Genomic DNA, 71,669 nt, shown 5'->3' with positions numbered 1-71,669 from the left:
TGACTGTCTTCATCTGAAAAAAATACAGACAATAAAAGACTGAAGGACCACTAAGGGAAAGATGCCTGTAACAAGATTAGCATGGCATGCAGGACCCAATAAATATTATCTAGTACTATGCAATAGGAGAATAATGCCTTTTGTTGAATGCTGTTGGTCTGAACATATCATTTGATTTACTCTGACTGTGCCTGTGAAAGTATTATGTTGAAAAGTATTATGTGAGATTGCCTATATGCTACCATTATCAACTTTCAGAAGCAAATTCCATATGACTCAAGGTATTAACAGTAAAGGGACGTAATTTTGGCTCATCTTTCCAGATGCTGCTGCCAGAAAATACTCTTGGAGTCTCTTTCAGAAAGTAAATAGTCTCTTCAGACATATAATTTTCTCAGATTTACAGACATATTTAAAATTTGCAGTCCATAGGGTTGCAAAGAGTCAGACATGACTTAGTGACTGAACAACAACATAAAATGTATATTTTATTTTATGAATTAATTTTATGAATGCTATTTATGAATTTATAAATTCATATATAAAACTCATTTATAATGACATATAGACAGCATTATTCAAGAATGTTTTATAAGGACAAAAATACATTTGTTTGGGTACATCTGATGTAGGAATCCTCCAACTGGTACAAATACCTCCAGGAGACTCAGAAACCTCTGCTCCAAACAGGCTTTCAGCCCTCTGAATGATGGTTACAACATTATTCCCCCTTTCCTGTTTATCCCACAGTCAGAGCTCCCAAATTAAGATTTTACTTTTGTCTTCAGGTGAGTCCAAATTTGTGCTAACAGATAAAACATTAAGGTCAATTAGGCCATGCAGATAAACCATGGTGTAGATTATAATTATGCCTCTCTAGTCCAGAGATACTGTACTCCAACATTTTTGGTCTCAGATCTTAGGTGCTCTTTTTCCAATAGACCATCCAGAGTTCTACCTGTGACTGAAGTATAATCAAATAACAAAACCACTTGAAAGTGCCGGAAGTGTGAGTTGCTCGGTGACACCCGACTCTTCACAACCCCATGGACTGCAGCCCTCCAGGCTCCTCTGTCAGTTGAATTCTCCAGGCAAGAATCCTGGAGTGGGCCGCCATTTCCTATTCCAGGGGATCTTCCTGACCCAGGGATCGAACCCAAGTCTCCTGCATTGCAGGCTGATGCTTGACCGTCCAAGCCACCACTTCAGAGACATAAAGCATCGGGGAAAGCAGTGTAGTATAGACAAAGATTAAGCACAAAAGCTCCATGAACAGATTTTCAAATGCTAGCTTTCCTACTGCTCATTTACTTGACTTCAAAGCACTTTTTAACCTTTTTAATCCTATATGTCTTCATCTGTAGATTGGGGAGATAATAGTACATGCTTACTAAAGTGGTGTAATACAGGTGTCCCCAACCTCTGGGGTCTAATGTCTGATGATTTGAAGTGGAGCTGATGTAATAATAATAGAAATAAAGTGCACAATAAATGTAATGTACTTGAATCATCCCCAAGCCATCTCCCCCAATGCTGGTCCGTGGAAAAACTGTCTTCCACAAAACAGGTCCCTGGTGCCAGAAAGGTAGGGGACCACTGGAATGGATGAAGCAAGCTAACCCAAGTAAGTATTCAGTACTGTCACTTTGCCTAGGACTTAACTTGGAATAAATGATAATTTGTCCTAAGACAGAGCCCTTGTCCTCCAGGAACGTCAAATATAATTTGGAACAGAACATACAGACACAGTAAAGGCTGTATATTAACCCTAAAATCATAACACTATGAGTGACAAAGAATTTTGGAGAAAGGAGAGAGCGATTTAAACTGTAGTGTTCCAGAAAGACTTCACAAAAGAAGAACATAACCTAGAATTTTAAAAGTGGGCAGGATCTGAATTAGGCAAAAGGGAAAGATTTTCTAGCTAGAAGGAGAACAGAATTATATGAAGCAGAAAGGTGAAAGATAGATAAGAGGCCAATGAGTAGGCCACATGGTGCATAGCAGGGATAACCAAGGGCCGCCCTCAGTGGGGTTAGCCTAAAGAGGTCAGACCCAAGAGAGACTGGAATAACCAGCAGAGGGTGTGAAAGCTGGCACTTAATAAACAGGAAGGCATTAAAAAGCCTTAAGCAGATGAATTATGTGATCATGGAGAGCAAGATGAATTATAGAGAGAAAAGAAGAGAAATGGAAGATTAGAGGGAAGGCCATCACGAAAATCCCAGTGGAAGATAACAGCGGACAGAACTGACAGGGCAGCGGGAATGGACCAAAGCGAAGGATGTGCGAAATCTTTTAGTTGCTTAAACGTTTACTTGCTTCTTTCCGGCCGCCCTGAGCCTGCACTGCGGCTCACAGGCTTTCTCCGGCGGCTGTGAGCTGGGCTGCTCTTCCCTGCAGTGGCTTCTCTTGTTGCAGAGCAAGGGCTCGGGGAATGCAGGAGCAGAAGTCGGGGCCTGCAGCATGTGCAGTCTTCCCAGACCAGAGGTCAAACCACATTCTCTGCTTTGGCAGGTGTGTTCTTAACCGCTGGACACCAGGGAAGTCCTTGATTTCTACTTTATAGTTGATTAACTGTGTTGTGTTAGTTTCAGGTACAGCAAAGTGACTCAGTTATACATGTGTCTCTTCTTTTTCAAGTTCTTTACCCATGTATGTTGTTACGGAGCAGTGAGCAGTGTTCCCTGTGCTATAGAGTAGGTCCTTGTTCAATTTTAAATATATCAGTGCATACGTGCCAGTCCTGGGCTTCCCTGGTAGCTCAGCTGGTAAGGAATCCGCCTGCAATGCAGGAGACCCCAGTTCAATTCCTGGGTCTGGAGATCCCCTAGAGAAGGGATAGGCTACCCACTCCAGTATTCTTGGGCTTCCCTGGTGGCTCAGATGGTGAAGAAATCACCTGCAATGTGAGAGACCTGGGTTCGATTCCAGGGTCAGGAAGATCCCCTGGAGGAGGGCATGGCAACCCACTCCAGTATTCTTGACTGGAGAATCCCACGGACAGGGAGCCTGGCGGGCTGCAGTTCGTGGGGTCACAGAGAGTCGGACACGCCTGAGTGACCAAGCACAACCCACGCCAATTCCAAGCTTCCCCACCCATCCCTCCACCCCAGCTCTTCCCCCCAGTGTGGTCTCTGTGAGTCTGTTCCTCTTTTGTAAGTAAGTTCATTTGTATCACTTTTTTAGATTCTGCACATAAGTGATATCATATAACATTAGTCTTTAGAGATGAGAGGTTCTGAAGGACACTATCAGTGTTCAGGGACCAATAAATACTGATATTATTGGATAAAGCAGAGGAAGCAAAACAAATCCATAAAGTCCCCAGGTTTTAAACTAAATTACAGTTTGTTTAATTTTTTCTGGCTGTATAATGTTGTTAGTCTCTACTGTACAGAAGCGTTCATCAGCTGTTCATACATGTATACATATATATCCCCTTTTCTGGGTTTCCTTTCCATTGAGATCAGCACCCAGCATTATGTAAAGTTCCCTGCCTACCCTAGGTTCTCATTAGGTATCTGTTTTATACACGGTATCAATCGTGTATGTATGCAAACTACAGAGCTTGTGATACGGTATCACAACGCACCGTTTTCTTTAAACTTTGACACGCATCTACTTGTACCTTCCTCAAATTTTTAATTTCAAGTTTCCCATGATGAATTGATGCCCAATTTTATCTGTTTTGTAAACTTGAACTTTAAATTGACTTTATCCATTCGTTTGTTCAGAAGTACTTCTTGAGAAATTTTCTTTGCCAGGTACTGTGCTAGACACTGGAATTAAAGTAAAGGTGGTCAGAATCCCCACCACCGGGGACTTCTCAGTCTTCAGCACAGGAAGGGAAAGGAAGAAAGCTGAGAGAGGGGCAAATGTATCCATTGTAATGTCACGTGATCGGCTGTGACATGAAAGCGGCCGAAGTCCCTCCGTGTGGGGAGCAGCCGGGAAAGCATCCTGGTAGAAGAGACGCCTGGCATGGGGGAGGACACGGTCAGGGACTCTGGCGGGACCCACCGTACAGCACGCGGAACTCCGCTCCGTGATACGTGGACGCCTGGGTGGGAGGCGAGTTTGGGGGAGAATGGACACCCGTATATGTATGCTGAGTCCCTTCTCTGTTCAGCTGACACTATCGCAATACTGTTAATCAGCTGTACCCCAACAGAAAACAGAAAGTTTACATTCAAAAGAGACACTTAGAGACTCATGTCATCTTCCGTTTTCATAGGTCCAATGCGGTACCCATGGAGGAAATAAATAAAACCGCAAAGGTACAATTCTTCTTTCGTCCATTCTCAGCTGACCCTAAGGTCCAGGCGGTGATTTTTGTGGCCTTCCTGGCGATGTACCTGACCAGCCTGGGTGGAAATGCCCTCATTGCAGTTACTGTTCAGATCAATCATTCCCTCCACACTCCCATGTACTTTTTCCTGGCTAACCTGGCAGCTCTGGAAATCCTCTATACATCTTCCATCGCCCCCCTGGCCTTGGCAAACCTTCTTTCAATGGGCAGAACCCCGTTTCTATCACTGGATGCAGCGCCCAGATGTTTTTCTTCGTCTTCCTGGGAGGGGCTGATTGCGTCCTGCTCGCGGTCATGGCTTACGACCGGTTGATAGCGATCCGTTACCCTTTACGATACACCCTCCTCATGAGCTGGCCCTTGTGTGTGGAGCTGGTGGTGGGGTCCCTGGTACTAGGGTTCTTGCTGTCGCTACCGCTGACTGTTTTAATCTTCCGCCTCCCGTTCTGCACCAAGAGTGAAATCTACCACTTCTACTGCGACATGCCTGCTGTCATGCGGCTGGCTTGCGCGGACACGCGTGTTCACCAGACGGCTTTGCATGTCATCAGCTTCATCGTCCTAAGCATTCCCCTCTCGATGATCTTCGTCTCCTATGTCTCCATCGTGGCGACCGTCTCACGGATCCGGTCCGCGGAAGGGCGCCGCCAGGCCTGCTCCACGTGCTCCTCCCACCTGTCGGTGGTCCTCCTGCAGTATGGCTGCACCAGCTTCATATACTTGTCCCCCAGGTCCAGCTACTCTCCTGAGACGGGCCGGGTGGTGTCTGTGGTCTACACCTTCATCACTCCCATCTTAAACCCCTTGATCTATAGTATGAGGAACGAAGAATTGAGAAATGCCCTCAGGAGGGCACTAAGCAGGTTCCAGGTAGGATAGTTCTATGACTTATTTAAATCAGGACACTTCTGAGAATGAAATGGGAGGCTGTTAATAATTATGCCCGGATGGTCTGCAGGAGCCAAGAGTGTCCTCAGCTGAGACATGGTGTTCTAGGAGCGCCGGAGGACGTGGCTGGTACTAACTGAAATAAAGCTTTATCACACAGGGCAACACTGTGTCCTGGGTGTGGATGGAGGAGTAGCAACATTTACTTACTGGACATCTACTGGGAACGAGGCACTTTATGTGGGTTCTCTCATTTAGCCCATTATAAGTATCATTGTCTTCCTTACCTTAGAAAAGAAAACTACAGTATCTAGCAGAATATGTACCAGGATGAGAACACAAGTATTCAGAAATCTAAAGACTAAGCTGTCTTTACACAGTGATGCTCTCCTTGTTCTAGGCTTGCTCTGCCAGTAGGAATATGTGTTATCTTGTACAAGTCTCCCTAAGCCTCTAGACTTCAGTTTCCTTATTTCTGAGGAGACAAAGCTGAACTAAAAGAGTACACCTGTTCCTTCGAAGGTCATAACAGTATGTTCCAAATATTGGCCAAGCAGACCCTGAATGGGGGGGGCGGGGGGAGGCTTTGCAATTAACCAAAGGAAGGTGGACTTTTTTTTACATGTCTTGTTTTGTTAACCAAAATGAAAACTCATGATTCTGTTGACAGTGTTTAAAGAGCACCCCAGGAATAAAAAGGATAATAATAATGGAGGAAAGCATTATTTAATAAGTGAAAATACAGGGGAGGAAGAAGGTGGACAATGTTGAATTTTGATTCCTTGAGAATCTCTTCTATCTCAGAGAGAATTCCAGACTCCACTTGAGCTTCCAGGGAGAGAGATCATTAACTTGTAAGATATTCCACTCCTCCCTGGACAACTCCAGCTATTAAAGTACCGTAACCTACCTTGAGCTAAAATCTGTCTGCAGACAACTTCCTCCCACTGTTCTTATTTTCACCCTGTTAAGACCTTTCTTCCACATGTGAGAAGAGCTGATTATTTCTCTTCTCTGTCTTCAGTCCTCTTTTCTCTGGAGCAAGTACTCCATCAACTTTCCCTCCAGGAGATTATATTTGAAACATTTCATCATACAAGCCACCTTCTAGATTTTTCTCTAGCTCCATATTCTTCTACAAATTTTCACCCAGAAATAAAATTCACTGGGAATATGTTATTCGGAGGGAACTATTCCTTTTCAGTTCAGTTCAGTTCAGTTACTCAGTCGTGTCCGACTCTTTGCAACCCCATGAATCGCAGCACGCCAGGCCTCCCTGTCCATCACCAACTCCTGGGGTTTACTCAAACTCATGTCCATTGAGTCGGTGATGCCATCCAACCATCTCATTCTCTGTCATCCCCTTCTCCTCCCGCCTTCAATCTTTCCCAGTGTCATTGGGACTTTCCCAATGAGTCAGTTCTTCATATCAGGTAGGCAAAATATTGGAGTTTCAGCTTCAGCATCAGTCCTTCCAATGAATATTCAGGACTGATTTCCTTTAGGATGGACTGGTTGGATCTCCTCGAAGTCCAAGGGAATCTCAAGAGTCTTCTCCAACACCACAGTTCAAAAGCATCAGTTCTTTGGTGCTCAGCTCTCTTTTTAGTAAAACTCTCACATCCACACATGACTACTGGAAAAACCATAGCTTTGCCTAGATGGATCTTTGTTGGCAAAGTAATGTCTCTGCTTTTTAATGTGCTGTCTAGGTTGGTCATAACTTTGCTTCCAAGGAGCAAGGTCTTGTAGGTCTTCACAGAACCATTCAACTTCAGCTTCTTCAGAATTACTGGTCGGGGCATGCACTTGGTTTACTGTGATATTGAATGGTTTGCCTTGGAAACGAACAGAGATCATTCTGTTGGTTTTGAGATTGCATCCAAGTACTATATTTTGGACTCTTTTGTTTACTATGATGGCTACTCCATTTCTTCTAAGGGATTCTTGCCCACAGTAGTTGATATAATGGTCATCTAAGTTAAATTCAACTATTATCTATTACTTTTACCTGTGAACTGTATTTTTATTTATTAATCTTGATCATTTTAGCCTCATAAATATGAATCAAACATAGTTTTCTTTGTTTCTTTCTTTCTTTGATTGGCTGTGCCACACGGGCATGTGGAATTTTCCTTCCCTGACCCGGAATGGAACCCACAATCCTGGCATTGGAAGCACAGGGTCTTGACCACTGGACCACCAGGCAAGTCCCCAAGTACAGTTTTCATACGACTCTCAATGCTGCCTGACCATAATTTATTTTACTAACGTACACGCAAAACTTTTTATTTAACACTGATACATTGTGTTTTTATTGGTTTTGGAGTGATCCAAATTGACAAAGTCATGTTCAGGATTTATTTCATTCATCAGAATTTTATGTCATGGCCAAAAGTATAACTGTATTTCATTTTGTTTCTCCAAGTCATTAACAAATATCTCGACTAGGACAGGACCAATGCAGTCCTCCTCTTTGGGAATTGTCGTCCAACTAGACAGAAATCCGCTCAGTTAGTGCCAGTGGTGGTTCACCGTCACCGTCGTGACCCGCCCCTGCTGCGCCCCATTGCCCTGTATCCGTGCTTCTAGGTGACCTCGGTCCTCCGTGGACATGTGACTCGCTTTGGTCGACGGGACGTCAGCAAAGGTGCTACAGGCAGAGGCTCACCCTTCCCTTTGGTGCCTGTCCTCTCGCTGTCCTAAGACTGACCTGTGAAGAAGCGAGGGCTAGGGCGACACCCCATGAAGCACAAACTGGACGTGAAGCTGAGGCTCCCTAGACCAGCCCCAGTCAAACCACTAGATGTCTGGTGCTAACCCACAGAAGCCTCGGAAAATAAAATGACTGGTGTTTTGAGTTTGGAGTGGTTCCTTTTGCAGCAAAAAGTAACCAATTCACCACACAATCCAAACTAAACCATCTCTTCTAGAAGGACATCATAGAAATTGTATCACATCCTTTCATACAATCAAAATACACTAAAACACTTATTTAAACCTAGCCATTTAGAAGCCTTATTTTTTTTTTTTCTTGTCCAACTCTTTGCGAAAGAAGCCTTATTTTAAAGTGAGGTGCATTTGGCATATTTGTCTTGAGTAACTTCCTATGGGCTCTTGGTCATCACTAGTTTGTTTTTTTAAGGAGAATCACTACTTCATTTTTTTATTATTTATTTATTGGGCTGTGCCGGGTCTTAGTAGGGGCATATAGGATCTTTAGTTGGTAGGTGGGATCTCAGGTAAGTGGGCTGTCTAAGTGGACTGCAAATTACAGATCAGAAATAGTCTCACACCAGTCAAACACGTGCAGAATATTCAAGTTTGTGATTTATAACCTGGCTTGCCTGGTGGTGCAGTGGTAAAGAATCGTCCTGCCAATGCAAGAGACCTGGGCTGGGAAGGTCCCTAGAGAAGGAAATGGCAGCCCACTCCAGTACTCTTGCCTGGAGAATTCCATGGACAGAGGAGCCTGGTGGGCTACAGCCCAGGGGTGGCAAAGATTGGACATGACTGAGCAGCTAAACAACTATTTATAACTAACACACACACAAGGACGATGGACCAGGTGGTCTTCGACTTTTGCAGTTGCCGTATCTCTTGTGCAGGATATGGCAGCTTGGTCTAGACATAACCCATTCCAACCACCCTCTGGTGAGTCTTCATGTACCAGCTTTAGACTTCCCAGACTCCCTAGCAACGAGGATATTATTTACTTTCCACCAATCAAATGCAGTCCCTTGAGACATGAATTAAAGTCCAGTAACCTGGAGAAGGAAGTGTCCTGAGCGTGAGGCTTCCATTCTGCTGCTGGGAGTCGAGCACCTGAGTTGTGGTTCTGGGGTCAAACATTCTGTCTTTGGGGACTCCCTGCTCCCCTGACCCTTTCCGATAAACAGCCTCGTTCCTCGGGATGACAGTTCTGTGTTGTAGAGTCTCTCCTGGAGTCTGAGCCTAGAGCCTGCCTCTCCATCCCTTTTAATGATTTTTCAGTGATTTACTGAATTTACTCACTATGTTCCATCTTTTCTGTTTAAAATATGGAAGATGGTTAAAACCTAAATGCTATCCCACCATCCCTTCCCTTTTACGTACCTTTTCTAAAAGGGTCATTTATTCATTTATTTTTGGTGGTTCTGGGTCTCTGTTGCTGCGAGCGGGCTTTCTCTAGTTGTGGCTGGGGGTGGGAGGGGGGCGACTCTCCAGCTGCGATGCTTGGCCTTCTCACTGCCGTGGTTTCTCCTGTCACAGAGCCTGGGCCCTCGGGCCCATGGCCTCAGTAGTTGCGGCTCCCAGCTTCAGAGCACAGGCTCAGTAGTTATGGCACGTGGGCTTAGTTGCTCTGCAGCATGTGGGATCTTCCTGGACCAGGGATTGAACCTGTGTCCCCAGCATCGGCACACAATTCTTCACCACTGAGCCACCAGGGACGCCCGCCTTTTACCTAGTTTTAAAGGACATGTAATTTTATTCTGAGCTATTTAGCCCAGCAGCACGTCAACTAAAAAGGCTTCCCTGGCCACCCTCTCATGCCAGAACATGTGATGGCACTGTGTCTGAGCACCCTCTGTGCTGGAATATAACGGCCTCGCTGCATCTGTAACACGGTACTGCTCCTATCTACCTCTCTAGGTGCACTCTGACCTCTTGGAAGAAAGAAATTATTTCTGTTAGCTTGGGATCTAGAGATTTTAAAAACATTAAACTAATTCAATCATCATTGATTCACAGTCATTCTTTCAGGGCCAGCTCACCTCCACCACAAAACCTTCCCTGACTCTTATCGTCTGTCCGTCCTCAACTATAATAGCATCACTTTCAAGGGACAGTCTCACTTTGGATTTTGTTGTTAGGGAAACATTTCTGGCCTCCCTAACAACAACTTTGGAGGTAAAAGAGTGTTTTATCTCCTAAGTCAGCCGGTGACCTCACTGATGCCAGAGACGATACCTAATATATCTTTGAATATCTCATAAATTCACCACAATAAACAATTGCACTCATCTCACATACTAACAAAGAAATGCTCAAAATTCTCCAAACCAGGCTTCAATAGTATATGAACTGTGAACTTCCAGATGTTCAGGTGGATTTAGAAAAGGCAGAGGAACCAGAGATCAAATGGCCAACATCTGTTGGATCATCAAAAAAGCAAGAGAGTTCCAGAAAAACATCTACTTCTGCTTTATTGATTACACCAAAGCCTTTGACTGTGTGGATCACAACAAACTCTGGAAAATTCTTAAAGAGATAGGAATACCAGACCACCTTACCTGCCTCCTGAGAAATCTGTATGCGGGTCAGGAAGCAACAGTTAGAACTGGACATGGAACAACAGACTGGTTCCAAATTGGAAAAGGAGTACGTCAAGGCTGTATATTGTCACCCTGCTTATTTAACTTATATGCAGAGTACATCATGAGAAATGCCGGGCTGGATGAAGCACAAGCTAGAATCAACATTGCCGGGAGAAATATCAATAACCTCAGATACGCAGATGAAACCACCCTTATGGCAGGAATCGAAGAGGAACTAAAGAGCTTCTTGATGAAAGTGAAAGAGGAGAGTGAAAAAGCTGGTTTAAAACTCAGCATTCAAAAAGCCAAGATCAGGGTGGGATGATCTGAGCAAACAGCATCGAAACATGTATATTATCAAGTGTGAAACAGATCGCCAGTCCAGGTTGGATGCATGAGACAAGTGCTCGGGGCTGGTGCACTGGGACGACCCAGAGGGATGGGATGGGGAGGCAGGTAGGAGCGGGGTTCGGGATGGGGAACACATGTAACTCCATGGCTGATTCATGTCAATGTATGGCAAAAACCACTACAATATCGTAAAGTAATTAGCCTCCAACTAATAAAAATAAATGGAAAAAAAAACCAAAAAGCTAAGATCATGGCATCCAGTCCCATCACTTCATGACAAATAGATGGGGAGACAATGGAAACAGTGACAGACTTTATTTTCTTGGACTCTGAAATCACTATAGATGGTGACTGCAGCCTTGAAATTAAAAGACACTTGTTCCTTGGAAGAAAAGCTATGAACAACCTAGACAGCATATTAAAAAACAGAGACATTACTTTGCCAACAAAGATCCATCTAGTCAAGGCTATGGTTTTTCCAGTGGTCATGTATGGATGTGAGAGTTGGACTATGAAGAAAGCTGAGTGCCGAAGAATTGATGCTTTTGAACTGTGGTGTTGGAGAAGACTCTTGAGATTCCCTTGGACTGCAAGGAGATCCAACCAGTCTATCCTAAAGGAGATCAGTCCTGGGTGTTCATTGGAAGGACTGATGCTAAAGAAACTCCAATACTTTGGCCACCTGATGCAAAGAGCTGATTCATTGGAAAAGACCCTGATGTTGGGGAAGATTGAGGGCGGAAGGAGAAGGGGACGACAGAGGATGAGATGGTTGGATGGCATCACTGACTCAATGGACATGAGTTTGAACAAGCTCCAGGAGTTGGTGATGGACAGGGAGGCCTGGCGTGCTGCAGTCCATGGGATTGCAAAGAGTCAGACACGACTGAGTGACTGAACTGAACGGAATGCATGATACTCAAAAAACAAAAAAAATCATCTGGAGAATTAGGTTAAATAACCTAATGGAAGAAACTGAACACACCAGTCAAAGCACAGAAATACCTCAAAGACTAACACAGACCGTATAAAAAACAGTCTTCCTTAGCTGTCCACCACTGCTCTTTATTAAACACCCAGGAAAATGCACTATGCTCAGGGCCTAACACCCAACTCTTCCTCTGTGATTGTCTTTCAGGATTCCCAGCCTCCTTGTCATCCTTGCCTTCAGAGATCCCGGGATGGGGGAAGCCCCCAGCTGTGCGCAGAAGGAGACTTTCTTTATCCTTAATAGCCAGGTGCTTCTGGTTCAGTGACAACTTGTCAATAAAGTCTGAGTCTCCTAGAAGTGACTTCCTAGCAACACACGGCACCACCTTATTTACACAACTCTAGGCAATATTGTGTTATTCACACCTCACGGGATGCTCGGGGATATTATTGTTTTTATTATTGAAAGAAAGAAAGACTGGAGGAGGCAAGAAAGAAGAGGAAGGATGGGAGGGAGAGTGGGAAGTGGGCAAGGAAGAGAGGGAGGAAGAAAAGAGATGAAGGAAGGTGAGAGGGAGGGAGGGAGGGAAGACAAACAAGCCCAGGTCGGGGGCAAGTGCTCTACTTCCTCTCCTTAGGGAAGGCATGAAGAATCCTCTGTCTAAAATGGAATGTGAAACTGGAAGTAGAATTGCCATATGACCCAGCAATCCCACTTCTGGGCATACACACCGAGGAAACCAGATCTGAAAGAGACACGTGCACCCCAGTGTTCATCGCAGCACTGTTTATAACAGCCAGGACATGGAAGTAACCTAGATGCCCATCAGCAGATGAATGGATAAGGAAGCTGTGGTACATATACACCATGGAATATTACTCAGCCATTAAAAAGAATTCATTTGAATCAGTTCTAATGAGATGGATGAAACTGGAGCCCATTATACAGAGTGAAGTAAGCCAGAAAGATAAAGACCAATATAGTATACTAACGTATATATATGGAATTTAGAAAGATGGTAACAATAACTCTATATGCAAAACAGAAAAAGAGACACAGATGTACAGAACAGACTTTTGGACTCTGTGGGAGAAGGCGAGGGTGGGATGTTTCGAGAGAACAGCATCGAACCATGTATATTATCTAGGGTGAAACAGATCACCAGCCCAGGTTGGATGCATGAGACAAGTGCTCGGGCCTGGTGTACTGGGAAGACCCAGAGGGATGGGATGGAGAGGGAGGTGGGAGGGGGGGTTCAGGATGGGGAATACATGTAAATCCATGGCTGATTCATGACAAACCCCACTTCAATATTGTAAAGTAATTAGCCTCCAACTAATAAAAATAAATGAAAATAAAATAAAATAAAATGGAATGTGATGTTAGTTCTGCTCCAGTAGCAATGATCCTACAAGCCTAGGTTATAACCACCGGATTTGCTTCCTCCATTTGTTCAACGGTTACTAACTGAGCATCTACGATACATGCCTCATGGAAATTACGGTCTAATGGGAAAGACAGAAAGTAACCAAAGAAGATAAGTGTGTTTCAAGGTGGGATCTCTGTACAGTGTTGATCAGTTGACTCAAGGTTAAGGATGATGCAAGATGCCATTAAGAGGAATTGGGTTTTTGAGCACAAGCCACTTGTTCTCCTTGCTTGGTCCTGAAATAAACCTTTCTCTGCTCAAAAAAAAAGACAAGAAAAAGATGCTATTAAGAAACAGGCCTATGTGCAGTGTCGTATTGAGTTCTAGGAGGAAGCTGTGGCTGTAAATTCTAAGCGGGGTTCCATGGTACATAGAGAAGTAAGGAAATGAAAGATGCAGTGTAAACAGTCTTTGCCTACTTCACAGTTTTGTGTCAGCCTGCTAATTCTGGTGCTAAAACAACAGAAAAGATACTTATAGACTGCAATTATTTCCATAAAAGCAATCAACATGGTAACATATTAGGAAATAACTGGGGAATATTTATTTTATTTTCTAAATAAATATTTCTTTATTTGGCCATGCAGTCATAGTTGTGGCATGTGGGACCTTTAATCGTGGTGCGCAAACTCTTTGTTGCAGCATGTGGGATCCTGTTCCCTGACCAAGGGTCCAACCTGGACCCCCTTCCACTGGGAGCTTGGAGTCTTAGCCACGGGACCACCAGGGAAGTCCCAGGGGCAGATCTGTTCTAGAAAAGACTGGGAGTATCTATACTCTGCACTCAGTCTCCCCTATTGTTAACATTATTAAAGTACATTTGTCATTACTAATTAACCAATATTGACACATTTCTCAAGAACTAAATTTCATACTTTATTCAGCTATTTCCTTTTTTCTGTTCAAGTATCCCATCCAGAATACCATCTAACACTCAGTTGTCATGTGCCTTAAGGTTCTTCTTGGCTGTGAGTTTCTTAGACTATCCTTGTTTCTAATAACCTTGATAGTTTTGCGACATTCTGGTCAGGTATTTTGTAGAATTTCCTTCAGATTGAATTTGTCTGACATTTAGACCAGGGGTTCCAAGTTTTGGGAAGAAAGACACGGGGGTGAAGCATCTTTCTAATCACATCACGTCAAGGGTACATACTGAAAACATGACTTCACTGTTGACATCACTCTGATCACCCGATGGAGGTTGCGTTTGTCAGGTTCTCCAGCGTAAACGTACCCTTTTTTCTCCCTTTCCATATTGGTTTTTGGGGAAGGAAGTCACCACTTACTTTCACACTTGAGGAACATAGAATTTGTTGTTGTTCAGTCGCTAAGTCGTGTCTGACTCTTTGCAACCCCATGGATTGCAGCACACCAGGCTTCCCTGTCCTCTGCTATCTCCCGGAATTTGCTCAAGTTCATGTCCATATAATACACAGTTTCTCCCCCAATTTCTTCCCCAAATTGAGAGGGAAGTATCTACTGTTTGGGAGATTTGTCTGTTCTCCTCCTTTAATTTTATTCAATTATGTATTTATAGCAGCATCTAATCATGAATATTTATTTTGCCCTTTAGGTTATAATCCATGTGTTGCTTTATTTTTTGACAATGAACCATTTACTTATTACAAGAGAGAAGCGGGGGGAGATAAAAGAAAGGAAGCAATGAAGTAATGGGGGACGGTTCTTCTTGTGGTTTAGTCACCGCTCAGTTGTGTCTGACTCTTTGCAGCTGCATAGACTGTAGCCCCCCAGGCTCCTCTGTCCATGGACGTCTCCAGTCAAGAAGACTGGAGTGGGTTGCCATTTCTTTCTCCAGGGGATCTTTCTGACCCAGGGAAGGAACCCAGGTCTCTTGCATTGGCAGGTAGATTCTTTACCACTGAGGAAGCAAGAAAAGACTTGAATACTAATCAAGAGATTTATTTTCTTGGCTCTGTCTTTTGAGCATCTATCCATTTCAGAGAAGAGATACAGGTCAAAAATTAGGCTAAGTGGGACTTCCCTGGTGGTCCAGTGGCTAAGACTCCATACCCGCAATGCAGAGGGTTTGATCCTTGGCCTGCCGTGAAAAAGATCAAAGATTCTGTGTGCCCCACCTAAAGCTGTAGCAGCCAAATATTTTTTTAAAATTAGACCATGTGTTCAGCCACTGAGTTCTTCCCTTATTCAACATCAGACTTAGTGTGAGATCTTGAGACCTAAAGATGGGAAAAGACATGCTCCTCCCTTTAAGGAGCTAACAGGCTAGAGGGGGTAACAAACATGATAACAAATCACTGTGATCTGATGCAACAAGGGCTAAACTTAAACACACATAAAATACTGTGAGATACTGGGTGAACCACACAAGCCCTCACAGAGGATGCGGCATTGGAGTGTCTGAGGAAAGATGAACTGGAGTTTTCTAAGAAAATAAATAGGGACGCACACTCCAAAAGAGAGACAGACATTTGGACTGCCAGGATGAACTAATAGAATTGCTTATTTTACCATTAGAGAAAAAAAAAATTATATTTTCCCAAGACATCATGATTATGAGGAATAAAATAACCAGAACACCAAGGCTTTGTAAGACATGAGAAAAAGGGAAAAGAATGCAAACCACGTTGTCTTAAAAAAGAGTTGTGCCAATGCACGAAACAAGAAAACATCTCTGAACTATTGACCCCAATATTTGAGAACTGGCATTTTTATTTAGATGTGTGCTGAATCTTTTGTTCCCAGTTATTATCAGAGTTCTCTTCGTTAATGTAATACAAATTCAACTTTTTTCTTGAGTCTGTTAATTACGTCTTGAGGTCACACAGTGTCCCCGGAGAATTATCATAGCTTGCCCGTATCCATAAGGGTTCTAACTCTGTTTAGTAAGGCTCAGGATAATAATCCAGGGAGTGGTGATTACTGAGCTGAAGCCCTGGTCTCCTGACAAATCTCTTGCTCCCATTTCTGGTTCTTGTCCAGCTTTTGAAACTAACTACTCCTTTTGTTTACTTTTTAAAAAATAAATGGCCTTTGGTTATTCCCTGTGCCAGCTTCATTCATTAAGACGAGTGAAAACAGGACATGCTGTATTTTCAGATGACTCACCCCCTGACCATCAGAATAGAAATCTTGCCTATGTGCAGTACTTTTCCACACGCATAGCTCTTTCAAGAATATCATCATTTTATCCTCAACAGAATCCCTATGAAACAAACATTATAACGTATACTTGTCAGGCTGAGAAATGGAGCATCAAGACACTTAAGGGGTTTGCCCAAGGTCGCTCAGCTAGTAAGGGGCAGGCGCAGTCTGTCAACTTTAGTGCTCTGATTAAGCCCAGCTCACACTGAAGGCAGCTCAGAAGTTCTCAAATAAATGATGTTTTGGTGTATTGTGTGGTTCTAAATATGAAACTCCATAATCTACATCTGCTTTATGAAAATTTATATTCCATGTTTTAATCGGTCCATTCCCTCTCACCATATTTTCACAGATTTGTGTGAATATCAACCCAGCAGATAGTAAACAAATCAACCTAATGACTGGAAGCAAATGTTCAAGCTCTTGAACATTATCTAATCCAAACTTCTAAATTTTACAGAAAAAAAAAAAAGTGAGTAGGACTCTTAGAAGGTTCCAACACTCGTCGGTGACAACACCAGACCGAGAACCCTAGCCCACCCTGTCATCAGCCCAGTGCTCTTTTCAGCTGACCACATGAAATGAAAGAACAAGACCGTTTCTCAGAGCCTGCCATCCAAAACCTGCTATCATGGCGATCAGCCTTCAGGGTCTAGCTTGGAATCTGGTCTCAGAAATAGTAGCAATATCTTCCAACTCTATAGCGAGTTTCCATTTACCAAATGTTTTCACATGTACTTGATCCTCAAGAACAAAATGTTTCTAGCTTGCTCTTACATTATCCTTATTTGACAAATGGGGAATCCACCTAGATTCTGAGAGTCTGAATGATTTGCCCAAGGTCCTTTGATGACAAGTATATTTCTCTTTCTACTTGTTTGTGCATCCCTTTCTGTAAACTAGTTACAGGTCTATTAGGGAAGATTGCATATCCAAACAGGTAAACTGCCTTGCCCAGGAATTTAAGTTTATGTTTGAACTGAAATTTGACATCATTATAAAAGTAATCCATAATTATTGAAGAAAGTGCTTAAGTGGATAGAAATTAAAAGTTCTTAAAATTCATCTTTATTCCCACTACTAAAGAACAACTGTTACTAGCTTTTTGTTGAATTTGCACTTGATCTCTTATAGAGCATGCTTTTGAGGTACCTGTAATAACACGCTATCCTCTTTCACGAAAAGTTATGTTCATTTCCTGCATCATTCAAACCTATAATTGACATAGTTTTTTATAACTAGGATTCCATCATGTTCTTAAGAAATTATTGTTCAAGGGATTATGGCCGATGCTTTCTTTAAAAATTACCTCTTACCTATAGATCCTATAGTATATGATATCTAGGAGTTAAAACAACCTGACTGGGGTGGGGGTGGGTGAATGGGAATACAGACAAAGGAAGGGAAGCCAGGAGCTGGTGACTGCTGGGGCTGAGTGAGGGCACCTAGGGGTTCCCTCAACTCCTCTTGCTATTTTCATATTTTGACATTCAGTTCAGTTCAGTTCAGTTCAGTCTCTCAGTCGTGTCCGACTCTTTGCGACCCCATGGACTGCAGCACACCAGGCCTCCCTGTCCATCACCAACTCCCAGAGTTTACTCAAACTCATGTCCACTGAGTCGGTGATGCCATCCAGGCATCTCATCCTCTGTCGTCCCCTTCTCCTCCCGCCTTCAATCTTTCCCAGTGTCAGGGTCTTTTCCAGTGACTCAGTTCTTCACATCAGGTGGTCAAAAGATTAGAGTTTCAGCTTCAGCATTTTAACGTTACCCACAATAAAAAGTTGTGGGTTCTTGGTTTTTTCTTTTTTTAAGAAAAATATCTCATCGTGTGGGCTTATCAGGTGGTGCAATGGAAAGAATCCACCTGTAATGCAGGAGACAGTGGATTTGATCTCCAGATCGGGAAGACCCCTGGGGGAAGAAATGGCACCTCACTCCCGTACTCTTGCCTGGGAAATTCCATGCACAGAGGAACCTGGTGGGCTACAGTCCATGGGGTCACAGAGAGTTGGACACGACTTATCGACTGAGCACGTGCGCACACACACACATGCACACACATCTTGTTCTGTGATTGTAAAGGTGTGTCCTAGACATAGACTGTCATTCTCAGTTCTGCACTCTCTCCCTCCGCCACATGACCTGGCTGCTCCCTGGACTGGGCAGGGTAAGCCTGCAGGCTCCCTGGATGCTGGTCTTGGTCATGCGACTCTCTCTGGCCAAGGGAAGGTTAGCACACACCATGGAGCACAGATTTCAGACAGGCTGACTTTGTTTGACTAATCCCCTTACCTTCCTGTGTCACAATGAGAAAACCATGCCCCAGGGAGCATGACCCTTCAGTTTGGACCGAAAACAACATGTGTGCAGAAGACGAAACACAGTCTGAAGACAAGTCTATCCCACCTGCAGCTTGAAGCAGAGCAACCCAAGCTGGCCCAAAGTCACCCGCACAATTTTTTAAAGTAAATAAGTAAATTCACGCTTGTAAGTCACTGGGTTTGGGATTGATTTGCTACACAGCATCTTCAAAGCAAGAGCTGACTAATACAGAGTCAAACCATTCTCCCCAAACTGAACACTTTAGGTGTGTCCAGTTTTTTAATAATACAAATAATGTACTTTTTTTTTGTACCTAAGACTGCGCCACTATTTCCAATCATTAAGTTCAGATATGCTGTATATATGGGTAGGTTGAGAAAACTTTATTTATGGATATGTTTCTAAAAAGGAAAATTATGAAAAAGGACTAGAACAAACTCATTCTTTTTTGCCTGATGTCAGAAAGATTGTAAACATAATTATTTCTTGACATTCAAAAGGATTCTTTCCTGTTTCTCATGGAACTTGCTGAGACTAGCTCATCTGTTACCTTTCTCAAGTTCTGTCTCTTTCTTCCCAAATCCCAAGAACAAAAAAGTACAGAGGCCTGCTTGTGTAGTGGCCGCACCCAATGTTAGGTGGGTGGGCTTCACTGCAAATAAAAGTGCTCTTTCGTTTGATTTTCTAGAGACTAATCTAGCTTAATGGATATATGTTGTACGTTCAGTTTACAAAAACTGAAACTGAATCAGTGAACCCCGCCTAGATCCATTCTTCACCTGGAAAATTCACCAATGTATGGCTGAGAAGTGAGCCAAAAGGTATTATGAGTATCTATAGGCGATGGAACCAGGTGTCCGATGTTGCAACAATTTAATAATTATTTGAAGAAAGTCTCTGTGACCTCCTCTGAGTCACCACTGTGCTGAGAATTGGAATTGTTCTCATGGAAATTCCAACTATGCTTTGTAAGTGCATCTAAAATAAGGTGGAAGTAGAGTGGAGAGCTGGGAAAGGGAGGAGGGAAGGAAAGGAGAGGGGGGAGATGGAAGGAGCTGTTCCTGAGTTCTGGAGACTCAGACATCCTTCTCATACTTGATGCAACAGCTCCCAGAGGAGGGAAGGGGGAGAGTGAGGAGTGAGTGTGGGGGGAGGAGGGGGAGCAGAAAGAAGGGGCTGCTCCTGGGGGTAGCGTCAGGGTTGCTTTTACACATATGTATCATTTCTTATGTGTTTATTTGTTTATTGTTGTTTTTTGTTTTTTTTTACATATATGTATTATTCCTTGTTTGCTTATTTATTTTTGTTTTTTCTTTCTTTTACATATATGTATTATTTCTTCTTTATTTTTGTTTTTTGGTTTTTTTTACATATGTGTGTTATTTGTTTATTTATTTTTGTTTTTTTACATATATGTATTATTCCTTTTTTGTTTGTTTTTTTCTTTTTTTACATATATGTATCATTTCTTATTTGTTTATTTATTCTTGGGTTTGTTTACATATATGTATTATTTCTTATTTGTTTATTTTTGTTTTGGGGTTTTTTTACATATATGTATTATTTCTTTTTTGTTTTGGGGGAGTTTTTTACATATATGTATTATTTCTTATTTGTTTATTTATCTATTCATTTTTGGCTGCACTGGGTCTTTGTTGCCACCCACGGGCTTTCTCTAGTTGCGGAGAGTGGGGTCTCTAGCTGCGTACGGGCTTCTCACTGCGGTGGCTTCTCCATTGCCCAGAGCTCCAGGCACGTGGGCTCAGGCGTTGTGGGGCCCGGGCTTAGTTGCTCCACAGCATGTGGGGTCTTAGTTCCCGGACCAGAGATCGAACTCAAGCCCCCTGCCCTGGCAGGTGGACGCTTGATCACTGGACCACCAGGGAAGCCTCTTGAGCTTGGGTTAGGACCTAAACTCTGTGTGTGTCTGTGTGTGTGTGTTTAACTGCTGCTAAGTCACTTCAGTCGTGTCCAACTCTGTGCGACCCCGTCCCTGGGATTCTCGAGGCAAGAACACTGGAGTGGGCTGCCATTTCCTTCTCCAATGCATAAAAGTCAAAAGTGAAAGTGAAGTCGCTCAGTCATGTCCGACTCTTCGTGACCCCATGGACTGCAGCCTACCAGGCTCCTCCGTCCATGGAATTTTCCAGGCAAGGGTACTGGAGTGGGGTGCCTTTGCCTTCTCCGATGTGTTTAACACTAAACACCTAACTGTTAGTTGGAAATGTTAAATCACACAGGATTCTATCTGGCATCTCTCGTATTCCAGTTAATAATATGCACCTGGGACCAAGCTGGTCCCTCTGCAATGCTCCTTGACAGCAGTGACCCTCGAAGTGCATTTTCAAGGCCACGAGCACACACATCACCTCGAAAGCCGTTACAAATGCAAACTCTCGGGCCCCAGCCCAGACCTACTCAGTCAGAAACTGGAGAAGGTGGAGTTCAGCAGCCTGAGTTTTAATAAGCCTTCCAAGTGATCCTGATACTTAATAAAGGTTAAGATCCACTGCCCGAGGAAGTGGTCCAGCTGGGACATCAGCGGCATTCACAGCTCTCCCCAAATCTTGACCATCTGTCCTCCCATCCTGCTTCTCTGGCCTGGTTCCTATCACCCCAAGTTGCCGTGATTTCTCTGGTTATTACAGTCAAAGGGCAGGAAATTGTCTTATCTCCACCACCCCTTCATGTTGTGGTTCCAATGTCAGTTCCATTTTCAGCGAGAAGGGATATTTCAAAGCGAAAATGGGATATTCAGATACATTCCACACATGTTCCACCACCCTGTGGCCAGTCTGGCACCTGAAAAGCAATTTATCTCTTAGTTCAGTTCCCAAAGTCTTGCTATGTAGAATCACTTCCACTTATCTGTGGCTCAGGGGCGAGCTCGGGAGTTCATAAACAATCCTATCCGGTCATTTCCCCAAGATCCTCCCTCTCCAAAATCTTCCTGGTACTTGCCAGCTCCCGAGATTCTCCTGTTGGGTCAGAAGGCTGACAAGGCTTTGTTTACCCTGTGCTGAAGGGAGTTTCCCTTGACAGCACCCAAGTCTCAGGCCAAGCCACAGGAAGACAGGGGAGAGGAAAAAACCAACAAAGGTTCACCCTACCGTCTACGACAACAGGTCGTTTCACCGGAAAAGAAAGAGTGAAAGTTGCTCAGTCTTGTCTGACTCTTTGTGACCCCATGGACTCTATAGTCCATGGGATTCTCCAGGCCAGAACACTGGAGTGGGGAGCCTTTCCCTTCTCCAGGGGATCTTCCCAACCCAGTGATCGAACCCAGGTCTCCCGCATTGCAGGTGGATTCTTTACCAGCTGAGCCACAAGGGAAGCCTAATATAATAAAAGAAACCTCCTCCTGGGGTTGTACCACTGAGGCTCAGAAGATGAGGCTTTTCTGTGTTAACCTGTTGCTCTTAAGACTTTTGTAAGATTCAGTACCAAGCAATGTGCTGTGCAAAAAAGAAAAGGAAAAGGACTTCAAGGTATGAAATCTGGATTTCAGTCCTGTCTCAAGCACTGTACCTGACTTAGCCTGGGTGAGTGCCTATTAATTCATCTGTAAGACACAAACAATATCTCAAGCTCACAAAATAGTGTTATAATAAAAGACTAATGAAGAAGTATATGGAAAATATTACCTATTGTAATATATGTATATTTTACATACACTTTACGTTAGTTTTAAATGAGGGGGGCTTGTTTTTTGCTTTTAGGTAAGAAAAGTGAAAGTGAAGTCATGTCCAACTCTTTGTGACCCCATGGACTGTAGCCTACCAGGCTCCTCCATCCATGGGATTTTCCAGGCAAGGGTACTGGAGTGGGTTGCCATTTCCTTCTCCAAGAGGTCTTCCCCACCCAGGGATTGAACCTGGATCTCCCACATTGTTGGCAGACACTTTACCGTCTGGGCCACCAGGGAAGAAGTGGGCTTATTTAGAGAGAAACACATTCCATAGACAGGGTATGGGCCATCTCAGAAGGTAAGAGTGACCTTGAAATATGGTGTGGTTAGTTTTTATGAACTGGGTAATTTCACAGGCTAATAAGTTGGAGGATTATTCCAACTATTTGTGGGAAAGGGCAGGAATTTCCAGGAATTGGAACATCACCCACTTTTTGGTCTTTAATAGTTGGCTTTGGAAGCGTCCTGGTGCCTGTAAGTATGTCACTTAGCTTGCTGACGTGTTAACAATGATCACATGCTGAGACTCAAGCTCTAAGGGAAGTCAATTTGTCCACCACCTTTGCCCCATTTGGTTTTAATCGGTTTATGTTGTATCCTTGGGCTATGTTATTCTTTCAAAGGGTGTGCTCTGCCCACTTTTAGAATAAAAGAGTAATGCAAGAGCACCTGGAAAAAATTACATATTGTGATATATGTATATTTTACATTATTTTTAAATGAGTATTTTACTGTGTCTACAAAACTTCAGAATATCTGAAAAATAAAGAGGTATTCTGTTAGCCCAAAATTTTGCCTGCATCACATAAAATTTAAAGGGACTTGAATCAACATAATCATATGTTTGATCCAATCTCTCAACCCTTTAGGTAACTAGATATTGTAATACTTAATATTAATTTTCTTTATATAAAAATAGCACCAGTGATCTTTAGAAGAGAGATTATGCTAGCTGTTGCCTTCTGGTTTAACAACACTGTCATAGAGTGTAACATCCACATAACACCCTAGGAACTATTTTTCAAAGATTTTTCATTTTTTAAAACAAATTCTATTGGCGTACAGGTGATTTACAACGCGGCGTTAGTTTCGGGAGTACCCGTGCCCTGTGCTCAGCGCATCCGACCCTTTGCAATCCCGCAGACGCTAGCCCGCCCGGCTCCTCTTGTCCATGGGGTTTTTCAGGCAAGAATCCTGGAGTGGGTTGTCATTTCCTCCTCCAGAGGATCTTCCTGACCCGAGGATGGAAACTTGCTTACCCCGCCTTGGAAGGCGGATTCTTTACCACTAGCACCTCCTGGGAGAAGCCCTTTCAGGTGTGCTTAGGAACTGTTTTTAAAACAATGGAGAGAGTGACATCATCAAGGCAAAGTACCAGTGAAAAGTGTCAGGTCGACTCTAAAAGCTACTAACAGCGACTGATAGAGGCTTTTGGCTTTTCCTGCTTTGAAATTGCTAAGGGCCACCAACCACTGTTGAAGATGTAAATTTACCTGTTGGTTGTTCAACACTTCTGGTGTCCAAGCTCTGAAAGGGGAATGCCTCACTCTAAATAAAACAGAACAAGATGCCAAACTGCTGAAGAAGAGCTTTGACTTAACAGAAATTCCTGCAGGCAAGTCTGATCTCTGAGAAGGAGTAGCAGTGACAAGGCGTATACCATAACTTGGCACTTGTTTCTGGGCAGGGATCTCGGGATCCCCACGAGATTAGTGTCAGAGATCCCTACAGGAGCTGTAAGGCTTAGGGACAGTGGGAAATCTTTAGCATTATACTTGGCTTAGAAGACAGGTTTATTCTTCTATGGGAAGGTAAGTTCTCAGCCAAACCCAGCATCTCTTTTAGCTGCCTTTTAGGGTGTCAGATTCTTCACCTCTGTGTTTAAGATGCAACTATGACGATACAGACAATAGTAAAGATACAGATGATACCATTTAGAGTTCTTCCTAACAATGAAATGATCCTAATTATTCCTTAGGATAATAAAGATGATCTGTCTTTGGTTTTTATAACATCTGAAAAATATGGAAGGCTGGCAGCAGCACAGACAGTTTTGACTTTCTTTTGTTCTGTTTTGTTTTGATTTCTATCCGGATAATCAGACTTATAGATTTGCCATTCATCACAGAACCTTGTTCTCCCAATTCAGTGCATGTGAAGACAGACGAAGGGAATCAATTGAGCAACTTCCTGTTTGGTTTCAGAGTAGAAAGGATCCGATAACTTCAAAATGAAAAGAACTGAGAGGTTAAAAGAATGGTAATGATATTTTCCTGGGTAGACAGGTCAACTCCTTAAGATCCCATTATGTAACACGAATCTGTGTGGTCCTAAAGTCTCAAGTGGAAATTCTTTTGGCTCTGGCTCCAAGATTCAGGATGGTCTAGAGAAGTTCCCTCCTAATTTTTGTTTCTTATAAAGGATCAAAATAAGACCCTGCATTGAACTAGTCTTTACAAGAACCTCAAAATCTCCCAGACTATGATATATATTCTCTCTCTTTCCCAGCACATAAAAGTAAGAAATCATTGATTTATTCATTCATGAATTCATTCCTACATTGCCTCCTACATTCTGGTACTAGTTGCTATGTGTGCAATGGTATGCACAAGATTCAAGAGCCACGAGACCCTCCTTCTTGAAGAACGTGAAATGAGAGAAAAATATATATATACACTCTTAGTCATCAATTACAGTAATTAAAACCCAGGAAGGTAAAGGAACCCTGGCAATTTCTCACAGAGTTAGGAATATTTTTATGGTCACTGGATTTCTTCATGAGACTGGGTGGGACTGGTTCAACTTGGAGTGATAACAATGCCATACCAACGTGCTGATACCTTATCCCGTACAGATAATCAGATGTGGGAAGACATATTATTGTACAGAAAGAAACGAAAGCAGAAAAAATGACCATTGGGTTCTTATACGATATTACATCAGAATAACTCATGCTGTCTGATAAAACTCACACAGGGCCACTAGTGCAGTTTTGATCAATCAATTATAATTCCTAGCCTGTTATGACAACACCAGGCCCTGTATAAATCATTCCTTCATTTAACCTTTACAACAATTTTGTAGGGTAGATGCTAATTATTTGTACTTTGAAGATGCAGCTGAAATGCACAGAGATAAGGGCGTCACAGTCACACAGCTAGCAAAGCCTTCTTGACTCCAGGTCTTCTCCACTCCAGACTCAAGGTTTTGTTTTTTCATTTTACCAATTAATCTTTTATTTTTTATTTCACACATCAGTATTTTATAGAAAAAAAAAAAAAAGAACCTCTTAAACTCTAATTAATTACAGTGTTTTCTGGTGGCTCAGACGGTAAAGCATCTGCCTACAATGCGGAAGACCCAGGATCAATCCCTGGGTCAGGAAGATCCCCTGGAGAAGGAAATGGCAACCCACTCCAGTATTCTTGCCTGGAGAATCCCATGGACAGAGGATACTGGTAGGCTACAGTCCATGGGGTCACAAAGAGTCGAATACGACTGAGTGACTTCACTTTCTCTCTTTCTTCTGATACTTTCTAATGTAGAGAAATTTTTACACAAGTTCAATCAGTAAACACAATAATTTGTGTTTTAACACTTTGAGTCTCATTTAAACATTTTTCCATATGGTTTTACATATATCAATACTATTCAATGGCTATATAACCATCTATGATAGCAATCATAATATATAAAAATATACTTATCCAGTTTCCAATTACTGAGCTTTTTTTAAAATTCAAATGAATGCAATCACTAGAAATACCTTCACACAAATAGCATTTTTTTCTTTTAAAATATTTTCCTGGGCATGTGCTACTCAGAGTGAGTTAGATCTATCAAAAGACAGGTTGGTTATAGAGTTCTTATTACAGTCTTCTAAATAGCTCTTAACCCTACCAGACTTTATTGCTAATTTTGTGGACCAGTTGGTATGACTGTGTTTTAAGGAACCAGAGGTTGGCCCCTGTGGTGCCTATAACCACAGCTTTGAGTCTGTGGATACATGAACTGCTTATAGGCTCAGCCAAGTCTCACTCATGTAATTTTTATTCAAATCAGTAGTATTTTTAGAGTAGCCCAACCACAGACACCTTGTAGATTCAAAGAATTAGCTAGAAATTTGGGGTGAAATTCTTTTTATCTTTTCCTCTAGTTTTAAATGTCATTAAGGTCATGCTTCTGTGTATAAAAGGTCTATGACCTGGGAAAAGTCATTCACTGGTTTGTCCTGGGTTCCTTGACTGTTTTCAGTGATAGGATCACAGATGGTTCATGGTTTGGGGACAAGAATCAAGCCAAGATGTACGTCATCATTGCTACCTACAAGGAGATCTAAATGCTGTAAATCCCTGAAAGATAGTGAGTCAAGTTAATTACACTTTCTGTGTCCCAGCCCCAAGATGGAGGTAGTGATAGCTAACTTCCTATCTGCTGAACATTTTAACAATAGGTAAACAAGCCATCTGAACGTAAACACACTGACGGAGTATAAAGTGGTCTTTAACAAACTGTCCCTGAGTTGCTGGAAGACATTTAGTGATGCCCCAAGGTTTGTGAAGTGAAACTCACTCAGTCGTGTCAGACTCTTTGTGAGCCCATGGACTGAACAGTCCATGGGATTCTCCAGGCCAGAATACTGGAGCAGGTAGCCATTCACTTCTCCAGGGGATCTTCCTAACCCAGGGATCAAAACCGGGTCTCCTGCATTGCAGACAGATTCTTTACCAGCTGAGTCACAAGGGAAGCCCAAGGATTATACCCAGTGAATGTCTCCCTCTCCTCCCAAATACCCTTTCTAGGGCCTGAAGAACAGCTAAATTGATTCTGGCAAATAAAATCAGATAAGGTGCTATTGACTGATACAAAAGCATTTACCTGGCCCTCTTAATTTACATGCCCACACCCATCCCTCTTAGCTCACATTTTCATTTTAGCTGGGTGAATTTTCTTTTTTATCAGGGGGAAAAAAAATTTAGGAATGAGAGTCTTTATGAGACCCTTCAAATCTTGCCCGTTCGGTAAAAATCTGAATGTCCTTCCCATGAGGGTGACTCTGACCCAAGTTCAAGTAGTAATGAACAAAACACAGGAGCATTTGGGCGGCTTGTTACATGATGACTGCTGGGTGGGAGGAAAGTTTATGTGTGTGACAGCCACTACAAAGCATCAGAAGCAAGACGCTTGTTGTTTTAAATTCTCGTTTCCCTTTGAGAGTCTGTTCTAGCCCAGCATGCTCCCAGTAGTCTAGAGCAGAAGTCCTCAAACTCCAGGATCGAATGCCTGATGATCTGAGGTAGAGCTGATGTGATAGTAGAAATAAAGTGCACAATAACTGTAATGTGTTTGAATCTTCCCCAAACCATTCCCGTCCCCTGCACCCCAGTCCAGGGAAAAATCGTCTCCCAGGAAACCAGCCTCTGGTGCCAAAATGGGGGAGCGCTGGTCTGGAGAAATGTACGTTCGGTGTTCCGTCCCTTTGCGGTGGTGCAGCCCAGGGCAGTGAACGCCCTGATGGAAAATGCACACCGGCCTGATCTCCTTCATGCAGAGATGCAGGGAGAAGGACAGAGTGGATATTTTCCTCATATGGGAAAACAGTGGGAGCTTTGAGCTCTGACTCTTTGTGACCCCATGGACTGTAGCCCACCAGGCTCCTCTGTCCATGGGATTTTCCAGGCAAGAGTACTGGAGTGGGGTGCCATTTCTTTCTCCAGAGGATCTTCCTGACCCAGGGATTGGACCCAGGTCTCCCGCATTGTAGACAGACGCTTTACCATCTGAGCCCCCAGGGAAGTAACAAAAGCCAAACGAAGGAGTGCTAATAAGATGGCAGGTCTTTATGGCCATGTTTTCTAAACCCAAAGGAATTAAGCTGTACCAGGCTTATAAGACACAAGGAGGATCCTCTGGAGAAGGAAATGGCAACCCACTCCAGTACTCTTGCCTGGACAATCCCGTGGACGGAGGAGCCTGGTAGGCTACAGTCCACAGGGTCACAAAGAGTTGGACATGACTGAGCAACTTCACTTTCACTTTCAGGCTTATAAGAGGAATATTTTCCATCCATGAACCTTGAAGTGAAAGTGAATGTGAAGTCGCTCAGTCGTGTCTGACTCTTTGCAACCCCATGACTCCACTGTCCATGGGATTTTCCAGGCAAGAATACTGGAGTGGGTTGCCATTTCCTTCTCCAGGGGATCTTCCCGACCCAGGGATAGAACCCACAGCTCCTGCAGCTCCTGCCCTGCAGGCGGATTCTTTCCCGCTGAGCCAACGGGGAGGCCCATATACACATACGAAGATGTTTGTATAACTGAATCACGTAGCTGCACACTTTAGACTAAGACAACACTGCAAACCAACTATATTTCAATCAAAAAAATTAATTATTAAAGCTTTAGGTGCTAAAACAGTGCCTTCACCATCATCCTAAAGCACGCAACACTTTCTTTCCTAATATATTTCCTTCTCTTGTGCTAGAAAACCCAATGCACCAGCTTTATAGGGGATGAAAACCAGAGATCCAGTTCCGCTTTCACCCATTTTCTCCCATCCTGGAGGTGCAAGTGTTGGCTCTTGCGGCTTTCCTGCTGTTGTACATTGGCAGTCTCGCTGGTAACGCTACCGTCTTTCTCACCGTCTGGGCACAGCGTTCACACACACTCCCAGGTGTTTCTTTCTGGCCGATCTGGCGGTTCTGGAAACCTTTTTCTCTTCCGCTGCTGCCCCTCTGGCTTTGGCCAGCCTCCTGACCGCGGGCCCAGTCCCATCTCTCTCGCGCGTGTGGCACACAGACGCTCTTCTTCGTCTCTCTGGGCTGTGCTGACTGCATCCTCGTGGAGACCGCGGCTTATGATGGGTTTGAGGCTCTGCGGGCCCTCCTGCGTCACACCCTCGCCATGAGATGGCAGCTGCGCGCCCAGCTGGCTGTGGGCGCCCTGGTCCTCGGTTTCGTCCCAGCCTTACAGCTGACAGCTCAAATTTTCCACCTGTCCTTCTGTGGCCACAACAGAATCACGCACCTCCGCTGCGATGCACTCCCGATCTGGCGGGTGGCACGTGGAGATACCCGAAGGCAAGAGGCCCTGATCTCCACTGTCGGTGTCCTCGCCCTAACCCTCCCCTTTCCCTGACTTCCGTCTCCTACGTCGTCAGCGCGGCCGCCACCCTGAAGATCCGCGCCGCAGAGGGACGGCCCGAGGCCTTCTCCACCTGCTCCTCCCCTCGACTGGTTCCTCCAGGACGGCCGCTGTGGCCTCATCCACTTGCGCCCCGGCTGCAGCTGCAGCCCAGAGACGGGCCGCTGCTGTCTGTCTCTGCACCTTCGCACCCCTGATCTGAGAAACGGAACTGAAAGACGCACTACGTAAGGTAATGAAGAGACATTTACGGAACTCGGAAGTGTGGGAGATTCTGGGCTCATGTAAACGGCCGGAAATAGTCCTCCAGAAAATGATGGATTTAGGGATTAGACGATCTAAGCACTGGGGCTTCCCTGGTGGCTCAGATGGTAAAGAATCTGCCTGCAAGGCAGGAGACCGGGGTTCGATTGCTGGGTTGGGAAGATCCCCTGGAGAAGGAAATGGCAACCCCTTCCAGAATTGCTGCCTGAAGAATTCCGTGGACAGAGGAGCCTGGCGGGCTACAGTCCGTGGGGTCACACAGAGTCGGACAGACTGAGCGACTAACACACACACACGCACTTGGGGCACTGGGTTTACTACTTACTTTGCTGCCAGGAGACAGTAATAGAAGAGCTCCTGTATCTAGCTCCCAAGTATAGTTTAAGCTGCTGAAAGTAAGACAGTATCACTTAAAACATGAGAAACGACAGCGAGTTGGGGATTTCCCTGATGGTCCAGTGGTTAAGACTCAGTGCTTTCACTGCCAAGGGCCCAGGCTCGATACCTGGTCAGGCTGCATGGCTCAGACAAAAGTAAATCAATGAGAGAGTACACTCTTGATCAGCAGGTATTTCTGTTTTGTTCACTGATCCACCACAGTGCCTAAAGTACTGCCTAGTGTGGAAGTTGCTCAGCTGTATCCAACTCTTTTCAACCCCATGGACTATACAGTTCGTAGTATTCTCCAGGGCAGGATACTAGAGTGGGTAGCTTCTCCCTCCTCCAGGGGATCTTCCCAACCCAGGGACTGAACCCAGGTTTCCCGCATTGCAGACAGATTCTTTACCAGCTGAGCCACCAGGGAAGTCAAAAATAGTGCCTAACTAGACACTCAATACATATTTATTGAATTAATGATCAAGTGATGGCAAAGAATGTTCCTATTTCTTTGTAATCTCTCCACGATGCTATTCAGAGATTTGCAAATACTGGTTATTCAATAACTATTTGTGGAGTACCTGAGAGTCCCCCTAAGAGCACTAATGATTCTTCAAATTTCCACTCATAAACTCTTCTTTATCTCCTCTCTGTTGACTGAATTTGGGGAAATGTTTATTTCGAGGTCAATCAGTCTTGAGAAGTTGTAAAAATATAATACATTAATATCTGATATGTCATTGAAAAAAGTGTAATGCGTGATGCTTTAAAATTAGAAACAATATCTTCATTCCATTTTCTTCTCATTACGAATGGGACATTTCAAGAAGGGGTGAAGGGACTAAAAATGGCTGTTTGGCAGAACTGGAATGAGACCGTCCTCCTCTCCACTCTTGCCAGTCTATGTTGTTATGGTTTCACCTTTTTTCCCTTGATGTGGCATACAGGACCTTAGTTATCCAACCAAGGACCGAACCCATGCCCCTTGAACTGGGAGCACAAAGTCTTAACCGCTAGACCACCAGGAAGTCCTTCTAGCCTCACCAGTTAAACCTCAGATAAGATTTGGGTACTTTATTCATTAGGGATATCATAGACCAATGAGCTTTGATACCCTGCTTCGTTCTCTAACTTGTAGCACTAACATCTGCCACACTCAGTAGCCTTCAAAAACTTGACTGTCATAACATATCCATTTATTTTTACTGGCATTTAGATGCCTACCAGGGCTTACCCAGTAGCTCAGTGGTAAAGAATCTGCCTGCCAATGCTGGTGACATCAGTTAGATCCCTGATCCGGGATGGTTCTACATGCTTCAGAGCAACTAAGCCCATGCGACTTAACAACAAAAAAATAGATGGCTACCAACACTTCACTGTTCTAAGTATCACGGTGATAAAAAGCCTTACATATAAGTCACTGTGTATGACCCTGATTACTTCCTTAAAGTTAAAATATTTTAACCCCCTACTTACACACTGCCAAATTGCATTCTGGAAGGACCACTAATTTGTACTCCCACAGATTATTCACTAACGTGTGCGCTCAGTCAGTCAGTGTCTGACTCTTTGGGATCCCATAGACTGTAGTCCAACAGGCTCCTCTGTCCTTGGGACTTCCCAGGCAAGAACACTGGAGTGGGTCACCATGTCCTCCTCCAGGGGTTCTTCCCTACTCAGGATCGAACCTGAGTCTCCTGCATTGGCAGGTGGATTCCTTACCACTGAGCCACGAGCAAAGCCCCGTTCACAAAGGTTCAGTTCAGTTGCTCAGTCATGTCTGACTCTTTGCAACCCCATGGACTGCAGCATGCCAGGCCTCTCTGTCCATCACCAACTGCCGGCGTTTACTCAAACTCATGTCCATTGAGTTGGTGATGCCATCCAGCCATCTCATCCTCCGTCGCCCCCTTCTCCTCCTGCCTTCAATCTTTCCCAGTGTCAGGGTCTTTTCAAATGAGTCAGTTCTTCGCATCAGGTGGCCAAAGTATTGGAGTTTCAGCTTCAGCATCAGTCCTTCCAATGAACACCCAGGACTGATCTCCTTCGGGATGGACTGGTTGGATCTCCTTGCAGTCCAAGGGAATCTCAGGAGTCTTCTCCAACACCACAGTTCAAAAGCATCAATTATTTGGTACTCAGCTTTCTTTATAGTCCAACTCTCACCTCCATACATGACCACTGGAAAAGCCATAACTTTGACTAGATAGACCTTTGTTGGCAAAGTGATGTCTCTGCTTTTTAATATGCTGTCTAGGTTAGTCATAACTTTTCTTCCAAGGAGCAAGTGTCTTTTAATTTCATGGCTGCAGTCACCATCTGCAGTGATTTTGGAGCCCAGAAAAATAAAGTCAGCCACTATTTCCACTGTTTCCCCATCTATTTGTCATGAAGTGATGGGACTGGATACCATGATCTTAGTTTTCTGAAGCTTTAAGCCAACTTTTTCACTCTCCTCTTTCACTTTCATCAAGAGGCCCTTTAGTTCTTCTTCACTTTCTGCCATAAGGGTGGTGTTTCATCTGCATATCTGAGGTTATTGATATTTCTCCTGGCAATCTTGATTCCAGCTTGCGCTTCCTCCAGCCCAGCATTTCTCATGATGTACTCTGCATATAAATTAAATAATCAGGGTGACAATATACAGCCTTGACATTCTCCTTTCCCGATTTGGAACCAGTCTGTTGTTCCACAAAGGTACTGACCTTATAATTTATGATCAACGCTGGGCTGGTTTCCTTCCTTCCCTCTCTTCTCTCCTCCTTCCTTCTCTTTCCTTCTCCTTTTTTTCTTTCTTTTTCTCTTATTGTTTGTCAACTTTATGGTTTTACAGTAGCAACTATTTATCTGGTTTACATTTATTAATTCATCTTTTTATATATTTACAGCCACTTAAATTTGTGTGATTTTTTTCTAAGATGCTTAAACAACTTTAAGATTTATTTTCGTCTTGGTATTTTAAGTCAACACTTTCTCATATGTGTGGAAAATATTTTAAAATTTTGTTAATGATTACATATATACATATGTATGATATATTTATTATCATGGAATTCAGCATTTAAATTTTGAGGTTTTTCCATTTTTACAGTAAAGAAATCCTGAAATTTTATCCTGAAATCATACAAATAGTCACTCATATTTTGTTCTTGCTGCTTTATGTTTAAAATTTCACAAGGAACTGATCTATCATTCCGTTATGTGCTGTGTGTTTATTCTGTTTTATGCTGTGCTATAAGGTTAACTTTTCTCCCAAAATAAGTAACCACTTGCTTTAGTGTAATTTTCAAACCATGTTTCCTTTATCCATTGAATTGAGATGTCATCTTTATAACACACTAAAGGCAGATGGTGACTGCAGCCATGAAATTAAAAGACGCTTACTCCTTGGAAGGAAAGTTATGACCAACCTAGATAGCATATGAAAAAGCAGAGACATTACTTTGCCAACAAAGGTTCGTCTGGTCAAGGCTATGGTTTTTCCAGTGGTCATGTATGGATGTGAGAGTTGGACTGTGAAGAAAGCTGAGTGCTGAAAAATTGATGCTTTTGAACTGTGGTGTTGGAGAAGACTCTTGAGAGTCCCTTGGACTGCAAGAAGATCCAACCAGTCCATCCTGAAGGAGACAAGTCCTGGGTGTTCATTGGAAGGACTGATGCTGAAGCTGAAACTCCAATACTTTGGCCACCTCATGCGAAGAGTTGACTCATTGGAAAAGACCCTGATGCTGGGAGGGATTGGGGGCAGGAGGAGAAGGGGACGACAGAGGATGAGATGGTTGAATGGCATAACCGACTCGATGGGCATGAGTTTGGGTAAACTCCGAGATTTTGTGATGGACAGGGAGGCCTGGCGTGCTGCGATTCATGGGGTCGCAAAGAGTTGGACATGACTGAGCGACTGAACTGAACTGAAAGGCACATTTATGTTACGTTCTTAGCTGTTTACTTTGTTTCATAAAGCAGTCTGTAAATTCCTGCACCAATACCACCTTATTTGCATTCTATTTAATAATCATTTCATTGCAACCCCATGGACTATAGCCCCACCAGGCTCCTCTGTTCATGGAATTTTCCAGGCAAGAATATTGGAGTGGGTTGCCATTTCCTTCTCCAGGGGAACTTCCTGACACAGGGACAGAACCCGCGTCTCCTGCATCTCCTGCATTGGCCAGTGGATTCTTTACTACTGAGCCAGCTGAGAAAGCCCGTTTTATAATCACTTACATCACAATATTAGAATCTGTTCATCTCTCCAGAAAACTGCCACGATGAAAAGGTCTGGAGTTTGCCTTCACATAGGCTGTGCTGGTTTTAAAATACATCCACAAATTCTTCAATATATCTCTCTTTACCAGGTGGGGCTTAATCCCGCTCTCTTTGAGTGTCGGGGTGTACTTAACTTATTTCTAGCAAAAAGAATGTGGCAGAAATGATGACAAATGACTTCTGAGGCTGGGTCATAAAAGATACTGCGGCTCACACTCACGTTACTCACTCGAAGAGCACCTCCCGAGTCCTGAGGACAACCAGGAAGCCCCATGGAGACGTCCACGTGGCAAGGAACCACAGCCTCCTATGAAGAGCCAGGGAGGAACGATGCCTCTGGCCAACAGCCGTGTGAGTGAGCCACCCTGGGTCCAGCCCCTCCAGCCCCAGGCAGGCCTTCAGAGGAGTGCGACCTCCCGAAACACAGCCAGAGCCAGCTAAGCTGCTCCCAGACGCCCAACCTGGAAGCTTTGTGAGATAATAAATGACTTTTGTTTTAAGCTATTCGGGGGGTATTTTTTATGCAGCAACGGATAACTAACGTGACATGTTAGTGAACACAAACCCCATTGTCTTGGGAGTGATTGAGATGAACATGGCAGCTATTAATAGGTTGGGTTTCAGGGGGATTTTATGTATCCTTTGCCTGTAGGCCACCTAGGAATCAGGACGTACACCTACCAGAGATTTAATAAGCTCCCAAATTACAAAGATTCCCCAAGCCTCCTCCGAATATATCCCTTCCTCACACACAGTTATAATAAACACAGGTAGCGGTCCTGGTGGTGGTGGTGGTGACTTCTTAAGGGGAGACAAATATTTACCTTGTGAGATTTGACTTCTGTCTCCAGAGGTTTCTGAGTCCGTCTTATCCAAAGGGCCTGAGTTTCTACTTCTTAGTCCTTGTGACAGATTGTATTTTCCAAAAATGACCTTGATGTCACACATCCCTTCCCACGTGTTCTCCTCACATGATAATGTTGACACTTTCCCCCTCCAGGAGTGGGGTCCATCTTTCCCTCCAACCTGGATGGACTTGTAACTAAAGCAGAAGTGATGTTTTGTGACTTTCTAGGTTGGATCATAAAAGGGACACACCCCCAACGGACCCTTCTGAGACACTTGCTTTTGGAACCCAGCCACCATGCTGTGAAGAAAGTAAGAAACCCCATAGAAAGCCCACAAGTAAGTGCTCTGGCTGAAAACCCCACTGGGCCCCCAGCTGACTGGTAGCATCAAATGCCAGATAGTCAGTGAAATGTCAGATGATTCCAGCAACCAACCACTGAGTCACCCCCAGCCTTCAAGCAGTACCAACTGATGCCACCTGGAGCAGAGATGGTCCCAGCCAAACTGCAGATTCATTAGCCAAGTCAATCGTTATTGTTGTTTTAACCCACTAAATCCAGGGTGGTTTGCTGTGCACGTTATATAATCCCAAATTCACTACCAAATCCTAAATGTCCTGTGTCTTATACTACGCATCTTGTGTTTTCTATGATAATCTATCTTACTCAATAGGGAAGAAACTAAAGAAAACCACAGTGCAGACATCTTCCTGATCAAACTGTGTTCCTGTCAGTTAACAAGTGAGGGAAACAAGTGTGCCTGAGTGCTTAAGCACCCTTATAATTTCATTGGGCTTCTGTATGATTGTTTGTGGAACACTGCCAGGCTTTCAGTAGTATTCATGCAAAGCTTGCAGATTTTCAGACTTTGTTGAACAAGCTTCTCTTCCTTTTGTGAATTTGGCCCCAAAAAAGAGATCCAGCCAAGGTCCCTCCAGTAACAACAGGCTCATGAAATAGTCTGAATCTCTCTCTGCTTCTCCCAAGTGCCCCAGGAAAAGGCCAGAAACTAGAAGCTAACCTATCCTTCCTCATTTGTTGCTGTTGTTCAGTCACTAAGTCCTGTCACACTCTTTGCGACTCCACAGACTGTAGCCTGCCAGGCTCGTCTGTCCGTGGGATTCTCCAGGCAAGAGTACTGAAGCAGGTTGCCACTTCCTACTCCAGGGGACCTTCTCAGCCCAGGGATCAACCCCACGTCCCCTGCATTGGCAGGTGAACTCTACTGCTGAGCCAGGGAAGCCCAGCCTCTCTCATTTAGGTGTGGGGAAGTATGGGAGTGTAATGCCAGAAACATGGTACCACTAAGCTCGGGCATAGGAAAGCCAAGGTATTGGACAGGAAGTTAAGCGTAGGAGCTGATTAAGCTTTCACGGGATTTGCTCCCTTTCTCCTGACCCTGCCCATCCCCATTTCTTTAGTATTAGCTATTGCCAGTGAAATGGGCAAATATATATTTTGAATGGGATGCTGCCATCCAGCCCAGTTCTGATGATTCTGCAGAAACCACAGGAAATCAAGGTGAGGAGGTGATACTACAGGGTACTTGAAGAGCACCTGAACCTACAAGGTATAGTGTGTGAAGTGTGTGAACCATCTCTTTTCTATATGTTGATTTATAAGTAAAAAGAAGAACTCAGAAATGTTTGAACAATTATAGTTAGGTGCTGAAGCAGGTGTTGCGAAGAGAATGAAATGCTGAATAAGAAACAGTTTCTGGGCATTCCCTGGCTGTTCAGTGGTTATGACTCAGTGCTGCTGCTGAGGACACGGGTTCAATCCCTGGTCAGGGAACTAAGATCCTGCAGACCAAGCAGCCAAAAAAAAAAAAAAAAATCATTCCTTTCCTGAGTTGTGTAAATCAGGGGTTCCCAGCTGGGCCGGACAGCAGGAAATGACCAGCATCCAGAGAGGAAGCTGAAGCTTCATCTGTGTTTACAGCTGCTCCCCAGAGCTGTTACCATCGAGCTCTGCCTCCCAACAGGTCTAATGAGAATGCATCGCCTCATCATCTGAGGTGGAGCTGAGACAGGGATACTAGTGCTGGGGAGCAGCTGCAAATACGGATTGTTTCCAGAGAGGCTTGACTCACAGGGACCACCATAAACCAGTTGCTTGCAGACTCATATCAAAACCCTATCAGCAAGTGGCAAGTGACGGTGAGTTGTATAATGATATCACAATGTAGGAACAATAAAGTGCACAATAAGTAATGCATTTGAAAAATCCACAAACTCTCCCCCTCTCCACCAGTCTGTGGAAAAACTGTCTTCCACAAAACTTGTCCCTGGTGCCAAAAAGGTTGGGGACCACTGGTGTGAACGATGAGGGGACTCGTTCTCAGCGCCCCACCTCTGCTCTGCAGTGCTGAGTCAACAGGAAGTAACAAGAGCAACAGCACTGTAAGCGCCCCCTTCTCTCAGCAGTTCCGTAATAGACACACACGCAGCAGGACTGGCTTTCTGCTGTCTTATCCGCTGGTGCCATGGTCTACCCCAGCAGACCACCAGGTTTCCTCACCTCTGAGAGCCCGCCACTCGCAGACTCACACAGCAGAGATGTCCCTGCAGCCTGTTCTTACTGCCAAGGCCTTGTCAGCACCAAGCTGCCCCTTCTGAGATCCTGCTCCCCTACTCATTCTTGATTCTCCTTTCAACGCCCTTCTTAGTTCCACCTAGTGAAATCTTTCTTTCCATCTTTAAATAGTTTACAGAACCAACACTTAAATGTTAAAATGTTTCCTCATTATACCACCAAAAATCATTTTGGATACCCCACAATGGTTCACACATACCATGTGGGGTAGGCTGAAAACGTCTCCCAAATGGTCCCCCAAGTCCTAACCCCCAGAACCTGTATGAAAGGGATTTTTGCAGATGAGATTAAGGATCCTGAGATGAAGAGACTACCCTGGATTATCAATATGCAGTCCCTCCCCACTGTTACCACAGATTACTTTATAAGAGGGAGGAAGGAGGAAGGGAGAGAAAAATGTGACAACAGAAGGAGACAGACAGATGGAGTCTGGGAGATGCTATGCTCCTTGCTTTGAAAATGGAGGATGAGGCTGTAAGCCAAGGGATGCAGCCAACCTCTAGAAACTAAAAAAAGTAAGAAAACAGATTCTCTCCTAGTCATCTCTGGAAGCAAGAACACAGTACTACAACCTATTTTAGACTCTGACCTCCAGAACTGCAAGAGAATAAATTAGTGCTGCTTTAACCCATTAAGTTTGTGGTAAGTTGTTACAGCAGCGAGAGTAAGCTAATACACTACCATTCAACACTTAACTCATACCTAATAAACCAACCAGGCCATGATCAAGACAGTACATAACAGATTCTCAGCTTTTTACATAATAAACTGTCAAATGTATCACAAGCTGTTGGAGGTCATCACCAAGAGGACATGATCACATGCTGACCCCGGAACTGGACCCTGGATACTGGATGTGCCACACCCCCTCCACTGTACTCAGAAGGTATGTTCTGTCCACCTTTCCCATGGTGGGAGCTATTTCAAGGACAAGAGAGTAAGGTGTTGTTGAGACCACCTGGATGGTATGCATGACTGGACTCTGTTCAGGGCTCTACATAATCTTTTAAGATTCTGGAAGGTGAGTGTGGTGAGCTATTCATCTTCTGACTGCCCCAGACAGACTCAGTATGTAAGTTCTCTTGCTTTGTAGGTGCTTCCTACCACCTACCAACCTGGCATGACCCTCTTCAGTCTCTCCTCATCCTCTGTGTATGGGGACCAGTCTGTGAACCAGTATGAGTATGGGCCATGTATTTATCTCATTAATGAGAAAACCAGCAAGATAGTGAGGCTGGTTTAAAAGAAATACAAGAAAACATGTACCAAACTGAGTGGAGAAAAGAATGCTGAATAAGACTCAAATGTTAAATATCATACCAGTTAATATCTGGGGAGGCAGTTAAATGGTCCCCTTTGGGATTACCTTTTCTATCAAAATGAAGTCATCTCAACTGGACAAAAATAATTTGCAATTTAGCAATCTTCTACAAAATAACATCTAACTTGTACCAACTTTGGCACCTCCCTAACAGTCAATACTAAGTCAAATAGAACTACCTCCCCTAGAACTTCAAGTTACCTTTAAGCAGGCTCATTAGACAATGTTCTTGTTAGAACACAAAAAGGGCACATAGTAACCCTTTTCCTTATTTTCAAGTTCCGTGTAACTTTTCTAAAGAGATGTCTCAGGTACCTACTAGTAGTAATAAACCACTCCAGAATTTTGTGTTTTAAAACCACCATTTTACTCTTTTCTTTTTTTTTTTTTCGAAACCACCATTTTATTCTATCACCACAGTTTCATGGGTCAGGTATTTGGGAAAGGCTTTGAGTGATTCTTCTACTCCACGTGGGGTTGGATGGGGGTCACTCGATGATATTCAGCTGGTAGTTGAGTTGGTCTGGAGAGTCCCAGACAGCTTCATTCATGTCTAGTGTGGCTGGTGATTTGGTTGCAGCTGGACCTCTCTTCCTCTCCATGGAGTCTCAGAGCCTTCCCCTGTGATCTCTTCAGCAAGGTAAATAGGCATCTAAGGTGGACCCACAGTGTCAACCTTCTTAGAGACTAGACACAGAGCTGACACAGCTCGCCTCCCCCCACCTCTCCCTTGGTCAAAGCCATCACAGTCCAGATTCAAGGAACCCACCTCTTGATGAGAGAACAGTCAAAGAATCTGCAGGCTCTTTTAATCTACCATAAGTTTTTTGTCTTATACATTTTTATTTTCATCATATTGCTAATCTTTTTGTCTAAGGTCTGCTGCACCAAGGGTTCCCATAACTTTCTAGGATGTCCATCACAACTTTGTTGACTATGTGAGAAATGACCCTCTGCGCAGCCTGCCACTCTTTTTCTCCCTCTCTATAATCCTCTGCAAGCACTCAAGGGTAATAACTTAAAGCAGTGGTTCTCAAAGTGTTGTCCCAGAACCAACAGCATCAGCATCACTTGGGAACTGTATAAATGTAACCCTTAGGTCCCACTTCATAACTACAAAGTCAGAAACTCTGGGGATGGGGCCCAGCAGCCTGTTTTAATAAGCCCTCATGCTGAGGCTAGGAACCACTATTGTAGAGCTGTACATTACTTAATGAAAATGAATACAACATCTGAAACTAGTCTCACAAGAAAGTACATTTTATGTTCTTTTACCACCATCTTAAAAAAAAAAAAAAAAGAGGATGTCTAGATTCTGTAAATACCACAGTGGGTTATTTACAACTTCTGAAAAAGAACAGACAATGCTAAAGCATGGTGGCTTTCACTAACTGATGTCCTCTCTCTGATGTCAAAAGCCTTTTTCATACATCTGGCATGAAGGAGAGACTTTTATTCCATCCATTCAAGGGACACTTTCCAGAGACCTCATATCATATTTCTCCAGAATTACCTGTGAAAATAATTTGTACCTTCTCCATCTTAAGAATGGGGTTGTTGGGACTTCTCTGGTGGTCTAGTGGATAAGACTCTGTGCTCCCAAGACAGGGGACCTGGGTTCAATCTCTGGTCAGGGAATTCGATCCCAGATGCAGCAACTAATACACTGCACATCCAAATAAATATTTTTAAAAAGAAAAGAATGGGCCTGTTATGTAGTTTAAAAAATACACTATTTACCTAAAGGGATTCTCTTGAACCTCCATTAAAGACAGGCCTCACAGAGAGAAAAGCAGGTAAATTTATGGATGGTCTCTATGATACCTTGCTTTCTGTTTCTTTCACTTCTGCTCTTTATAATTTTTTTCCTTATTCTTTGAGATTATCCTATTTTCTATACAAACTGCTTTAGCTGTATCCTAAAAGTCTATGTTAATAAGTTTATAGCTTAGTTTTAAATGTGTCCTACTTCCCATTATGTTTTCTCAAGTAGTTCATTAATTAGAGGCGTGGAGTTTGTTTTTTTAATTTCCGATTTCTAACATAATCATCAGAAAACAGGATCCACAACATCAGGAATCAGCAAACTCTTTCTGTACAGGCCATATAGTAAATATTTCAGGCTTTGTTAGCCAAATGGCCTCCATTTTAAGTATGCAACTCTCCCTTGGTTCCCTAAAGCAACCAAAAACAATATGTAAATAAATAAGGATGGCTGCATTCCAACAAAACTTTACTGACAAAAACAGGGAGCTGGCCAGACTTGACTGTGTGTCACAATTTGCCAGGCTTCCCAGGTAGTGCAGTGATAAAGAATCCTCCTGCCAGTGCAGAAGACTCAAGAGACTTGAGTTTGATCCCTGGGACTGGAAGATCCCCTGGAGGAGGAAACGGCAACCCACTCCAGTCTTTTTGCCTGGAAAATCCCATGGACAGAGGAGCCTCGTGGGCTACAGTCCATGGGGTTGCACAGAGTCAGACACGATTGGGCATGCATGCACGGGTTTGCTGCTGCTGCTGCTGCTAAGTCACTTCAGTCCTGTCCGACTCTGTGCGACCCCATCCCTGGGATTCTCCAGGCAAGAACACTGGAGTGGGTTGCCATTTCCTTTTCCAATGCATAAAAGTGAAAAGTGAAAGTGAAGTCGCTCAGTCATGTCTGACTCTTCAGCGACCCCACGGACTACAGCCTACCAGGCTCCTCCGACCATGGGATTTTCCAGGCAAGAGTACTGGAGTGGGGTATGCACGGGTTTACATGGCACCAATTCTTTGATCATTGTTAAGACTTGCTGGTACCTAGCATATGAAATTGTGTAATGTATGAATGCTTGGATTCTAATTTCATCTTATACTTAGCCTGCTCCATTTCAAGCTTTAGGTCTGGCCCATGTAAACACTCACTTTTGTAAAACCGCCACAGTGATTAACAGATTGGATTTTTGGAATCAGAGAGACCTGGTTGCTATTGCTATGGGTGGTTTAGTGTTAGTCTCTAAGTCTTGCCGACTCCTCTTTGGAACCCCATGGACTGCAGCCCACCAGGCTCCTGTGTCCGAGAGATTTTCCAGGGAAGGATACTGGAGTGCGTTGCCATTTTCTTCTCCAGGGGATCTTCCTAACCCAGGGATTGAACCTGGGTCTCCTGCACTGCAGGCAGATTCTATGCCGACTGAGCTACAAGGGAAGTGGTTTAGGATAAATTATTTAACATCTCTAATCCTCAAGTTCCACATCTATACAGAAAATAATAGTACCCATCTCACAAGTTCAGAAAGTAAAGAATCTGCCTGCCAATCCAGAAGGCCCAGGTTCGATGCCTGGGTCAGGAAGATCCAAAGGGAATAGCAACCCACCGCAGTGGTCCTGCCTGTAGAATTCCAGGCACAGAGGAGCCTGACAGGCTACACAGTCCATGGGGTCGCAAAGAGCGACACAACTTAGCGATTAGCAGTATCACTATCTCACAAACCGCAATCAAGAGTAGTAGTATTAGAATCATCGTGCCATTGAACCACTACTCTGTGAAGCAGGTATCATTAAATCCACTTTACAGAGAAATTAAGCCTCAGACACGTTTAGGTAACTTGCTCCAAACCTAATAGCCAGCGACAAAGCATTGCCTCCCACCCAGAACTTCCTGTTCCAAATTCACAATTTCCACTCCTCAGACTGATTAAGCTGGTCATACTACCAAGTAAGGAATTTATGCCACTCCTAAGGCGAGGCTGCACTCTGAGACACCAGGAGAAAGGAGTTGCGAAATGCCCTCCTTAATTCTTCGAATTAATTCTTCGTGGTGCGAGTTTAATCCTCGAGGAGAGTCCTGGGGCCGAAAGGGCAGGGCGGGCCGCGCTGGCAGAGGTAAATCTCCCCATCAGGCTTCCGGAAGCACGGCGCCCCGGGCAAACGCCTTCCCGGGCTTGATCCTCTCAGGAGCTGGTGTCTCCCAGCGGCACCCTCAGCCTCGAAGACCGTGCTGCCCACGGCTGAGTTGCCCTTCTCCGCTCTCCCACTCCGCGCGCCTGGGGCCTAAAAATACCTCTCGGGTGGAACCTCCCTAACCTAGTCTTCGGCTTTTTTTTTTTTAACGCCCTCACCACTTAGACACACATAAATCACAGCCCTGATCTGCTGTCGGCTCAGCGGGTAACGTGCCGCTGCAAGTGGCGACGAACGCAGCCCCTTCCGAAGACCTGAACGTCTCCCCCCGCGTCTCCCCCGCATTCGGCGCAAACGGTCAGTCGTGAGGAACGCCGAGCAACTCGAAGACAGTGTTGGACGTCGTAAAGACAGTCTAGGAATCTCCATTTCTTCCAGCCCAGGCTACCTTAAGCCTGGGACTCTTCAAAGCCCTGTCCTGTGACAATCACAAGGCTTTTCTCCGCCCAGTCAGTGACGGAAAACTCGTGACTGGAACCTGAGCGCCGGCCGAGCGCAGAGGAGCCGGGGGGGGGGGGGGGGGGGGCGGAGCTACAAGCCCAGACCGCGAGGAAGCCCCCGACGGGCGGCGCGTGCGCAGTCTCTCGCCGCGGGACCTCCTTCCCGCCGCTGAGACTAGGAAGCCGGACGCCAAATCTGTCCCCGCGCAGCCGCCGCCGCCGGGCGCCGGGGCGGCCGCCCGCTCCGAGGCGCGCCTGCGCACGTCCCCACGCACGCGCTGGCGTACGGCGGCGGCCAGGGGTCGCGAGCCGGTGGAGGACCCGCGCGCGGAGGAGCCCGGAGAGTCGGCGCTTCTTCCCTCCCTCTCCCATTCCCCTCCCCGCTCCCTCCCCCCCCTCCCCAAGAATGTTCCGCTACGAGGTGAGCCGCCGCGACCGGAAGTGACCCCTCCCTTGCTCCCGCACAAGCCCAGCTCTCTTTCTGTCTGTCTCTCACGCGCGTCGGTCCCGCGCTCTTGGGGGGAGGGGGTGGCCGGGGGGACCCGGGGGACCTCTTGGAGGGCGTCGGTTCTGGGGTCGCGGGTTTCAGCCGCGGGTGGTGAGCCAGCTTCGGGGGGGGCGGGACAGCCCTGTCGGCGGCCGGCGGAGAGAGCTGACCTCTGTGTTGGGGTGGGGCGGGCCCGTGAAGTACCGTGACCACACAGCCCCCAGCCCCGGAGGAGCGCCGAGGGGAGAGCCTTGCTCCCGCAGCCGGTGATTCCTGTGGAGGAGTCACTCGGGAAAGGCCAGAGACGCGTTTCCCGCCCTGGACACGGAAGCGTCTCCCTCTCACAAACGGGCGACCGTCAGGTCCCCGGGGCCCGGACTTGCCTTCTGACTGGGGCCGAGGACTGTTGACTGAAGAGGACTGGGGGTTGGGGAGGGCTGTGTCCCGCAGAAGTTCCTTGGGGGAGAGTGGACGGAGACGTGGGTTGGGGGAAGGTCCCGGGAATGCGGGACTTGTCGAGAGTCTTGGCCCTGAGGCTAACTCGCTGTGTGACCTCTAGCGACTTCTGATCCTTGGACAGGGTTTCTGGGATTTGTAGAACTGACAGGGTTGGTCTAGGTAATCCCTAAGAGCCTCTCCAATTTGAGAAGCAGTGATTTGGTTCGGTAGACTTTCGTGGTTTGCGAGTGCTTCGAGAAGTTGCTTCTGATGTGGAGGCAGTCGCCTGCTTGTTTCGTGTTGGGTTTGGGAGTACTTAAGATGGGTAGACTGGCCCTTGAACCTAACTTTTCATTTGGGAACAGCCTTGCTGAGAGGTGGTCAGTCAAGATATATCAGAAATGTGACTGCAGAGAGAGTGTGGAGTTCCGACCCTGAGTCTTTGAAAACTGTGGACACATAGACCTGCTATTTGATAGGAATGGCTCAAGATCAAACTGGCTTTATGTAAATATGGAGAGAAGTGATGAGATGCAGTAGGCAAAGTTCCCAAGAAAACTTGGAAAATTAATCAGTTGAGAAGTGAAATGAAGGGCGAGGGAAGGGAATGTTTAGAACACACCTAGGTTGTTATGGTGATATCTAGCATTGTTTAGCAATATCCAGCGTTTGTCTAAAACTTTGCCTTCTTTGAGCCTCACAACACCTCTGAAGGAGATGGTATTGTCCCTGCATTACCACTTAAAAGAGATTGTGGTTTAAAGTCTTAACACAGCCTGAGACACAGTAGGTGCTCAGAAAGTATTGAATGAATTAATCAGAAGGGGTGTGGCTTGTCCAGGTTGGCATCACTTGGAGGAGTAGAGACGGAGCTCGAACTTGTCACATCACAGTTTTTCAAGAGTTCACTGTGATTGAAAACTTAGCTTTCTCTACAAAGTTTGAGCCTATAGAAAAACAAAATGGGTGAAGGAAAATGAAGAGAAAGCTTTAAAAGGGATTCATAGTTGAGAATATGACATGAACATGGGGAAGATGAGAATTTAAGTGAAAAATAATAACTCGGGCAAGTGTTCATTTTCAGTTGTCATTGTAACCAGTGATGGAAAGGAAGTTGCAGGCCTAATTTCTTGGTTGCATGAGGAAATGCTATTATTAGAGCCTTGATAAATAGAGAAATGGAAGTTTGGGGGAAGAGGTTAAATAAATAGGAAAGAGAAGTTGAAAGAAAAGGTACTGAATCTTCCAATGTCAGGGAAATTGGGGGATAGAAAAAATGCCATCTGTACAGAAAGTCATAATGAAGCTATTGTGTTGATTGGTAAGGTAAGAAGAACATTTTTAGAACATTTTGAAAATGAAGTTGTGAACTTCCTGAATAGCTAATCTTTTTTCTCTTTTTTTTTTTTTAGTCTTTGGAGGATTGTCCTCTGGATGAAGATGAAGATGCATTTCAGGGCCTGGGAGAGGAGGACGAAGAGATTGATCAATTCAATGATGATACATTTGGGTCAGGTGCAGTTGGTAAGTGACAGCTTTCTTTTATAATGTCTTGGTCTCCTGCTCTTTTCAAATGCTGTCTTTTTATCAGCATTGATACTTTTGTCTTAGCAGGAGTATCCTCATTCACAGAGTTGGCAGACTTCTGTTCTTCACGCCGAGCATCTACCCTGCTCCTCTCGGCTTCTGTTTGCCTCACTTACATAACCAGGTGTTTCTCTAAGCCCTGTCCCTTCCAGTTTTATGATCTGTGGCCCTCAGTTGACACTATGAGAAAATCAAGTGATTAAAGAAGTGCACATTTTATAAAGGCTTAAAATAGTCTTAGAAGAAGGAAATATTTTTTCTGGAACATATAACTTAAGGAAAACTAGTGGCCTAGAAGAAAACTCAGATTCAGATATGTATGTTTTAAAATTTAGTTGATCAATAGTATATAGCATGCTCCTGCTGTTGTACTGTAGTATATTCAGTAAAATAGAGTTTTTGATTCCAAGAATTTCGGTGATAGAAAGTCTTCATAAGTTAGAAAAGTGCTGTGCACAGATGGGATTTTCTCATCCCTGGAGATAGAAAATATTTCGGGAGTTGGAAGAGGTTAAAAAATTAAACAGCCAAACTAAAGTAGAGGTCACAGTTATAATTACTGAGATGAGAAATTTAGGGGGCAAGTTTATATGATAAAGTTCAAAAATTGAGATTCTAGAACAAGCATTCTTATAAGTTAAAATTAAACTGTACTTAAAAGATGAATAGGTAAGGGAATTCCCTGGTGGTCCAGTGCTTAGGACTGAACTCTCACTGCCAAGGGCCTGGGGTCCATTTCTGGTTGGAGAACTAAGATCCAGCATGTGCGAGGCCAAAAAAAAGAGAGAGATGCAGCTACCCTTTGCTTTGACTGATGGTGTTGAAAAACAACAATGACCACATTTACCCTGGGATGTGTGAATATATGGAGTTTCTTTGAACTCTGTCTAAGCAACAAATATTCAAACTTAAGTAATAAGGAAGAAGAAGAGGAAACTTATCAGTATGGGGTAACCCCAAAATGTAGAACATTAAAAACAAACAAGAGGTCTTTAAAAATATCATATTGGCTACTGGTTTTGCAGTGACCAAAATGGCTTAAGTTTGTTTAAGCTTAGACCGAGTTGAGTGAACTGGCAAAAATGAAAAAATGTTCTCTGTTCAGTCAGGGTTTACAGAATTCACTGGAGAGCTAAAACTGCTGCTTTTGGGAGCAGCAAGAGAAGTATTTAAGGTAGAAGCAAGGCTCATTACAACAGGGAACTGAAGACCTTTTGGATTACAGCCGTAATTTAAGGGATGAGCTCATCCAAGAGGATGACATGATCTAAGATGCTGTTCTTTCTCCATGGAGATCACAGGGAAGGGGAGGAAGAACAGAGAATGACAAAAGCAGGGAACTGATGGGAATTGCAGATTATATTTGAAACTTTAGGTGAAAACCTAAAGAATACGATAAAGCTACAAACAAGTGTGTGCTTGCTTCTGGAACTCTTTCTCTCTTAAAATATTGTACTGAATGTTACCATTTTGTAGCAAATTAGTCTGTATTAAAATGAAGTATATTAAGGTGAGATATAGTAAATGTCCTCAGTTTTGAACCTGGACAGGAGAGAAATGGTCTTGCCTTCTCCCTGCCCTCCAGAGTGCTTGACAGTTTTTTTTCCTGAATTTCTGTGTTTCTCCCAAGATAAGGAAAGTATTGCCTTAAAAGTATTTTAAAGTATGCAGAATTGTATTTTATGGGATGGAAAAGCGAAAAATGCACACACATTGAAAAAGCCCCTAGGGTTACACAGTAAAAGAACAGGTGGTAAAAAGTAAGAGCAGTGAAATAGCATGTGGGTAGCCCATTTTTGTACCCTGAGGCACAAGGATGATTAAGGACTTCTTGGTCTACAGAGTCTGTAGTGGAGAAAAGATTTTCAAATGTGAGCCCTTAACATTGAGGCAATTGTAAGGTTAAAATCCTAGTTCCTCCTGACACCTCGATATAAATAGTATACAGATTTATAAAAGAAAAGTTCTTTCTAAATCTACCTGTGACTTGTTTAATATATTTCCATAGGTGGGTAGAGAATTTAAACAAGAAGGTAGAATGTTAGACCTGTGATATATGTTTTGACTTGATGGTTTTTAACTCCAGGAGTGAGTATCTTGAGTAGTACCTGTTAATACAGTAGTTATTTTAAGTCACTGGCTACAAATGCTCTGATGTCACCTTTCTGTAAGAAACTAGTCAGTGTCTTTGCATGGAAAAAAACATTTGCATCATCTTTGAGCAATAAATGGGCCACAGTAACCTCAACTCATTCTCTAAAAATGAAAGCTTACACTTCCAAGGTGCTTATTATATGCTCGGGACCATTCTAAATGTTTTACATATATTATTAATCCTCATAGCAACCTTATGAAGTAGGTACTATTATTATCGTCATTTTAGCCAATGAAGAAGGAAAGTGCCAGAGAGGTTAAGTAACTATAAATACAATCAGTGTAAACTACAAGTTATGTTTTAACAGTCTTTGGGGAATCCTTGGAAATCTTCTGACTCCACGTGGAAGGATCCTCATTCTTTCTTCCTCCTTTTTACTGATAGCTGCTGAAATCTTTAGAGACTGAGATTGCTCTAAAATTAAATTAACTCTGTTTCTTCTTTATTTTGTTTTTATTCAGATATATCCCTGAGACAAATTTGAAGGGAACTACCACAACAAGTACGTGTTTATAAAAGCAGACAGGGTTTTAGTAACTCACATCTGGGTATAGGTTAATTTTTTTAAACATTTGTGTTTATTTGGCTGTACTGAGTCTTAGTTTTGTCACATGAGAATCTTCATTGTGGCATATGGGATCTAGTTCCCTGACCAGGGGTTGAACCAGGGCTGTCTGCATTGGGAGCACAGAGTCTTAGCCATTGGACCACCAGGGAAGTCCCAGAGTATAGGTTAATTAGTTGAAGGAAAATAGGTATATCTTTCACTTCATTTCTCTTGTTATTTTTTTCCCCTACCCTTTGTCATTTTGATGAGCGTGGGTTGACGTCAAACAAACAAGTAACTCTCTTTTTCAGTCATTCGAAGAAGATACAGAGTGAAGTGTCCTTTTACACCAAGGACATGTGTGTTCTCTGACATTGCTTCACAAAACAAGAAATACCTAAAATGACAACGATGGTGTTCTGTGGCATAGATTTCTTTACTTACATGTTTGAAAAAGTAACAATTCACAACAGAGCCTTTCTTACAGAATATGGCTACTAATCAGTGTTTTTTAAATTAATTACTAAGGACAAGTAGATTATAACTTTACATATAGTAAAGTTAGTAAATAGGATTATGAGAAGTGAATGGAAACTCTTCTACATTAGAATTAATCCATTAACAAATCAGTTTCTTAAATTTGGGTAATGTTTTTTAAAAATCCCATAATTTGGGATTATAGACTACTTCTTTTTTTTTCCCCCCTTTTTTGGCATTGTTGAGTCAGTGAGGTTGGAAAAAGCAGTTGGTCTTCAGAGCATGCTTAGCTTACTCTTCTTTAGCAAAGATGGCACAAAATATTGTCACAATTGATTTTTGATTATGCTATTCTTTTTTTTAATAACTGATGATTTAGTACTATAAATTTTCGTCTAAACTATATTTTTCCCTTACTGTACATAGTACATTCAAATCTACCACAGTGCTCCAAGACTACACAGTGGTTCTGATCGTATCAGATTATAAATTTGGAAATCCCACTTAACCTTGTTTTTATCAGTAGTTACATGTTTCTACTTTTAAAAATTTAACATTACTGAAGAATTGTGGGGAAGTTTCACGAAGTTACATATTTGTATAATGTTTAAATTTTTTTAGCAAACATGTATTGTAAACAGGAAAAAAGAGGAGAGATACTTTTAACAAGTTGCATATGAAGGTCTGAATCTTTTTTTGAAGTAACTATCATTTATTACACCCTGAGTATATACAAGACACTTTTTTTTTCTTTGCATGTTGTTTGCAGTCCTTCTCCTTTCTTTAAATGAGATATATAGAAAAATTAAATGGGGAGGGTTGTCATTAAGGACAGTTCTCAGAATTCTGTGTTGTGATGTTAGTTATAAAGAGAATTACCTATTGTCTCTTTATGTTGGATTTTGCATAACATACAAAACTAAAATAAGAATAAAAATACGTAACTTATGCAAGAGATTACATGGGGTTTTGGTGGGTTAGATGAGGCGATGGTAAGAATTAAAATGAAAAGATTATTTAGAGAAAGCGTCAGTGAGGAGGGAAAGAAAGGTATCTGAATTTGAGTGCTAAAAGGAGCAAAATAGTAGCGCTTTTATGATGGAGGTAGAAGGGAATGATGAGTGATGTGGTTAAGGAGCCTGGAATGAGAGGAGTGATGGAGGTGAGGTCTAGTTCTGGAGAAGCTGATAAAGGCTTCTGAAGATTTTCATCTGCGAAATGATGCTCTGTCATCATAAACAATGAGAAACTAACCTAGTATCAGTGATACAGACTCTATAGTAGTATACAGAAATGGAGACAGTTAAACAAGAGGGCCGACCCTCACCTTTACCCTGGGCGTACTTGGAGTAGCCTCCTAACAGACCTCCATGCTTTCCGTAGTGTGACCCTCTTCTCTCCAAATCTGTTCTCAGCACATCAGCCAGATCGATTCTTTCAGCAAGTCCAGCCACATCCTGACCTCCAGGGGCCCCATTTCAGAGCAGCTCTAAAGGACCTTCGAGAGTTCCTTCTGATCCACACCGACCTCGTTTTTCTTCTACTCTTCACCCTTGTTTGTTCAGTCCAAACACAGTCCTTGCTGCTTCTGAAAATTGTCAGTCTCCCATCCTAAGTCCTCGATACTGACCGTCCTCTGCCTGAGACACTCTTCCCCTAGATATCCACATGGCTAACTTCTTAACTCTTGAATTTTTGCCCAAATGTCACTTTCCTTGTCTGTTTCTTATGGCGATGTATGCCATGCACCTAGAACAGTGTTTGTCACATAATAGATGCTCAAAACACACTAACTGGATGAAATGAATGGATTTAAAAGCTTGTAAAGAAGGTGACAGTTATCTAAGAGAAAGTTGTATGCTAGCATGAGTTTTTGCCTAAAATGTCACAGAATCTCAAACCCACAGGTGTAGTATACATATATATCACCAATTTAGAAATCAGTTTCAGAATATAATCTAGATGCCATTGCTAATGTATTAATCTATTACTCAAAACGTTTGAATTTTATTCCTGATAGGATGTTTGTTCTCAATAGTGAGAAGCCCCCTTCAAATGCACCCTGTTAATTTAAACCTTATTTCATGTGTCTAGGTGGAAATTTAACTTCCCACCTGTCTTCTGGAGTTGGAACTGTTTATTTGGTTAATAGAAGAATTTCATGAAACTTTTTATTCCAATATGAACTCTGTTTCTTTTTCTGATTTCCTCGTAGATGATGATTGGCAGGAAGCACATGAGCGCCTGGCTGAACTGGAAGAGAAGCTGCCTGCAGCAGTTAATGAACAAACCGGCAATGGGGAAAGGGATGAGATGGACTTGTTGGGTGACCATGAGGAAAATCTGGCAGAGAGGCTCAGTAAGATGGTGATTGAAAATGAACTCGAAGACCCAGCTATCATGAGGGCGGTACAGACCAGGCCAGTGTTGCAAGTAAGTGGCTGTGAGCTGGAGCAGACTAGTAATTGAAGCAGAGTATTGGGCTTTGCTATTGCTATTTCTGGGTGTTCATTGGAAGGAGTGATGCTGAAGCTGAAACTCCAGTACTTTGGCCACCTCATGCGAAGAGATGACTCATTGGAAAAGACCCTGATGCTGGGAGGGATTGGGGGCAGGAGGAGAAGGGGACGACAGAGGATGAGATGGCTGGATGGCATCACCAACTCGATGGGCATGAATTTGAGTAGACCCGGAAGCTGGTGATGGACAGGGAGACCTGGTGTGCTGCGATTCATGGGGTCGCAAAGAGTTGGACACGACTGAGGGACTGAACTGAACTGAACTGAACTGACTGCTATTTGATTTCATTTATTATACTGAGAGAATTACACGTGCCATAGAAATTTGGTGATATTATTCCTTATGATAGCAATTCAGGAGATGACATTGGGATATAAGGTATTTTCTAGAATGCTATATAGGGGCTCCCTTGGTGGCTCAGATGGTAAAGTATCTGCCTGCAGTGCAGGAGACCCGGGTTTGATCCCTGGGTCGGGAAGATCCCCTGGAGAAGGAGATGGCAACCCACTCCAGTATTCTTGCCTGGAGAATCCCATGGACGGAGGAGCCTGGTAGGCTACAGTCCATGGGATCGCAGAGTCGGACAGGACTGAGTGACTTCACTTTCTCTTTCACAGAATGCTATAGTTTCTTTATCTTCAACAGTTGCAGCTCTTTGGGAGCTTTTTTCAGCACAAACTGATAAGTTGCCCAGAGAGTCTGCACTATTCCACACTATGTGTGTGTTTTCCTTTCTTGCTAGCCCCAACCAGGAAGTCTGAATTCCAGCATCTGGGATGGATCCGAAGTTCTGAGGCGAATCCGAGGACCCCTGCTTGCTCAGGTACTAGACGTTTTTCATTATATAAAATTCCTAGCATCCGCAGCCTGGCTCTTGTTGTTGCCCACCCCCCCCCCCCCCCCCACCGCCGCCTTGCTGCGGCGATGTATAGATGTGTGCTCCCTGCTGGCCTTGTGTTGATCTCACCGTCCAGCAGCCACAGCTGAGCCTCAGACTCCATGGTAATGCGCACTTGGTTGTGCTTTCCTTGGAAATGGTTGAAAGGGAGCCGTTGGAACTTGAAAATTTTGGCAGCTTATGATCTCAATTTCAATTACAATCATTTTAGGGGCTTCCCAGGTGACGCTAGTGATAAAGAATCTGCCTGCAGTGCAGGAGCTGGAAGAGACATGGGTTCTACCCCTGGGCCAGGAAGATGCCCTGGAGTAGGAAATGGCAGCTCACTGCAGTATTCCTGCCTGGAATACATGGACAGAGGAACCTGGCGGGCTACAGTCCACAGGGCCGCAGAGAGTCGGACACAACCAAGCGACTGAACACACACACAGTCATATTTAGGCACAACTGTCAGGACAGAACAGATTGATGTTTGCAGTGGTTGAGGGTAATGGGAGATTTAGACTACAAAGGGGTGGTACTGAGGAAGTTTGGGGAGTGATAAAACTTCTGTGTCTTGATTTTGGTGGTAGGTCCAGGACTTGGTACATTTATCAGAATTTACTTCTATATGCCACAGAGGGTAAATTTTACTGGATGTGAAATGAAACTAAATAGAAATTTTAAAAATAATTTCTCAAGGTATTGGGCATCTGGAAAGGTGATTAAGAGATTTCGAGCTAGCTAATTTTTTTAACACTACTTCCTCAAATAGGAAATGCCTACAGTGTCTGTGTTAGAATATGCCTTGCCTCAGAGGCCCCCCCAGGGCCCAGAAGACGATCGGGACCTTTCCGAGCGTGCATTACCAAGGCGGTCCACCTCGCCTGTCATTGGGAGTCCTCCTGTTAAAGCTGTCCCCATAGGCACCCCACCTAAGCAGATGGCTGTGCCCAGCTTCAACCAGCAGGTACCTCTCATCAACAGGCACTCAGCCCAGGATACTGGGAATCTGGGCACAATTCTTTGGGAAATGTGCTACTGGGAGGAGGGTGGAAGTGTGGGGTAGGCATTAGATTAGAAAGAAAAATAGCCAATTAGAGGAGAAGTTAGCACAAATAAGAGACACATTCCCCAATGCCCTTTGCTGGTGCTGCTCCTGGTGCTGCTGCCTTTTAATTGGGGGAGAAAAAGGGTAGTTAACCACATTTAGTGTAAATATCCTTTTTAAAGTGTTTTGCTGGCTGCCCACAACCTTGGCAGAGAGGTGGCTGAAAGCTGGGGGGAGTGGGAACACAGAGCATTGTCCACATCCCTTTTTACCTTTAAGATATCCCTGCTTTCCCTAGAGCCTGTGCAGTCCTGTTCCATAGACTTCCCTCCACCTGAAACCAGCAGCTGGAAAGGAAGGCCAATGTGGAAGGTATGGGGGGAGGGTGGTACTGGTATGGCCTAGTTAGGCTCAATATCCTCTGAAATGGTGGAGTCACAGTGGACACGAAAGAGCTGAGCATGGCGGCCATATCACAGGGGCTTCAGAATAGGACTTAGTTAATCCTCCAGCTTTCTTATCATTCCATCTCCCTCACTGCTACCAAAACATATCCTCTTGGAGAGAATTTGCAAGTCAGAATATCTGCTGGTACCTCCCTCAGATAGCATGGAAGGGTGGGGATAACTGGAGAATTAGCTAAATCTTCCTCAGTTAAAAAGTGGCACGTTGCTTGATATTTGTGAGAGGAAGTGACTGAAGGTTCTACATGTGGACCAGAGCCATAGCAGTTTGCTTAGAAGTAGGGCTTTGCATTGAGTTCTGTGTCTCTGCCAGTGCTCGAGGGGAGGGAGTATAGGTGGAGGAAAAACTGACTTCACTGAGTGTAGTTGTATGTATGTTTGTCCTCGTAGATTCTGTGTCCAAAGCCTGTCCATGTTCGGCCCCCAATGCCACCACGGTATCCTGCTCCCTATGGTGAGAGGATGTCTCCAAACCAGCTCTGCAGTGTCCCGGTATGTCACTCTGCAACCTAGTGAAGACGTGCAGTGTGTATTTTCTGATCAGTGCCTGGTGTATTGATACCTCCTAAATGATAATGTTTTTCATAATCTCCATACTTGAATTTCTGGATCTTAGAGTCCCCAGGTCAGGAGATAATGGTTCATCGTGTTCAGCTATTTCTTACCTCAACTCATTTCGTATCTTTAAAGATCTAAACTTGGTATGATCTGGTTTCGTGCTATTACAGTCCTTCAGTCTACTGCTTTCTTTTTCACGTTACATAATCCTAGTGCTTGGTGATTTCTAGCATTGCTCTCTCTTACATTCCTTCAGTGGACAGCTCAGCTCCACCCTTTGAGAGTTTTCCTGTCCACGTCTATTCTGCATTTCTATTGAGTTCCGCTGTTATTTCCCTGTTTTTATGGTATGACTCTAATGTTTTCTTTTCCTTTTTTTTTTTAGAACTCCTCCCTGCTGGGCCACCCTTTCCCCCCTAGTGTCCCTCCTGTCCTCAGCCCCCTCCAGAGAGCACAGCTTCTTGGAGGAGCGCAGGTAAGCCTAGGATTAGCTCAGCCCGTCAAGAGCTCGCCTTACCCTCCTAAGGTTCACTAGCTCACATTCCCCCCCTTTTTTTTTTGCTACTAGTCAATTCCTACTGCCTCTTCTTTCTTCCCCCCATTACTTTCTCAAGCAAAGTTACTGATGGAAGCAGTATTCACTATTCTATGGATGAAAGTAAGGGGACCTGCCAGTCAACTAAATCCAAGATCTTGTTCTTGCAGCTACAGCCCGGACGGATGTCTCCCAGCCAGTTTGCACGGGTCCCTGGATTCGTGGGCAGCCCGCTTGCTGCCATGAATCCCAAGCTGTTGCAAGGGCGAGTCGGGCAGATGCTCCCCCCGGCGCCAGGCTTCCGCGCCTTCTTCAGCGCCCCACCCCCCGCTACACCGCCACCTCCGCAGCAGCACCCCCCCGGTCCAGGACCCCACCTGCAAAACCTAAGGTATACAGAAAGTGCCGCTGTCTATTCCTTGTCCACTGAGCGTCTTGATCATTGACGTTTAGTGGTAGAAGGTAGAAGTCTCTTTGCTATTTTCAAATGATGTATTTTGAGATGTTATTTGATCCTCAAGTTGCCAAACACAGAAATGTTTGAAGGTCTCCAAGGTTTCATATGAATCACATTTCCCTCGAGTCACTTGCTTCCTGGGCTTGCCAGATGGCTCAGTGATAAAGAACTGCCTGCTAGTGCTGGAGAGGTGGGTTCCATCCCTGGGTTGGTAGGATCCCCTGGAGAAGGAAATGGCGACCCCTCCAGGATTCTTGCCTGGGAAGTCCCATGGACAGAGGAGCCTGATGAGCTACAGTCCTTGGGGTCACAAAGAGTAGGACACAACTGAACAACTAAACAACAACAAGATGCTTCCTGCTTACATTTGCACATTAGTCACCTTTTTCATTTCTTCTAAAGTTTCTTACGTCTTATGTATCCATTTGACACACACACACATACATGCACACAGTGCTTCTCACTTAACAAGAATGGTCTTACACTAAGCAGCAGAGAGGGAAGTCCCTGACGGTCCCGTGGTTAGGACTCCATGCTTTCACTGCCATGGCCCAGGTTCAGTCAGGGGAACTGAGATCATGCAGCCAAAAAAAAAAAAGAGGAACAGAGATATGGATGCTGAGTTGTCAGCTAATCAAAGTGCTTAGCTACTTGCTTGCTTCCACTGTGATTTTACGATAAGAGAGGTTTAAGTTGCTTCTTCAGTGAAATTGTGTTTTTTATATATCACGTTGTCTCAGGGTTCTCCTGAGAAGCAAAACCAATAGGGTATACATAAATAAAGAACAGATTTACTCTAAGGCATTGGCTTACATGATTGTGGGGTTAGGAAGTCCAAAATCCGTAGGGCAGGCCAGCAGGCTGGACATTCTGTTAGGACTTGTGGTTGCAACCTGAGGTCTGAATTTGTAGGGCAGGTGAGCAGGCTGGAAACTCAGTCAGGCCTTCCCATGTTCCAGTCTTGAGGCAAAATTCCTTCTCTGGGAAACTGGTTTTCCTTTTAGGGCCTTCAGCTGATTGGCAAGGCCCACCCACATTATCTAGGGCCATCTCTCTATTTCTTAAAGTTAGCTAATTGTAAATGTTAATAGCATCAACAAAATACCATCACAGCAATATCTAGATGAGTGACTGTCCAAACAGTTGGGTATCTTAGACAAGTTGACATATTAACCATCACATGTATATTTTCAGTGTCATTTCCAAATGTGAATTTGAGTACATTAAATTTAGATAGAGACTTCTCTAACAGTTAGGAGCAAAGAGAATTAAACTAGCTTACTGCTGGTTTACTCAGATTTTATGATTGTCTTCTTAGGAGTTGAGAATTGTCTTTTGTGGAATACATAAAAATACAGCTATATCTTCCTTCTGAAAGATCTTAGCGTAGACACCAGCATTCCCTTGGGTGAACCTGTGTGAAGTGATCCAGTGTTGACCACATTCTTTAAAACTTCAGGTCATCAGAAGGACAGAACTGATCATCTTTGCCTTTTTTCTTAGATCGCAGGCCCCAGTGTTTAGACCAGACACAACCCACCTTCACCCACAGCACCGCCGGCTCCTGCACCAGAGGCAGCAGCAGAGTAGAAGGTAAGTGCTTATCTCCTCTCGTGGCTTCTTCATTTAGGTTTCATTTTTGAAACCTAATTTAGCTTGCTTTTTAAGTAAATTTAATCAATATTGAGCTTATTTCAACTGGCTAAGTCAGATCATATGTGCTGTTTTATGTTTTTAATGCACAAGCTTTGAATGACTAGAGCTTATCAACTTATTTCCAAGTTAACAAAATTCTGAAATGCAGATCTGGGGTGGGGGGTGGTCAACATATTATACTCACTTCTTACCAAGTTCTTCCCATACTTTTAACTGCATTTTGTTTACCATCTCGGCTCAGAGGCGGTCTTGAAGTATAGTCTCTAGCATTATGTTTGGGTTTTATGTAAAGCCAACAGTCACTTTCTTCTTGCCTCTGTTTAATCCTCATTCAAATATATATTTATATATGTGGCCCCAGCTGTGTACCAGCTACTGTGGTCAGTTTGGGGGATTGAAAGAACAAGACATACCAAACCCTTGCTTTCCTGGAGCTTTATCATCATTTATCATCATTCTTATACATAAGAGAATTATACACAACTTTGAAATTTTCTCAGCCTTCCCTTTTATGGTTCTTTGTGTATAATTTCCTTTTTCTTTCAAAAAAAAATTACAGAATATTTTTTGCAGAGGTAAAAAACTAGTATGGGCCTTTAAGACACAAAAAATACAAACCATAAAGGAAAAGATTGATAATACATTTGATTGTTAAAATACGAAACTTCTCAGGCCTGCAATTGACATTATAGTGTTGTGCATTTCAGAATTTAAAAGGGTAGATCTCATGTTAAGTGTCTTACCCCCCCACCCCCAAAAAAGGGAAGAAGAACAAAGAGACCCAAGGAGTGGGTGTATATGTCTAGTGCCTTGTTTATGCTGATGGCATCACCGGTGTTTGCATGTGTCCAGACTTAACAGCTTGTATACATTAAATTGTACAGTTCTTTGTACAGCAGTTATCACTGAATAAAGGTGTTTACAAATATTTTCAATGAAATTGTAAAAATATATTAAACTTCCATATAACAAAAGGCATCAAACACAAGTGTGCATTTTTCAATAGAGGAAACCTACATGGCTCATAAAAACGAAAAGATTTTTAGGCTCACTTATAATCAGAAGAGTGCAGATTGAAATTAGATAACCATTTTATATCCTCAGCAAAACATGAAGTGTCTCAACACTGTCGTTAGCAGAAATGGAGTATATATAGCCTTTGGAGAGAGAATTTGGCAATAAACAATAAGGTTGATAATGTGGATACATTGAATCCTAGCAGTTTTACTTCTCAGAATATACCTGGGTATATTATCAGTGTGGACAAGTATGAAACACATAATATTGAATAAGAATCAAGGAGCAGAATTTTATGCCTAATACCATTTATGTAAAATGGAATACTACTGTATGATATTTAAAGGTAGATGTACAAGTAATAAAAGTATAAAAATATTTCATGAAGGATATGTATCAAAGTCAGGATAGTGGTTCCTACAGGAAGGAAGGGAAGCTGGAAACTGTGATCTCAAGGGCTGTAGGTGGGCCTTCAACTGTAAACATAGCACTGTATTACTTTAATATTAATTTTTAAAAATCTGAAGCAAATTTGACCCAATAATTTTTTCATTAAGTCCAGATTGTGAATAAATGGATTTTTGAATAATGTTTGCTGGACTTTTCTGTTTAAAGTATATCATAATTTTCGACACATTGTGAAAAGTATGTAGACATGGAGTCAGGCTGGCCTGTGTTCAGACCTCCCACTGCTGCCAGGAGTACTGCTCTGGGCAAGTTACCTGATCTCTTCTGAGCTCAATTTATTGTCTTAAGTGGGGAAAATAAACCTACAAACCTCATAGGGTTATTGTGGGGCTTATACACAAGTCCATAGGTGAAAGTGCTTAGCTAACGGTAAGGCACTCAGATCATAGGCTAGTCCTCTCATTATGTATTGCATAGCTCTTTCCTCTCAAATTCTGTTAAGATTCTATTCTTTTTCGCTCCTCTTTTAATAAAAGCAAAGGGGAATCTTTTTTTTTTTTTAGTTGGCCTGTTTTACTGCAGTATTGTTACAAGACGTAATTCATGTATCCACTTGGAGTGCATGTGGCCTGTATTTCTTTTCCAGTCAGCATCGGAATCTCAACGGTGCAGGAGACAGAGGGGGTCACCGGAGCAGTCATCAGGATCATATCCGAAAGGATCCGTATGCCAACCTCATGCTGCAGCGAGAAAAAGACTGGGTCTCTAAAATCCAGATGATGCAACTGCAAAGCACTGATCCCTACCTGGATGATTTTTATTACCAGGTATGTCCTCTGTGCCATTTGAAAGATAAGTTTAGTCGCTTACCCTGGTGAAGGTACCCATTTAAATATTGGTAGAATTTTCTTCTGAGGTAGTCTTCAAGTGAGTAAGAAATCTGTCCCGTTTTTCAAGCCGAAGAATCACAATATTCACTGAAAGGTTTGCATATATGCCTTTTATTTCTAAACTGTAGAGACTTTCAAACCAATATTTTCAAATCTTTTTGGCATCAGTACTGTGGTTCTTAAATTAAGAATTTTGGCAGTCTAATGATGTTTTCATTGATGCTAATTTGGAAGGCTGGGATTTTTTGATAAAGTAAATTCTTGGCAATCTAACAAAAGTTAAAAACGAATACGTTTATAGAGTACGAGTAGTATTGCTGCCACTGGTATAAGTTGTTTCGTGGTAAAGAGCAGTCATATTCTGTGCTTGGTGCAACTGAAATCATCTTCTCACGTGGTAGAATTACTTTGAAAAACTGGAGAAACTGTCAGCTGCTGAAGAAGTGCAAGGTGATGGCCCGAAAAAGGAGCGTACCAAGCTCATCACGCCTCAGGTGGCCAAGCTGGAGCACACCTACAAGCCAGGTGAGGTCCCTGTCCCCACACCCACAGCGGAGAGATGCGCTGTGCTGCTGACAGAACAGCGGCAACTGTGCAGATGACGGGACGGAGATGTTTGACGTGCAAGGTGCTGTCGTCCTTGACAGGTGGGGAGGTCCGCCTTATTCAACATGGAGTGAATAGTTTGACAGATGACCTTTTAAGTCCATTTCTGCTTGAGATTCCATGACTTCTTAAAATGTTGTAATTTCTAGTATCCATAAAATAGATAAGGGGAAGATATTTCAGACTTTTTATTATTACAACCAAAAAAAAAAAAACTGGGAAAGGATAGATTTTGAGATTGCCTTAGATAATACATTGATTTTTGTAGTAAATTTTTAGGTCCTGAGTAGACTAGAGAACATAGGACCTCCCTGGCAGTCTAGTGGTTATGACTCTGTGCTTCCACTGCAGGGGGCTTGAGTTCCATCCCTGGTCAGGGGAAATAAAATCCCCACATGCAACACAGTGGGGCTTCCCTGGAGGCTCAGTAGTAGAGAACCACCTACCAGTGCAAGGGACAGAGGAGACGCAGGCTCATTCCCTGGGTCAGGAAGATCCGCTGGAGAAGGAAATGGCAGCCTGCTTCAGTATTCTTGCCTGGGAAATCACACGGACAGAGGAGCCTGGTGGGCTGCAGTCCATGGGGTCATAAAGAGTCAGAGACGACTCAGCGACTGAACAACAACTGGCCACGCAGTGGGGCCAGAAAAGAGAGACTGCAATGATCTTTGAATGCTGTCTGCCTGCGTTGCTGGGTTTTTACTTGTTGGCAATTTTTTGTCCTTGCAGTGCAGTTTGAGGGCTCTTTGGGAAAGCTCACTGTCTCTAGTGTGAATAATCCCCGAAAAATGATTGATGCTGTTGTGACATCTCGGAGTGAGGATGATGTAAGTAGCCACAGAACTGTGTGTTTAAGGAAGTCTGGGTCAGCGCTGCTTCTTCAAGGGTCCCTGGGTTGAAATTCTAAGGCAGCCAGGCAGGACCTGGGGTGGCAGGAGCCTTTGAACTGGGTAACCCTGGCTACAAACAGCATTAGCTGTTTATTCCAATTTTTAAAACTATCATTTTCTATGTGTTTAAGATTTTCCTATGATATCTTCATTTTCCATTGCATTCTCCAATACCTTTTGCTTAGCTATGAATTTAGTTAATAGTTTATATGTGGGTTAATTCAGTCAACTCTGTGACCTTTCTCCACGTTACTTTTGTTTGGTTATTAATCCTCACAGTACTGTGACAAATAGAATTACCTATAGAATTTACCAGCAGTAAATTTTTCTTAACATGAGAGTTCATATTAAAAAGTCTTGTCTTTTTTTAGGAGACAAAAGAAAAACAGGTTCGGGACAAAAGACGAAAAACCCTTTTCATAATTGAGAAAGTAAGTTTTAGCATTGCTAAAGTTGCTGTAGTTTCAGTTAAGCAAACTGTGAAATATATGTGTACGCAGCATGTGGGAAAGTAAGCAATCGGTTAGTGTCCTGTGATTTTAATTAATGTACATGTCTGTGTAAAGTGCCTGTTGTGTATAGGGCATGCTGGAAAGGAATGTGGTTTACCTCACCTATGGCCTCATGGAGAAGGCACTGCAGTTACAGTTAGAAGTCCTGGGGTTTTGTCCAAGCTTGTTCAGTTAACGGCTCAGTGTTTTAGGGCAGGGCATCTTTCTAAGAAAACGAAAAGAAAAATTACACTGTTCTGCCTGTGAATTGATTGTCTGTTCAGTCAGTTCATGTATATTTATTGACCATTCCCTGAGTGCTGGGCACTGTCCTGGGTTCTAAGGAAAATCAGTAGTAGGCAGTTAGTGTTGAAGTATAAAACACCATGTTTTGGGGCATGAGTATAGGAGTTAAGAGCACAGACTCTGAGAACAGGCTCCGAATCATGTCTTAGTCATTTCTCACCAAGTCTGTGACTTGAGGCAGGTTATTTAACTTTTCTGTGCTGTCCTTGGTTTCTTTATCTTTAAAAATGAAAGGGGTAGGAGTCTGTTTCTCACTGGGCTGTGGTGAGTATCCGGTGAGTGAGTATTTGCACAGTGCTTGGACAGGGCCTGGGACCCTGTAGTCAAGCTAGCTGTTACCGCTTTTACAGACAGAGGGCGTCACTGGGCGCCGTGGTTCCCATCGTTTACATTACTACGCTGCTGCTGCTGCTGGAAAGTTTGGAAAGTGGTCAAGAAGGGACAGGGAATGATACCTGAAGGAATTTTTTTTTTTAAGTTGTTTCACTGTGTTTCTCTGGGTTTAAAAGAGCAGGTTTTTTCCCTCTGATTCTTATTTCCGTGGGCTCTCACTCTTGTGTTGTTGCCTGGTAGTCCTAAGCTGCGAGGTTGTTTACCTGATGCTCTGAGTTGCTGAGGCCTGCTGTGTCTCTCTCAGACCTACAGTTTACTGCTTGACGTGGAGGATTACGAAAGGCGTTACCTCCTAAGTGTGGAAGAAGAGCGACCTGCCCTGATGGATGAAAGAAAGCACAAAGTTTGTTGCATGTATGACAACTTAAGGGGGAAATTGCCTGGACAGGAGAGGTAAGAATTGTGTCCTTTGGTAAAAACATTAGTATCGCTAGATTCCTTTGAGCTTTATACATTCTGCCCTTACCCTTCCTTACCATTGCAGTAAGCTCAGAGTCTTTCCTTTTGGCCTAACTCAAATGCCACCCCATATAAAACATTTTAGAATCCTTTTGAGCGGGGGGAGAAGAAATATATGTATCTCAAATCCATTTATTTTGCAAGTACCTCTGCAATATCTATTAGGAACAGTTCTGGATGCTGGAGACAGTGGGAAACATTATTTAGTTTCTTTTGTTGAGCTTACAGATTGTATCTAGTTTATGCTTACTAATGTTCAACCGTGTAATCTATGTATTTTCTTTCCCACTAAGATGGAAAGTGTAAACATTCATACTTTCTTGGGATTACCATACAGTTCTTATTTGCTATGGAAGCCAATCAGTCTTCCAGTGGAGACTAAGCTCCTTAGTGTAATTTCTCTGTCTTTCTGTCATCTCTCTCCCACCCAGTATCTGGAATACAATCTTGCCAATGGTAAATGTTCTATAAATCACAATATTTATTTGATGAATGCAAGAGGACGCTCCCTTTGTCTTTGCCCGTTCAAGAGAATTGATGATTCTTTTAAGCCAGGACATACGCAAAACAAAACTTTTTGAAAAGGACCTTCTTTTTAGCACATCTTTTCAGGGTTGGACTGACAGGGAGCTTGGTCAATAAATCTGGGTTTCTCCGTAGATTGGACTATTATGCAGCCAGTAAAATCTGTGTAAAGTGTTATTTATTGCCATGGAAAAGTGCTCATAAGTTGTTGAGTAAAAAAAGTCAAGTAACAAGCCATATAAATTATATGGGTTCCCCCCCTTTTTAAAAAGTGAAAGATAGAAATATACACAACAGAAATGTCTTCAAAATGATAACACTAGCAAATTATCTCTGAGATTATGAATATTATTATTTTTTATATATATTTTCAGATTTTGCTGTTTTAACTATGTCATTTGTGTAGTTACTTGAAAGTTAATAAAGGAAATCAATGCCTATAGTTTGATTAGTTTTTTTAATGTACAAGTGTTGAAATGATTTTCAGTATTCATGAAACTCGAAGAATTTACTTTTTATTATTTGGTTGAGAGTTGGTAAAGTAATTCTCACTGTTTTGTAGTACAGATCATTGCAGAGCGAAAATAAATGCAGTGTGTTCATCCAGTAACATGTGAGAGGGGAAAGTGGGTTTTTACATTGTTCTCGCTGACCTAAGTTTTCCCCCGCAGGCCAAGTGATGACCACTTTGTACAGATCATGTGTATCCGAAAGGGGAAGAGAATGGTGGCCCGGATTCTGCCTTTCCTCTCCACAGAGCAAGCAGCTGACATTCTCATGACAACAGCCAGGAACCTCCCTTTCCTCATCAAGAAGGACGCCCAGGATGAGGTGACCTGCCATGTGGGGGTCCTCTTTCCTTTGGGTCTTCACAGTGGATAAGATTTCTAGAAGCCAGACTTCTTATTTTCCCCCTTTTCCCTTTTGTGTTCTTTTACCTAATCTTTGGCTTAATGATTTGAGTATTTAAAGCAAAAACTACTTCTTTGTAATTTTAATGCCACTTCTTTATCCAACAGACCATGTTCCTAAACGTGAGGAAAGCAGTAATTCCATCTTATCTGACACAGCTGTTAAGCTGTGATCTGTATCAGAACTGCTTTGGAAGCAAATAGTTCGGCCTTACCTGACTTGCTGAATCGGTATTTACGGAGAGAAGATCAGGCCCCCAGCTGGGTCTGACCGCTCAGTATTTGCAGTTTATGATCTTGGTTACCTTGCTGGATATAAAGTATCATTCATGGGCTGTTATTAGTGGCTTAACACTGACCTGTAGGCTTACTTGAATGGTGTCCCACAGGAATTGGGCCAGTGCTTTTAAGCAGTTTAAACTGGGCTAGAATTTGTGGGTTTTATTTTCTTTATTCTTAGTAGTAGTGTTTTAAATTTTATTTATTTTTGACTGTGCTGGGTCTTTGTCGCTGCGTGGGCGTTCCTCCAGTGCCGGCAAGCAGGGCCACTCTGGTTACGGTGCTTGGACTTCTCTGGTTGCAGAGCACAGGCTCTCGGGTGTGCGGGCTTTAGTAGTTGGGGTACACTGGCATAGTTACTCCGAGGCATGTGGGATCCTCCCATACCAGGGATCAAACCCATGTCTCCTAAATTGGCAGGCAGATTCTTTACTGCTGAGCCACTAGGGAAGCCATGGGCTAGAATTTGAAATATGATTATCAAGTTTGTAAGAATTGCCCTCTGCTTATTCCTATCACAGTGCTTGAAAGATTAGCAAAATTCGAAATAGTATTAGTAGTTCAAAGCAAGAAATTGATACAGTTAGCACAAAGGGCTAGTATTACTAAGTATGAGATTCAGAATAATGGAATTTGAGAGTGAACCCGAAAGACGTGAAAATTATTCTTTCTGAAATAATAGAATTGAAAGAATTTCTTCACTCAGCAAATACTTACTAAGCACTTCTGTGTACCAGGCACACAGATTAGGACCTATAAGTACAGCGCCTAGTTCTTGGTGCTAGGAGTTAGGAACCCCGAGAGGCCTGCTGTAGTGGAGCTTACCTGCTAGTGAGGAAAACTTGGTTGAATATAGAGGCTAAGACTTTACCTGTATGTGTTAAAGAGTAATAGACCACATTTCTAAATACTGTTTGTTTGAAGTAATAGCAGGTTCCAGGTCTGAGGCATAAAACGTACAAGATAATTATGGAATATCATGTCAGAAACCAAGAAAGCTGAAAGATTACTGTGGTTCTGTGTAAAAGATGCACAGACCAACTTGAAGGAACCTCCTTTCGGTCACAATGGGATAATTTGTGTCAGAAACAAAAATTAATACCAGTGGATTGATGTAGATCAGATATGTTTAATGAGTTCATAATGATATGAAAAAAATGTACTAAACACTTTGAGAGATTGCTCGGCCATCAACTCATTATTCTGAAAATAATAATTTACTGAAAATAATAATTACACTTCCCTGCCACATTACAGCCAAATGTCAAGGTGACTAGAGTGTTGATATTAGGAAGTTCTTTATGGAAGAATTTCAGCTAATTCCAAAGAAACAAGAAAATTACTGTTTTACAGCTCCTAATGGAAAAGACAGTCCATCTGGGCAGCAGCCATTCCTGGAGCTGAAAGCGTGAGGTTAGAGATGAATGGGGCTTTTCTCACTTCTTTGGTCAGGGCAGGCTGGCCACACCTGAACCCACAGATGACCGTCAGCCCCAGGGAGGGGAGCAGCGTGACTGTGCGCTCCCTGACCCCGCTCAGGGAGCTCTTGGCCCTCCGTGGGGTGTCCTTGCTGCGAACCACCCTGCCCCCTCTGCTGAACTGGAGTTCAATCAAACCTCTGATCCTAATTACCAGTTTTTATGGGGGAAAGACTGAAGATCGGGTCATTGTTAAGTGACACCACAGAGGTGCCATTAGCCAGATTCAAACTCTGGGACAGATGACCCAATTTCTTCAAATAAATGGCTGGAGAAAAGGAGATGGGCAAGTGATGGAGGACCTGTTAACAGATTCTAAAAGCCTTAAAGCCACATGCAACGTGTGGGTCTGATTTGAATCATCATTAGAACAAATCAGCTCCTAGACATTTTTGAGACAGTCGGACGAATTTGAGTTTGGAGATGGATATTAGATGATAATTAAGGAGTTAAACTTCCACGGTTACGGTAGTATTGTGAGAGAATTGAAGTATTGCTGTTTATGAAAAAGATGACGTGATATGGGAAGAACGTAGATTTAATGAGGTTGGCAGCCTGTTATTGATTGAATTGTTGTTGAAGTTGGGTTGTGGGTACGTGGACTTCACTGTACTGTTGTTTGTACTTTTGTGTATGTTTAAAAACGCTTCCGGCTTGCCAGGTGGAACTTGTGGTAAAGACCTCACCTGCCAGTGCAGGAGATGGAAGAGACATGGGTGCCGTCCCTGGGTCGGAAAGATCCCCTGGAGGCGAGGATGGCAGCCCACTCCAGGATTCCTGCCTGGAGACGCCCATAGACAGGGGGGCCTGGCAGATTACAGTCCATAGGTCGCACAGAGTTGGACACAACTGAAGTGACTTAGTACGCACGCAAGAATGCTTTAATTTTTAAAGCTGTTTATTTAGAATAGTTGATCATGATAAGGAGTCTTCTCTATCCTTGAATGCTACTTAAAGTAGAACCAGCCATCATTTTTTATGCTATGGTCATTGAGTGCTGGAAGCACCCTCGATTTCCTTTCAAGCGTCATAACCTAGTTACACCAGTAGCTCTGTATTTTAATTTCCCAGTCTGGGCCTTATGGCAAAGCAGAATGAGTGAACTAGCAGGCTGGTATCCAACAGCCTTGAATTCTGGTTCTAGCTACTAGCTTTGTAATCAAAGTCTTGAGTTTCTGATCACTTGCTTCTCTGATCTATAAACATTGGTTGATCATTCTCCATTTCCTCATTGAGCTTTTATAAAGATAAATCAAGATACACTTAAGTCTGAAAATACTTCTCAGTAAGTCTCTAACTCTCAGAATTTACCTGTGCTAGAGTGCCTCTCGTGGTGTATTAAAGTCGCCCGTTTACTCACGGCTTCTCTGTTTAGAGCCCTGAGGGTGTGTGCTGTTTACCATGTTTTTAGCCCACAGTGCCTGGTATGTTGTGAGCATCTGAGTATTTGCAGAATGAATACCGATGTTTTATCATGTATCTTGCCATGTGTTTAAGAAGTGATTTTGCACCCTTGGTTCACACAGGTAACGCTGTTCTGTGCGAGTGGGAAAATCCTCAGCAGTTCCCGTGGAATCCGCTGCTGAGATGCTGACAGCATCTGCTGCTTGTCAGGCTCCTCTGTTGCAGCTTGCCTGGGGCAGTGAGGCTGAAGTACAGTAGCAGACTGTGACGGCCTGTCCGTTCTGTTTTCCGTAGGTGCTGCCATGCCTATTGAGTCCCTTCTCTCTCCTCCTCTACCATCTTCCACCAGTGACTGTCACCAGCCTTCTGCAGCAGCTGATGAACCTACCTCAGAGCGCAGCGGCCCCAGCTCCGTCCAACCCACACCTCTGTGCTGTGCTCCAGAACAAGGTGAGCCCTGAGCCCTGCGAGCCGTCGCAGTCTGAGTTACGGCTGAAAGTAAGCGCTGTGGCCGTCGGGGTGGGGGAAGAGGAGGGTGAGGGGTTGGAACTGAAACCTTCAGCCGGGAGTTCCATTTAGCTCGTGGTGACAGAAGCTGGAGATGTAGTGATTTTCACAGGACAGGGTGCTCTGTACCGCACGTGGAGAAAACCTGCTTCTGTCGGGGTGCAGACTCCTCCGGCCCCCACTGTGCCGTCCCAGCAGCGGCTGCCCCGCTTGCGTCCTCTCGGGTCCATGGTGGGTGTGGGTGCAGGGCCCCGCTCTGCATCAGGAGAGGTGGGTTTAGAGGGCTGAGGGGCTTGGGGGAGCTGGCCTCCTCACTGGGACCTCTTCCCAGAGCTGTAACCACCAACTTCTACTTAATCTCAATGGCCAGCTCTCCGTCACGTGCCACACCCAAGTGCAGGGAAAGCTGGAACACCTCTGAGTTCATGCCATTGTCACCACGGGTGAAGTCAGATCTAGCAGGAGGAAAGCAGATTATGTAGGTAATTAGTGGTCTCTGCCACGAGACATCCCAGTTCCTGTTTCCTTTATATCAGATTAAAGGTCCAGAGACTCCCAGGGGAAGCGTAAATACAGAAGAAGAGCGTGAGCTTTTAGAACAGGTTTCCACTCCTCGTCGACCGTGTCCTAGGTTTGTGACCATGAACAGATCATTTCGCTTTGCTGAGCCCCGGTTTCCTGATCTGTAAAGTGGAGGTGATGTCAGCGTTGCTTAGATGAGCAGGCAGCCGTGAATGATGCAGTTTAATGCTGGGTACACAGTGGCGCTCACTGGGGACCATCCGGTACAGTGAAGGGAAAAGGAGACCCAAGGGTTTTCTTCTGGCACCTGCAAACCTGGAGAGCCTGGCTCGAAGGGCCGTGAGCACCCCAGAGACTGAGAGGGTGACAGTGCCTTGGGACGTAAGACCGGGGCCCCCAGGTTATGTGCCTTCCATGTTATTTGGTCTCTTAGCTTTAATTTTGATAAAGGCAGTCTCTGACAGTGACATGAAGGGAACTTTGTGGAAAGGTAAAGTTATCCTCGGTGAGGTGAACTCAGAGAGGGGGGGATGGAATCCCAGAATCTGCCCAGCTTCTTTTCATGGTTGATGATAGCCATGATTCACGCGTTTAACCTCGGTCTTGTTCATGTTTGTGCCCCTTTAGAGTCCATGATTTCTGCTGTTACTGCCCACAGAGTAAAATAAATATTTATATATCTCTCTACAGCATGTTGCTAAATTTTAACAGTCCTAGATATGGTGGATGAATCTGTTTATCCTCTCTCTCTTTTTATCTTTTAAACTCTCATTAACATCCTCTAAGCCTTTATATTTCCAGATATGTATGTCATTTTTTAAGGAAATGTTTTCTTCACAGCCTGATCATTCCATTTCCCTTTCTTTGTATATTTTCTCACAGGGCTTTAACACCTGTTTTCTTAATTCAAACTCTATTTTTTATTTGTATTTTTTTGTTTGTTCTATAAACTTTAATTTTCTGTTTCAAAATTTGTCTTCATGTGACTTTCCCTTATACTTCTGGGAGAAAAGCTAACCCCCCTCCCCCCCCCCCCCCCTTATCTTGGGGCAGGGAAGAGTTCGCTTGTAGTCAAAGGGTGGGATGGGGGAGCCAGGGGCTCCTGTTGCCCTTGAGAGGGCCTGAACTGCTGGGTCAGGAGGGGCCGCCTCGGCTCTGAGTGGCTCAGAGCAGCACGGCGCGGGGGCCTGCCTTCAGCGCCTCCCCTGACCGCCTGGCCTGGCCATGGCGCGGCGCCGGCGCAGTGCTATCTGACGCCCTCTGTCTCCTCACAGTTCGGCCTGTCACTGCTCCTCGTCGTCCTGAGCCGCGGGGAAGACCTACAGAGCTCAGACCCCGCTTCAGAATCGGCGCAAAGCAACCCGTGGTCAGTCTGGGCCGTGTTTCTTCTTTGTAGTTCTTTGAGGTCCTCTTTTGTATTCCTTTCTTACATTATTATTATTATCGGTTTTCCCTGTCAGGACGGAGGTGATGTTCGTGGCAACCCGAGAACTTTTGCGGATTCCCCAGACGGGCCTGGCCAAGCCAATCTCTATACCCACAAACCTAGTATCCCTCTTTTCTCGTTATGTTGACCGACAGAAACTGAACTTGCTGGAGTCAAAACTGCAGTAAGTTGGAAACAGGACAATTCCACATCTCACTGAAGTTGGCACTTTAGAAGTTACGTTGAGGAGGCTGGGGGTGAGAGGGGCGTAGGATGTCATGAATCCGGTGGAAGAGATTAAAGACTTCTGTGAAATACTCGAATGTCTGCTGGATGAAAGCGCTGTGGCCGCAGCAGAGCCTCCCAGTGAGATGAGAGCTGGGGTCCAGGAGAGGTCACGCCGGGCTGGGGTTCTGGGGCAGGCGACTGCTCTCTGAACTCATTCACACGGTCTCCTCTCTCTCTTTGTGCCGCAGGCTAGTTCAGGGGATACGGTAAAGGCTCCACGCGTGTCCTGGCCTCTGGCTGCCTCCCGCTCAGCTGCCGTCACCAGTGGAGTGTGGTTTTTAACGAGGGAGGGAAGGTAGCTCACTCCCCAGAGCGTCTGGTGGGACCGAGCCCCACTCACAGGGGTAGTCTCTGAATGCCAGGTACTGCCCACTGCTCTGTGAAATGTGGCTGGGTTCATCCTTGTGCTGGTTTCCTTACCTTCTGTGTGACAGTCCTGCATGTCCCACTTGACTAGATTCTTCTCCATTCTGCCTTTTCTTTGCCCTCGAGACACAAACATAACCTCTCCCTTCATCCCCCCACCACTGCTCCAGCTCAGAGTAGGTCGTAGCCTGCCACAGGATTCCTTCCCTCCTCGCCCCTTATTAATATGACTGTAGGAAAGCTGATGAAGTAGAAATATATATATATATGCGCGCACACACCCCGGATTTGTACGATTATGTGGTCTCCAAAGGGTCCTTAAAGAACGAGTTTAGGCTGAGAAATTTAGTTGACACACAATCCCTTCTCTAACCACAAACCAGCTGATGTGTTTTTAGTCTGTTCCTCATCCATCTTGTGATTAATTTGATGGGTTCTACTTGTTCTAATAAAGTGTAGGGTGTGCAGCACGCGTAGTAAACTCGGAGCTCCTGGCTGGCCGGTGCCCGGCTCTCAGCTGAGCCGCCCTAGTCTCCTCCCCGCTCGGGTTCCCTTCGGTCCTGGCCACCGCGGTGGGGGCGCACGCGGTCAGCCTGCGTCCGGCTCCCGCCGCGGGTGCCTGGGCCCGTGCCTTCGGGTGCGCGGAGGCTTGCGGCAGACGCCGACTGAAGCCCGCTTGCCCCGCGCAGCTGCACCACCCGTGCCCGTCTTCCTGAGGCCGCTGCAGTAAGCCACGCTCCGACTCCCCCTTCCCTGCCTCCACTCCGTGTCCCGGGGGAACCGCCGCACCTCCCGAGGCCGCTGCCCGCCGCGCCGCAGGCGGAAGCGCTGCCCTTGCCGCTTGGTCTCGCCCGGGCGGGGCGGCCTGCGCCCGGTCACCACCCTCTCCCGCCCCGCACCCCCTCCCCCGATGAGGGCCCAGGTCCCTGGTGATGCCAGCCCTAGGAAGACTGCAGCTGATGGACCTCACCCGACTGTCCTGAGCGCAGCTTGCTGCCCTCACCTTTCCGAGTGTAGTGGGGGAGGGCGCAGGTTACGGTATTTAATGCGAGGTGAGTTTTGCACATGAATGTACAGCAGTGAGGCCCTCTGCACCAACCGGCTGTCGTGTCGTCTCCCCGCTGTGCCCCTTGCGCCCCGTCCCATCTGCCC

The 71,669-nt window shown here is 44.1% G+C and overlaps 2 protein-coding genes across 6 annotated transcripts; both read left to right on the top strand.

The window, feature by feature from the left end:
* The first annotated feature begins 4,253 nt into the window (after positions 1-4,253).
* LOC122703450 (olfactory receptor 10V1) lies at positions 4,254-7,906 on the top strand. Its single transcript, XM_043917744.1, is given in 3 exon segments — positions 4,254-4,524; positions 4,527-5,182; positions 7,793-7,906. Coding segments are annotated over 3 exon segments (1,041 nt in total).
* A 35,743-nt stretch (positions 7,907-43,649) lies between these two features.
* On the top strand, positions 43,650-70,984 carry PATL1 (PAT1 homolog 1, processing body mRNA decay factor). Of its 5 annotated transcripts, none has more exons than XM_043914411.1 (20): positions 43,650-43,963; positions 45,880-45,991; positions 51,449-51,666; positions 52,496-52,576; positions 53,406-53,600; positions 53,982-54,053; positions 54,536-54,637; positions 55,089-55,178; positions 55,409-55,629; positions 57,199-57,288; positions 59,423-59,603; positions 60,068-60,191; positions 61,002-61,099; positions 61,534-61,593; positions 62,597-62,745; positions 64,008-64,167; positions 67,703-67,858; positions 69,712-69,803; positions 69,898-70,047; positions 70,340-70,984. In XM_043914411.1, the coding sequence occupies exons 1-20, from the start codon at positions 43,949-43,951 to the stop codon at positions 70,359-70,361; spliced, it is 2,388 nt and encodes a 795-aa protein (XP_043770346.1). In that variant the 5' UTR covers positions 43,650-43,948; the 3' UTR covers positions 70,362-70,984. The 5 variants fall into 5 exon arrangements, with proteins under 5 accessions (XP_043770346.1, XP_043770364.1, XP_043770339.1 ...); XM_043914404.1 differs by lacking the exon at positions 43,650-43,963 and adding an exon at positions 44,086-45,793; XM_043914437.1 differs by lacking the exon at positions 43,650-43,963 and adding an exon at positions 48,671-48,711 and having other exon boundaries at positions 45,883-45,991.
* Positions 70,985-71,669: the final 685 nt, after the last annotated feature.

The sequence above is a fragment of the Cervus elaphus genome, chromosome 1 (assembly GCF_910594005.1).
Source record: "Cervus elaphus chromosome 1, mCerEla1.1, whole genome shotgun sequence".
Classification (NCBI taxonomy): domain Eukaryota; kingdom Metazoa; phylum Chordata; class Mammalia; order Artiodactyla; family Cervidae; genus Cervus; species Cervus elaphus.
Note: the sequence above shows the minus strand (reverse complement) of the source record. Positions and strands in the feature narration are given on the sequence as shown.

Coding starts and splice junctions, on each gene's coding strand:
- PATL1 (XM_043914404.1), top strand. CDS start 45,716: ATGTCAGGGAAATTGGGGGATAGAAAAAATGCCATCTGTACAGAAAGT. Junction 64,168..67,702: donor AGAAGGACGCCCAGGATGAG/GTGACCTGCCAT, acceptor TGTTTTCCGTAG/GTGCTGCCATGCCTATTGAG. Junction 67,859..69,711: donor GTGCTGTGCTCCAGAACAAG/GTGAGCCCTGAG, acceptor GTCTCCTCACAG/TTCGGCCTGTCACTGCTCCT.